Raw genomic sequence first — 62,487 nt, forward strand, 5'->3', positions numbered from 1 at the left:
TTGTGTACTGCTTCCACAAGGTAACGTAGTAAAAAATGTATATTGATTACACATTTCCACATTTTCTCTTTTGTTACTGCTGAAAGCTTGCAAGTGAGAAAGCCAGTTTACTGCAGCATTATTCCTTCTTTTTTTTCCTGGGCAGTATTTTTCCTTTAAGCCTTAGAGAATAATTAAAATTCCTTGCACAGGACAATGGTAAAGAAGATTAGAGTATGCATTTCAAATGTAGCATACTAATGGCATTTTTGGACTTGGTAATAAATCATCTCCTATTCTCTGCAAGCAGTAGAGTAAATGGACAAAATCTCCTACATGCATCCCCATGTACAAGTCCCATACTTTCACTCTGATCTTATCTTTCCACATCTCTGACTTCCCCAGATATCTTGGTACTGTAAATACAACATTAGCTTTTTTTATACATCACACAACAATCCCATAATCTCATTAACTGCAAATACTGTAGGAATGCAGCAGCCTACTGATACCCACAAAGCTATTTCAGCCTTTTCCAGGGCCGGCTGTCAGCAATAAGCAGAAAAACATACATTGCTCTATCTGATTCACTTTATCACTTGGTTTTACAGTTTCCATTTAGCACTGTACTAATAGAAAAGGAATGTTTTAGCGTTCAATATGAGTTTCACTTATTTCAATACACTGAAGTTGCTCTGGGTTTGTACCTAACCTTTGGGTGATCTCATCTTTCCCATAGGTTTCTGACATTCATGTTTGTTCTGAGCAGCTGCAGTTTACCCTACTGCAAACAGTAAGATTGTGACTGGATATTTCCATTATCTGATAGGTTTTCTCTCAGGTTGCTTTTCTTCTTCCTTCCACATCACATTAGCACAAACCATTGCTGTTTTCCATTTCTCCCATGCTATATCACACTGTATCTAGCAAGACAACTATGTATTTTGCTTCTTGGTGTGGTCAAATCTGGTTCTCCCGATTAAACTTTGAGTTCAGGTAAATCCCAGGCCTCTGTTAAACCCTGAGAGAGTGAAATGGCCAGGCCTATGCTATGTCTGATAAGCCCTGTGCTAGTTTGCAAGAAATCCTGCTAGTTTTGCATATTAAACATTTCTTAATATTTCTTTCCTCCAGGAAGAGCTTTTGGCTGAACAAGGCTAACAGATGAGTTTCATTTTCAGTTTTCTCAAGTAGTAGAAATTAAAAAGATAATAAAAGGTTAAGGGTATGAAGTGTGAGTGCATTTATTTTAAGAAAACAGAACTTTTTCTTCCAACAAACATTCTCCAAACCCCTTTAATTTTCTGCTGTACTTCCCAGATAAGCATTCAGTACTTCTTGGTTTTAGCTCATGCAATCACTATGTATCAGAAAATTGTTACCCTCTAAATGCTAACTAACACAATAACTTCAGGCACAGATTGCTGTCTGGTAGCTTCACAAGGATGAAATCTTTACTATGGACTTTTGTTACTTTACAACCTTTACTACTGAATTTCATGTTCCTGCGGCAATGGAAAGGCTGTCACTTTGGGGCCATCCTTCAGAAAACTTGAGCTTATTTACCACAGCATGAATTGAGGGTGCCAGCTGACTTGTGCTTTGGTTTTGTGTTTGAGGGAAGGCTCCTTTTCTGCACCAGAAGCACCACCAGCATCACACCAGCCATCATAACGTGAGGACAGGCACAGACCCCAGTGGGGCTGGCATTAGTACTGGCTGAGCTCCCTAAAGCTAGTAACAAGTAGGCAGCTGGAAGCTGTGAAGTTTAGTCAGAAATTTTGATGCAAGTTGCCAAAAAGTAACTGAAAGCTGCTGAGGAATTTCTTACACCAGGGACTCAAAAGTTGCACTTAAGAGAAAGTGTAAAAGCAAGATCAGCAATTCAGGGCGCTGGAGAATTTGACAATATGACAGCTGAAGTATTGTAACAGCAACTCTATCTGAAGCTACAACCACTTCCCAGGTCATCTCAACTGTTGAGGATGTGTCTGTCAGGATGTGTGGAGGATCTTGTTCAGAAACAGCTGTTAACTATTTTGGGGAAGATTTTACGGCAAGCCAGCACAGTTTGCAATTAAATGATTTTAAAAGAGTTCTCTCACAAAGGATCCAATTAAACAGATAAATAAATGCACATTCATTTCCCAAAATACAGCATGCATGAAGTCCTCCCCTAATGGATAAGCACAAAAGTGGGTGCCTGAATCATTTCAATGACTTCCCAGCACAAAGTATCCTTGTATACCAGACTCAGTCACGATTTTCAGTTCAGTACTTGGAAAAAGTAGTGACTTGCTTTGAAGGGAGTCAATCCAATAATTAATAATGGGAGACAAACTAAAATCTGGCAACATTAAAACAACATGAGAAAGAAGGTGTTACTGAGGTCCTGTTCACCTAGACACCAGCAGCTCCCACACAAGCACAGAATTATACATATACAGGCTGGTGTGACAGCCACATAAGCACACTCTGACCCCCTGCCCAAAACCCTGCACCTCTGGGGGTGTAATCACACACTGCCCAAAACACTGCACCTCCAGAGATGCCCACAGAGCTATTCCAGACACAGCAAACCCCACACACTCCTCCTGAAGCAATTCAGCACTTCTTTTTGACCCCCAAACAACCTGATGTTACTCTTGAAGCTATCCAGCTAGCACTCAAGCTCTTAAAAAAGACGCGTCACAAACAAAAAAACCCTTTGGATGTCCTAAACCACCCACAATTTCTCCAATTTGTGACCCAGCCTTACTCATCATCTAGATACAGCACATTTTGACAGCTATAATCCATTCAACTACAAAATATGAGTCCAAGCCACTTCTATTCCCCCCCCCCCCCCCCCCCTTCAGAGGAAAGCCTTCTCATTTGACTCACTTCACAGCTTAACTTTCTGACCGGATAGCCACACTACGTATCAGAAGGAGCAGAAAAGACAGGAATGAAGAAAAACAGAGGCAGAAATAACTCTTCTCGAAAACAAATGCCTGCATTTCTCCCAGAAATTTCAAATGTTCTCATTCTCTTATTGCTAGGCATCCTGCTCACCTCCTTCTCCATGCAAGTGTGAGCACCAGCAAGTGTGCAGGTCTCAGAGGCACTGCACAGAGTGCTGCTTTATAGCTGTCGTTTCTGATAAAAATCTGCATGTGTATCCATCCTACTCAAGCAAGGCTGGATCTCTCCCCAGGACTGCCATCAGTCTGCATAAGGCCTCTACATAAAAAAAAAAGGGGAAAAAAAAAAGAAAGAAATGCTGCAGCTCTTAGTGTTCATCTGGCTCAGCAATGAACATCTAAATAGAAAATGTTTATTGTCACTTAAGGTGAGCTCTGTGTCCCAAGCCAACACGTTGGCATCCTGCAAAGCCAGGCATACATTTGCAACTGTTGCCATCCAATAGCCTGCATTGTTATGAACAAGATTTAATGGTTACACTCTGTATCTATTACCTATTTAAATTACTCTTCCAGCATGTGAATATTAAACACTGGAAGAGGCAGATGAATTCTTGTACAAAACTACAGTAAGAAAAGAAAGATTCAAATGAACATTGTTATAACAAAATATTTAACTGAAGTAAGTAGCACTCTGACTCCTCTCTGCCGAGCCCAGAACTGGAGGACATTGTTCCAAACTTGTTATGCTACTAAATAAAATATCTCCATCCTTAATATTGTCCCATTTGAGTCTTGATTTACAGGGTCAAAATTTTACACATTAAAACATTTTTAAGAAAATCCTAAAAATTTGTTCCTAAATCTAAACAGCAATTAAAAAAAAAAAAAAACCAACCAACCAACCAAAAAACAAAGCAAAAAACAAACTAACAAAATGCGGAAACAAAATGGGATCACCAAGCTGCTTTTGGAAACTCTTTCCCATAGATTTTCCTGAAAACCAGGTGTTCTTTCAGGCTTATTTTCAAACTTTTCTTCCATCTTTCAAGCTTTAAAGAAAGAGATTCAGCATTTCTGAGCATGATTACTGCGCTGAGGAGAGAGGACTTAACTTTCCCCTCAAGTTTGTTTTGGTTTGGTTTTTTTTTTAATACGTGGCACCCAGGATATGGACATCTTTCCATAGACTTTCTAATGCTGAGTGCTTGGAAAAGTCCTGTCATCAGGACACTGCAGCAGTTATCATGTCATTCTGCACTGGAGAGTCCAGTATCACCAAAAACTTCCTGAGACATTTTGAAGGAAAAAAAAATAAATTCCTATTTTGATTTTAGTAGACAACATTGTTGGGAGCAATTAACATCATCTAATCACTCCTTTTATACCAGGCAAATTAAGCTGCCTGTCATTACTACAAAACAGTCTGTAATTATCCCTCATTTTTCTCATTCTCTTCTTTTGCTTCTGGGAGGGAGACATCCCGCTGTAGCTCTCTCATTTCCTCCTTAGCATGGACACTGCATTTCTTTGTGGCAGCCAGCTCTAGAAATCATTTGGCAGCACAGTTAATGTCCTGTAGAGGACAAGTCCAAGTCTCCACACCAAGAGACACTGTAAGGACATGCTCCCATGGCTTGTCCCTGCCATGAAAGGAAGAAAAACAAGCCTAAAACATTTTACTACTTAGGATCCCCCTCAAGACAGGGAAGCAGTTCAAAACTGCAAAGTTAATTGTGCGACGGTCACCATACACAAGGGGGTGACAATTCCATGGTACAAGTCCTGGGCACAAATATCTTTCATAGCACTGGAGTGGGAGAGAACAATCATCTGTCAATCCCATCCCTTTATGGATCCTTTAAACTGTACCCCTGATCCCTCCTATGTGCCTGAACTGCTGATCTGGATTTCTACAGCAGTTGTTTTCACCCTTCATGGGCCTCCTCCCAGCCAAGCTCCCCAGCTCTTGCAGGGCTGGCTTTACATCACCAGATGATCTCTGCCTCCTTTAGTCAATTCTCCTAAAACTACCCTAAAAACAACACAAAACAAAACCAACCAACCAAAAAGCAATGAACAAAGATCCTCACATTTGGTCTCCAGTGAATAAGGGCAAAGCCTGCCTGCTTTCTGCTCTCATTTTATGGCACAGCATTGCCTGCTGCTCCTGCCTGGCAGGAGCTACTGCTGTACCACTACTGCACCTCTTACCTATCACCGAAGAAGGAGGCAGGCTCCTGTAGGGCTTGGAGAGATTTTCTGACACATAATGACAGTAATTCCCTTTCTCAGTTACTAATTGAAGTTTGCATTGCAATTTTCCTCTCTGACCTTTAGATTTGTGCAGCACAAGCATCACTGTAAAAAATTCATAGCGTTGATGTATGACCATTACGGGTTCTTATTTTCCACCATGTGCTCCCAGTGTGACCCACTGACAATCAGCTGATGTGACAAGTGCCAGAAATATCTGTGGTAGCAGATGTCCCCCAGGTTAACAGAGTGGATCAGCCTGGTTTGGTGAGAGACCCTGCTAAATATTGCTAAATGCTTCTCCTCCTTGTAGCTCTGATCATGCCCTCATGGGTGCTGTGGTCCCAGGTAACCTTCAGGCAACAGGGCTCACAAACCCTGGCCCTGGCTGCAGCCCTGTCCTGGGAAGCTGCAGAAACAGACCAGATAAATGTGTGCACGCACATGCCATCCTCAGAGACAGGAGTTGCAAGGTCCCCAAATCCTGTGGTGCTCCCTCTCAGGTGCTGGGTAAAAGGGTACTTTAAGGTGATTCCAGACAGTCTTGTAGGAAGGAAACAGCTTAAAAAATGTCCTAAACATTTATGCAAACACCAGCAACCACAGAGAAGGGATGCATAAGTAAATACAGAGATTTTAATCTGCAGCTAAACACACAAAGCACACACCACCACTCAGAACATTTAGATGAGGGGTGAGCTTTCAACTCCTCTGATTTGACAATACCACCTAAAAATAACCCACAACCACCATACCCTAATGATCATCAGGAAGAAAAATTGAATTTATTTTAAGGCCTCCCCAGTATTAAGTTCCAATCAGATAGTTCAGGCACTCTTGCTAAAAATAGATAGAACTCCACTTTTTGTTCTGAAACAAGTGCAATCATTTAAGCTACTGTTAATAATATGTTATTGCCAGGTAGTTGCCCTCACAAGCTATCTGACACCTAATCTATTACCATCAGCTTATATTCAACTAAAAATGAGACGCAACATCATTTAAAGCCATATAGAGCTCTTTCAGCTGGATAAAAAAGCATGAATGAAAAGCAAATATTCATTTTCTTTGCTTATCTCTCAGTCTGGTTCATACCTCAAGGTCTGCACGGGTTGCAGGGGGTAATTTTTAAAATCCTGCACCCTTCTTGGAGTTTAAACTTTAAGTTAAGAAGTAAAGATAGACTGGAGCAACCAAGACTGCAAGATACCACAGCAATACGGCATCAACAGTCATGCCATTTTAATCAACGGTATTCCTATTCATGGAAGCACATTTCTGATCTTCAGCCAAATCATGAAAGAGAAAATTGCATTCCTACTCCCCGGTACTGCTGTCTTGCAGTAATCCATTACTGCATTGAAACAGATTGAAAACCCTTTCTCAAAGGCATTTCTTCTACCAGATGCTCGGAAGAGGGGCAGAAGGGGCAAAAAGCAGCACATCTCCAGTCCAGTCCTACTGAGGATCCTTTACTCACAACTAGGGAAAATCACTGAGCTCAGGACATCAGTGACATAGTACAGCAGTGCAACACCCTCCACACAGGAAAGCCTTCTTGCATCTCCAGAAAAATTAAGCCAGACCTGCCTAAAGCTGAAAACAAAGCTGTGAAAATGTTATTCTCTGCAAACCCCAGAGCGCCATTCACTGCAGAGGGAAAGCTCCTGTCTGGCTGCCTGCACAGGCACATACCTGGAACAGAGAGCAGGAATCACAATTCTGCATCTCAGACAGGGACACAATAATCCTCTTCTCTGCCTGATATTCAACAAGATGCCAAGTCAGGCAATGTCTGAGAGTCTGAATCATCTCTGATAATCAGAAAGTAGCTTTACCGGCACCTTCCAGCCAACAAGCAGTCATCTCCTTCAGCACCTGGGCTTTTTGTTGGCAGTCAAAAACTTCATAATCCTGAGCCTTCAACTCAAAATATTTCACTTACAAACAGCAAATACATTTAAGTGCTGTAAGTACTGGGAAGGTAAACATCCAGTATCAGGAAATACAGCATGGCTTCTTCTGACTTTTTCTGTATTTTATACTTAATACATTATTATCAGCCTATGGTATGTGCATGATTATGATAGGTTCAGTAATTAGGCTTTTGCCCACAGTTATATCTGGGAAGGCAATCTCTTCCGGAAATTGTCTTTTCTGTCAGTGAACAATTAAAGGGGTATTCTTCTGTCTTCCATCATCTTGGGTTTTGTTTTGTGTTTTTTATAACTAACCTCTTGTTTCCAGCTTTGTACCTGCCTGTACTTGCACTGTGCTTGGTCAACAACCAAAACCCAGACATCACATTATCTGCAGTCTTGGCAAGTTTTATGGGTTCTGACAAATGTGTAGCTGAATTTCTGACTAATCTTTGAACAGAACTGTAACCCTCAACACCTCTAAAAGCACTTTTAACTCTAAATTCCTGGGGGCCACGTGCAGAAGAGCACTCCACAAAGCACTTTGAAACCTTTAGATTTTCAGGAAGTACATGCAAATTTTATACTACATTTAAGAAGAGAAAGAGAGCTCAGTAGCAGAGACAAAACAGATAATAATTGGTCAGATGACAGGATTTATTTAGGGTTACAGCAGATCACTGACTGTACCCAAGTCAAAAATCTCAATGAAAACAAAGATAAATCTCTTTTTGGACTTACTAGCAAGTGTGTCTTCAAAACAGATTTCCCAAACCAAGATCCTAAACCTCAAAAATGTTAGGGGAATTATATTCCCTCCCCACCCCAGGAATGTTGCTTCTTGCAGCTCTGTCTTATTTTTAGCTTCCCCCTTTACCACAAGATCACAAGTCTAAAAGATACCAACACTCTGACACACTCAGATTTCCCCAGGAGCTGTGGCGTTAGTACCAAAAGCCATGGTGCCAGTAAAGTCATGAGAGTTGGCAGAACTGATAATCAGTGGAGTTCCCTAAAATTGCCTTTTCCCAGCACCCTGAACTCCCCATCCGTGCAGACAATAAATCAGGCTTATTGCAGAAGCTTTCACATTTCTCTCCTATTAACAGGAGCCGTGTCGTACAGGGGAGTGGTGGGAGAACAACGCTCCCTGGAGGAGATCCTGAATTTTAGGTCTCCCGAATTCACTGTGGCGCTGCAGTGCTGTAGTCTCTTTAAATTCAGGTTTCTTAGGTCACATGTGTAAAAGAATCTCAGCCTCATTTAAAACTACATACAACTCTGCAACCTCTGATCCATAAAAAGCTTGAAACCACTGCAAATACGTGCTCGCGGGCTCTCAAAGTACACTGGAAAAAATACATTTTTCTTGTTTGATTTTTTTCTTTTTTTGGTGTGTGTTTTTTTAAAGCACTGCTGTATGTTTGCAAAGGTTTAAGGCCAAAGTACTGTACAGAGCACTGCAATTTTATTCTGAAGCAGTAGACCAGTACAAAGAACAGGAGGGAAAGCCAAGACCCTGCATTTTTCTGGGTGTTCTGGCTGAGAACTATGTTCCCAACAGAAAATCAATCCCTATGTCCTACCTTTAAAACCACTTCCACTATGGTCAGTCCAGGGAATTAAAATCTCAGTTAAGGTCTGTTCTTAGGGCATGCTTTCACTTCCAAGATGTCCTAGCTAAGCTCATCCTAGGGACCATGCCATACTTAGGAAGCCATTGGCTGTTACCTGTCATGTCCAATGGACATGTCCTGACTCGTAAGGGACCTGCACACACACACACACACACACACCTGCAGCAAGGAGACTGCCTAAGATCGAGTGACACTCATTTAACTTGACAGCTACATCTTCAGCCTTAGGTAAGAGCTCCTCAGGGCTGATATTTCAGACAATAACAATTTCTCAGCATGTCTTTCCTCTGGGGAAAGCACTTTTGGTTGGGTTTCTGCTTCCTCATTTTCAAATGCTAGTGTTCTCTGCTTAAAGCTGGGGTTTTTTACGATTATGTTGCTCACCGCCCAAATCCCGATCCTGCAGCTCAGCTGCTGGTGGGTGGCCCTGGAGATGACAAACCCCACAGAGGCACACCTGCTCATGCAGAACACGCACCCCAGGTTTGCATGGGCTCATACCACCCGTAAAAACAATTTGTTCCACTCTGTTGCATCCTTCTCAAAACTGCTGTAAGTTTAAACAGCTGTAAAGATGCTTTTAGCCATCAAATAGTAGAGGCTGTGAGCTCCTTGCTAGAAGCTGCAGTGAAAGCTATGCCTACCACTTGAAGACAAATTTCTGTCTCCAGCAGGGGTTCTCCAACTTGCTTTATTGCATCCTTTCCAAATAGCTATAAATTCAGGTTATTGTAAGACACTTGAATCTTTCAAGTAGCAAAGTTGAGTTCTGCTCTTCTCTGATATTCACCCTAAAAGCCATACAGGAACATGTAAGGCAGTTTATAGCAGGTCTTCCCAGATTCACTTTGCCAGGTACAAGAACAAAACCAGGAAGCAGCAGAGCAACTTTTCCTGTTAACTTCCTCATCATACAAAAATGCGCATGGTGTTTCTAACCACCAGAAGTTGCAAAGGCAACAGCAGCCTGCCTAACTTACTGCTCTTTGAAATGGAAGGGATGACTGAAGAACAGTGTTTGTCCTTACCCGTGCTTTAAACAAAATTGTTATGTGAGCAACCAAAACAGAGACAAAGTTCATGAGCACTCAGCTTTATGGTGCAGAGATGGCACAGGGATCTGTTCATCTGTTACGGATGCAATTCACTGATATTCAATCTAGGCCACGAAGAGGAGTTTGTGGTTGGTGGAGATACTTCATCTGTTACTCAAAACCGTTCTGTGATACCAGCACTGAGCATGCACATCACACACAATGTGAGGGAAGAGTAGCCACACACAATATGGGCTTGCTTAGGCCTAAGCACAGACAACAGATTATCACAGAAATCAAGGAAACACAACAGCCACTTTACCACAAGCCCAAGTGTAGAGTCCAACATAGACATATGTGTGAGAAGAGCATAGCAGGTGATCGTCTCTCCATGCTATCAAGCTTATATTAGTCCACAGTTTTAGCAAGCCTGATACTTACTGGCTTGCTGACAAGTTTGGGTAGGTAACCAGGCAACTTGCTTTATCTGCAAAAAGCCTGCAAAATCCAAAATATTTTTCTCCAGCAGCTTTCTTTCAGCATTTCCTAGCTGGTTTTGTCATGACTTTGCATTATCAGAATATGTTTAAATATATTCAAATGCATCACATATAGAGTGCAGCAATCAGACCACTTTTATCCTCAGTGATTCACAAAAAGAGCAAAAGGACTGGCGTGCTTTTGAAAAAACAGGCATTGGCATTGTTCTATTATGCTACAGAAAATAATGATTAAAAAATAATCATTAAAAAAAAAAACCCAACACTTATTCCTCATCTCCCCTGAAAATCCTTGTCTGATTGCCTGTTGTCTGCATGATCCCAAAGGGAACATAAAAGCAGAGCAGTAAGGAGGAATGGAGAGAGAGAGATGCAGGTGGGATGAGAGAGGGTTTTCCAGGTCGCCCTTCACTCATCATACCATTTACTGATTTTTCAGCTCTTGCTACTTTCCTATTCAAGTTTTTACCCTTTTTTTCTCTTTGGCTGTTTCAAGCAACCATGGATGTTTCATTGCCTGGGCCCAGCATTGCACCATCAACAACAGGGCTGGGCTGCACTGCACCCAGCGGCAAGCTGGAAGGATTTGGTGTTGAACAACAAAACCCTGCAGGAGCTTTCCTATAAGCATCTGCGGTTCTCAAGGTCTCATTCTCCATGCTATAGCCATCAACCAGCTGTGAAGCAGTGCCTGATACTCCCCCACTCTGCCTTCTCAGCTGTTTTAACTAAGTGGATAATGAGGATGTAGTGATGCTTCCTTCCTGGCCCCTATTAAATACCTACAGAGGGGCATTGCAAAGTTCTCACAGCCACATAGCCTCTGCTCTGCCTGCAAAGTTTACTGTCTAGAAGCCCTTCTGCAACTGGAAGCCAGCAGTACAGACAGACAGGCTGCAGACTGAGAAATGGGGCTGTTTTCTTGCCTTTGATTCATACTGGTCTTTATTTTGCTGCTGGAGACCTTGCAAACTCCATCTCCTGTGCCACAGCTGCCATCTGCAGGTACCCAAGCTCCTTGCTGGGCAACAGCCTCTCCCAGGCATGGAAACAGGTATGTGTCTGGCAGAATGGCTTTTCTTCGCCTTCCACATTACTCACTATTTTTCTGCCTCCCATCTGTTCATCCCTTCCCCTTTCCTGGCCTCTCTGCTTTCTACATATGCTTCCACCACTAACATCTCTATTCCTTCTCACTTTCACATGTGTCCGTCTGCTGATGCAATGGAATTGCAGCCTAAGCTTTCAGCCACAGCAAGCATCAGAAAGAAATGTAATCTCTCATCCTTCCTTTACCTCTCACTCGCCCTCAACAGCACCAAGGACACCAGCCACCAATGCTGCCCTCTTTATACTTCACTGGGACGCTACTACTTAGCATAAAACCACCAGGAAAAATCAGAAGTCCCTACAATTAACAGGCAATTCCCTCCTATTCTCAGTATTTAAAGTCCTGTTTGAGCACCATCATTAGCTGTTCCCTAGTGTTGGCACACCAGGCAGTTAGGAGCAGTCACTGGAAGCCTCAAAAGCCTCTGAGACTGCCCCACATCTGAGGCCAAAGAGGAAGGAACACCCAGAAATCCAGCTCAGATCCTGCCTACCCCCTAAACTACTCATTCATTAAAGATCAGTCCCTTCCTCTGTAACAGTGTGTCCTCTCATTGACTTTCTCAAGCAGAGCACTTTTTAAATTATCTACCTACCTTTGGAAGTAAAGTGCCTATTTAACAAGGCGCACACATCACACTACCTTTTATCATCTTGTCAGCAAGCTGAGAGTGAAAACAGCAAAACATGATTCTGTTAGAGGGAAGTGCTCGTTGTTGCAGTCCAAAATGTATTCAATTACCTTCTCTCCCTAACTGCAAAACCTAATGAAACATGCAGACCTCAAAGGGAAAAGCAGGTCCCTTAGCATATCATAAAAGCAAACAGGCAAATACTGGCCCAATTCCACTCCTAACCATCCTTCTTCACAACCAGATGTGTTTTCTGTGTGTTTATTATGCAACAAGCCTCCCCCCTCCCTGAGCAAGTGTCAAAGTGTGAGACAGTTCTACAAACTGCAGTGACAAATACTCTCATTTTCTGACTCCCCACAATACCACACACCTCATAACAGGTCTTCTCATAATAAGTAACTCAGAAACATGGTAGATGGCAATTACACTCCATTATTTCAGTTTGTTCATATTCTGGCTTTGAACTGTATTAGAGCAAAGTCTTCTGAATAAAGAATTGGCAAAGAATAAAATTTAACATTATGAAGTGCTTATTTTTGTCAGATATACCCAAAATATTATCATGACTTGTGTTTTCAGTCCCTCTGTCCACTGCCTAAAACCGCTTTTTTTTCTGAGGAGGTAACAGTTATTTGATAATTTGTATCTACCGCTATTGTGCAGGTTGGAATTGTAGAGTCTATCAAATCAATTTTAACACTCAAAACCAAAGTTGTGTGATCTCTGATTACTATGAATATTCAACAGAGGTAATGTACAACAATGCTCAGCAGTAGCTCTGCTCCTTAAACCTTACTGTTTGCATAATTCAAGACTTTCTTTTGAAAGTGAATCAAGGCACTGTGTGGACACTGAAACAAACCTGATATAGCTTGTAAGAGCTAGAAAATCATTACCTAATCTAGCACAACAGCAGGCAATATTCCTTTTCCTCCTCCATTATCTTAACTATGCAAGGTAAGAGTCATGCTTGAATACCACCAGGAAGCAGCGTATCAGAAGAAATGTGCCCTCCCTATTGTGTCCCCTGGAGCATCTCTCAGACGAGCACTCCGGCTCACTCACACGGGGATCCATCAAGGTATAAAAAAGAAACAGGGAAAATGACAAAAGCAGAATATATCCCAAAAAACTAGCAAAGGAAAGGGAGACCCACAAGGCTTCAACACCACCATCATTAAAAGAAGCTCACCAACCATATTAACCATATGCCTTGCCACTGCACTGGACACAAGCACCAAGGGGTGGGAGGACTCCCTGTTGGGAAAAAGGAAAAGAGAAATTAAAGGGGGGGGAGGGGGGGAATATCTATCTATATATATAGATATATATACATGTTCACTTGAAACTTCTTTGTAGTGCACAGCTTTTAATTTTCCTCTGGATCTGAACACACTCAAGAGGTCAAACAGCCTCATGCCTGCCAGGAGGTACACACTGCCTGCATGCGCATGCTGTGTCTCCCTCCTGGGGCTCTCCAGGATCACCTGGATTCCTACACAAGCTCATCAAGTCCATCACAATTAAATAGCCTCCTCATTACTAAAAGCTCTACTGAACACAGGCTTATCAGAGTGCAGTACCTCTGACTTGATAGTCCTCACCATTTAAGTCACTGCAAACACAGCTGGTAGGAGAACACAAGAGGCAAGTGTCTTCATACATCTGCAGTAGGTGACCCAAGCAGAGGGTCAGTTAATACTGAGAGCTCCTTAAATAACATTGTACCAAGCTGTACCATATATATCATATATATATATCATATATATATATATATACACACACACACTTCTCCTTTTGTGAGCAGGAGCCAGGTGAAGCTCAGACCCTGGGTGCAGCTCTCCAGTGATGCTGGGAGCTGCCAGCTGGACCTTGACCCCCTGCACCTACACCCACTGCACCCCTTCCATTAATGCAGCACCTGGGTTCAGCAGTGCACTTGCTGCTTGTCCCCAGCATAGCTGTTATGACAGATTTATTCCAGTTTAATATTAAAGACTAGAAGACTATTTGCATAATTAAACATTGATCTGTTCTCCCTCTCTGCATGTGCCTCTCATTCATGTGAAATACATTAACTAGGCATCTGCCTCAGGACATAGGTCCTGCAAGACATGGTGTGGTGCCTGTCCCCTATGGAAAATTCTATCCATCTTTAGAAAAACTTGCAAAACTTTATTAATGTAAAACCAAGGTGACAGGCCAGAAGCATTTTTCTTTCTACCAGGGAACAAAGGAAAGGAAACAAAGGCACAAGGGGATTAGCCTCCAGGCTGGCACAGAAAAGGGGATATAATTGCTAGGTTTTGCTCCTGCAATGCCCATAACCTTCAGCTGTGGGTATTTGGACAAATCAGCATATCCAGAATATGCAGCAAAATAAAAATTGCAAGCAAGAGGGGTATTACAGAGCCAGCTTTCAAAATGTATTGTAAGCTACTAACAGTGGACATCACTGAACCCACTTTTTTGTCAAACGGTTATTTCTGAAAATGCTCAGGCAATCCAACGTAATTCTTTATTATTAAGTATTTTTGATAAACCAGAGGAACCTGCTTGACAAAAAAGAAACAAGACTCTAAAACCCATAATTACACAGATACTGATTGGGGTACTCCTGGTCAGCATGCTGTCCCACAGCACACACTGTCCTTCCTCGACTACATCTCAGCCAGGGGGTGAGGGGTTGTTTTGTCCCCTAGCAAAGCAAACCAGGCAGTGGTCTAGGAAGACAACTAATACTGCCACAGAAATACAATTGGTCACAGATGAGAGTCAGCAAAATCCTGGGGTAAGCTTACATAGCTTTGCATAGCTAGGGGCATAACAGAATTCAACTGCCATTTTACAGAGAATCAACCTTAGATTTTCCTTTGGGAGAGAAATTACACCAGCAGAATCAGTGACACAGCAGTTCCAGGTGCTCTCAGTAAAAGGGAAGAAGAAATTACAGCCCATGACAGGTGGTGTGGGAGAAATATTCTAAATGTAATATTAAAGTTAAAATCTCTATGATAGTTCTGTTGCCTAGGCAAAATTTTTGCTATTGTCACTGTTACTAAAGCAATTCCAATAGGTCACGCATACACAGGATCTGTGCTGAGAGGACTCTGTGTTTGATAGTGGGAAATTAATAAAATACCCCTCTCTCTCGTATATATGGACGCTCAGAGAAGACAAAACCAAATCTCCATAACCAAATCAGCTGACAAGAAAAACGCAGAGGATCCCTCATGGTAACACTGGCATCTGGGCAAATTCTTCCATTCCAAAAGAGAGTTGTCCCGAAGTCACCAAAGTTTGCAAACATCCATCCTCAGAGAGGCATTGTCACCCCACTGTGGCAGCACCTGCCCTCAGCCCCACTGAGAAGCACCAGCGGTTTTCTTCAGCTGCCGGAATTGCCCAGGTTTCACACTCCCCCACAGGCAAAGCATATTGCCTTTGAAGCACAACCTGCTGCAAACTGGGACCAAAGGGATCACAAGTTGTTTTCCTTATGCTTTGCAGAACCATGTGATGGGAAGAGAATTTTTGCTCGTGCCAGGAAGGGGCCAGGGCAGGTGCCAGGCAGGATGGGAACATAGGCTCTCTCCATGGGCTACTCCAACAGGCAACCCCAGCAATGCCACTTCGGGGAAATTCTGTAGTGTATGAGATGTAATTTGTAAATAAGCAATTTCTCTACGCAAATTGCATAAAATCATTCCACAGAATGCATGAAAAGACCTGAGTGCTCAAATGAATTGCTTAGCATGGGAGGCAACCAGTAAATAGCCAACATTAGTTGTTTGAGTTCCAATTTCCATCTTGTGCTACTATAAATTATTTTTGCATTTAAATAACAGACTTGTATTTAAGCTAATCAAGGTTTAACAGTTGAGTCACAGTTGAAAAATATCAAGAGAATCCTATTTTTGCTGCTAGCACTGATTATTCTGTATTTTCAAAAATTGTAATTGGAGGATTGCAACCTTTCCTCCCCTTAGCTATCACAGAAGAAAATTGTGCAGGGTATGTTTCTTTTAAAGTCTTTTTTTCTTTTATCTGAAATTTTTATGGGACTTATCAGAATGCCTTTTGTCTGCATCAAGCCTTTTACTTTGTACATATGCTCACTCACATATATATGGACTGAGATTGTGGCAAGTAGTTGAGGGATTTGTAAAACTTGTTTTGCCTTTTGTTTTGGTCCCTTACTTAAAGGTCAGCAAGCATCATCACACCTGATCTGACTTGCAATTACCCTAATAAACATGACTGAATAGATAAATGCCAACACATTTAAGTATATAAGATTAAACACACTACTTTCTGTTCCAAATGTACTAGGTAATAAGAAAAGCAGAAATATAGAACTTTTCTAGTGCTGATTTGTAAGCCAGGATGAAATGAGTTTGTGGGTCTTTCAACTAGCTAGAAACACCCTTTTTCCTCCACAGAACACTCTGATTACTCCTCCCTACTCTTCTTCAGGAGCTGCGGAAGGACAAAATGAAATAGCTGTTCTGCGTGAGCAAGGAAATAACCTAAGGTGCAACAGGTCAGCTCATAATGTAGTAAATCTCACGTATCAGCTGCAAGGGCCCACGGGAATTTTGGCAGTCATCCAACATATTGATCAGATTACCTAGTGACAGTAAAATCCAAAAGATGCATATTTCAGAAGCTTCGTGGATAAAGCAAGCCAATGAAGTAACTATCATCACATCCAGACAGCGTCACATGCCACCAGATAGCATACCCTTGCCCAAGGACAGGGTCACCTCCTCCTAGGGGAGGACAGCAATAAATCCGTGAATCTACTTTAGTGAGCTAAGATGAATAAATCAATGAGGAACAGAAGAATGTGTGTGTAGGGAACACAGTAAGGCCATAGGGAGCTTCTCTAGCATCAGTTGTAGGGCTGGGCAGGAAGAGAGACCCATCACCAACATGAAGGGAAAGCCACAGGGAGCTCCAGTTTGGAGGCTGCTGGCATGAAAAGTCCCTGCTGGCTTCTGCTTATGGTAAAAGCAGCCCCTAGAGACTATTTTGGATGCTTCCCTCCTCATCCTGCTCAGACACAGCCCTCCTGTTGAGTGAGCTGCAGCAGCATCTTTGCTAGTCTGGCTTCAAAAAAACACATATTGATTTCTCCATGTTCACACCATTCTCAGCCTAGTTTTCCCATATGATCCCTGTAATACTCATAAGGGCCTGCTGTCCCTGGAGTGTTTTCCCCTGTAACTTCGTACAGGACAGGACCACTAAAGCCCAGGCCAACAGCAGCTGCAAGGTCGCATTTCTCATTCAAGCTTTTCTGTGCTATTTTCTCTGCAGGAGGGTAGTGGAATATGATTTCCATACTTTAAAAAAAAAACACAAGCAAAAAGTTCTTCTGTGAATCTTCTTCACTATCTGTGTCTGTAATCAAAATATAATTTTTCAGTAGCATTTGTATTTCTCCTATGAGAATGGAACATAAAAGCAATCCAAAGCCCTAACAAAAGGAACCACAGGTTTCTGTGTAAAAACAAATAGCTCTCATCCCATTAAACCCCACAGCTACTGCAAATCACTTGATACAATATCTAATACAAATACCAGACTCCAGTCCCTGACTGAGCCAGGATAAAAAGCCTACTTAAAAAAATAACCACCATACATATCGCCCCACACATCAATATTAAGTGAAATGAAATAACAGAAGAAAATCATAATTTCCCAACCACAATTCTTGTCAGAGCCCAGCCTAACAAAATCATCAGCCAGTATTTGACTAATACTCACATTAATTTTATTGAGCCCACTAAAGACTGCTGTGAGAGTGTTAATACACTGCACCACTGCCACATGCCAGGATAGAAATAGCTAAATAAGATCAAGACTAGTACATTGTAAGAAATGAAAATCTCCTGTCAATCTACAAAGTAACACAGTACTTTCCCCCATGACTATATCAGACATACAAAGCAGGCACAGTACGACTACAGGCACATTAATTTCGACATTAAATATCCACTTTCTGTGCTATGGTTTGCGTTGGCATGGTATCACCATTCTCCTTGCCACAGCCACCGTTTGCTCAGTACAGATGCAGAAATGGTGCAATCCCTGATGGGCTGTAGTACAGGGTGGCCAAACTGCAGTGAAGGCTGCCAGAGTTTGCTGCCAGCCCTCAACATCTGCCAACAGACTTATACGTGTTATGGAGCCACCATAAGTTAGATTCATAACTTCCTAAATCACTTGCAAAAACAAGACCTGCAGCTCCTAAGGAAGCCTTTGGAGAGTTCCACCCCAACCTGCTTGGGCTGTATGGGTCCTGCCAGTGCTGCTGAGGCTGGAGGCAGCAGAGGAACAAACCATGACCTGCTGCATGCCTCACCCACCTCTCATTGATTGCAGCACCAGCTGCATTGGCATTTCACATGGCAATGGCACCTCTCCTGTTTCTCTCTTTTTCCAACTGAGTTGCACAATTTGGGATACTTCACAAATACAGTTACGCTTTACATTTAATTTACTTATATGCAAGACATTTTGCCAAACAGCTTTATTACCAACATGGCTCCATTATGACACTGACTGGGATTCTTTACCAAGAGCTTGGTGACAAGGGAAATATACATTAACATGTGCACCAAAACTGGAATTGTACAATTTCCTATACCATCTCCAAAGGTGATGTCAGTCCCACCTTAAGCATCATGAAAACACATCTACATAGTCTCTATTCAGCTATGTGTGCACTACATCTTACTCAGATTTTGTACTAAGTATGCATATGCGAAACGTGATTATTTACACATTATTTAAGTTTCTACATATCCCTAAGAGCTGAACAAATTAATACTTTGATTAACTTGGCCATTTGCTCACATGTGATTATTTTCTAAAATTAACACATTATTTAATTCAATAAAATAGCTTCTGGGATGTTTCTTCTCTGGGTTGCTTATAAGCTCTGAAGATCAAACATTCATAATTTGAGCTGTGTGGCTTTGATTATAATTGTTAAAGTAAACCACAGGGTGCTCCAGTTCTCCCTGGATTGGACAAGTACAGGCGCACTCCTGCACACAAGCCAAATTTGGCACTCAGGGCAGGCAACACAACCTTAACATTTACTTTCACCAGACATTCAGCCAAATAAATTCAGATGGATGTTTGTAATAAGGGAATACGAAGGGTCCATAAGTGCAGCTTGTGCTAATTATCTTTAAACTGTGTTTGAATACGTGCACAGGACACCTCTCTCCCTCCTGAGCCTGCTCCTCAACAGCAGCATACTGACAGTAAAACCTTATATGCACAGTCTGAGATTTCCCAGAACCATTATAACAGTCAGGAACCGTTATTAAAATGCTTCTTGTTCTTTGTTTAATTTATAATGTGCTCTCTTTTCTACATGCCCTAAATAATTGCTTTTTAATAGGTTATACAGTTTGACATCATGCTCTATGCTAGTATTTCCCACTGGGAGGCCAGGACATGCTCTCTAACAGTGTTGGCTCCTGTATGGAGATTCACTGATGCTCCTTCTCTGACCAGGAACAAATACACAGATGTATGTGTACTTATAACGTGATACATTATAAGATGTATGGCTTACAATCAGCATTTAGTACCAAGGAGAAAGCATAAGGGGGGAAACAACATCAGAGAGCTTCGCGCCAGGGAAGGCTTTCAAAACACGTAGGAGTCCTCCACAGTCCAAACTAGCTGTCATCTTTTTCGTGTACATCTGAAAAACTACCAACAAAAGCAATTAGCTCTAGAGAAGTATTTAATTCCCAGCAGTACATTTAAGTACTTCACTATTGCTCTTTAATTGGAAAACATGCTACCAAGAACGTTTACTGCAGATTTTGAACTGACCCTGCCAGTAACAGAATGAGCCCCTCTAGGATATTCACTAGCTATGGTACAACTTTGTCAGTAACAACAATTAGTACTTTTAAAAACCCCATTCTTCTGTAGTCAGCCTCATCTTGGAGATCAGAAATAGCAGCTTTTTTGAAAAGTTTTACCAGCACAATAATCATCCAGTGCACTGTAACTTAAAAATCACACACACCCTCCACCAGGTGATCCCAACATATATACAGCACATGGGCATGTGTCTGTTTATACAATGAGCTGTATGAACCATGCAAGTCCACCTTTATTTCAGTGTATTGTCTCTCTCAAGCTCCCCATGGCATGCAATAAGTGCATTATTTATCACAGCTGAACCAGACAAATACGTGTGTGTGTCCTAAATGAGAAAGCACTAGATGGCAGATAACTCCTACACCAAAAATACACAGAGCATGGAGGACAAGAGTCTGCTTGTTATTTCTTTGCTAATCCTTGAATTAAGGACTTCTCAATTACTAGAAACCAACATGAGCTTGATAAAATCTGTATTTATGTTTATTCAGATCTACTCAAGGTTTTTCTGTGTAACACACTGGACTTCAAAGTCCTATGGTTAAAGTACAGCAATTCACCTTCTTCTTAAATTCAAATGGAAGCGATTTTGCTTGTGGTAAATGTAAGTAATAGACTACTTAAGTTACTTACCCAGTTGGAACAAGGTAAATAAAAGCAGAATTCAATGAGCATTTATAGATCAGTGCCAATACTACAAAACAACCACCAGAATCCCATGCTAGGGGAAGGCAGTACAGGGCATTCCAAAGGGAGCTGAAGTGTCATTACAGTTATTGAAAACATTACACCTAAAAGGAGCTGACAAGTCCTTAAAAATATGGAGGTTTGGCTTTAAATGAAGGCTTCTTGCAGAGATTCAAATTTTTGCCATATGTCAAGCTACTGTGCAGAAAGGAAATTTAATACATTTTTTTCCGTAAAACTTAGCCCCTACTGCCACCTGCAGTTCCCATAAAATACACTCTCTGATTAAGTGTTTCCACTTCCAAGCAGAAGCTGCTGCCTACCCCTGGGTACAAAATTGGGATGCCATCTCAAACCAGGCAACAGTAAAGCTCATCCTTTCCACAATTAATACTTAACTGCTTTGTACTTGTTGTATGAGAGTGGTCTTCATCCTGTTCTTACTCACACAACCTCCCTCTTCCAAAACCTATGAAATCACTCTCAAACTCAGCAGGGATGCAGCCTAGAGGCATGCCAGGTTAAAGTTCTGCCCTTGCAGTGTTTGCTGTCCCTTGTGCAAGTGAATTGTGCATATTCAAATATGCAAACCCTGATGACAAACAGCATCTATGCACTTCTCAATTTCTTTTTCTGGCCTTACCAGCAGTCTGGCATGAATTTTGGCAAGGCCATTGTCTCTCCTGCTGCACTCCTGGAAGCTGCACCATGTTCCTTACCACTGACCCCTGCCACAGCCAACACAATGCTGAACCAAAACAACCTAAAAATACTTTTTAAAAATCATTAATATATATGTAAGTGATCCAGGCATTGCTTCAGGAGAGACAATTTAATATCTAAGCATGTATATGGGTTCCTGTACGGTACAATTTGCACACCTGGAGAAAAGTGCCTCAGTCGGCAGCTCCCCATGACCATACACATACTGGAGAGCACAAGAAATCCCAGTAGCAGTCACTACCAGAACCTCTTCTTCTAAACCCCACTGCAGTTATGTTTTAGAAGACCAGTAAGTATTTTTCTCTGTGGCAGGTTGAACCACAGCTGGCAGCCACATGTCTGCCCACACTCTCACTCCTCCTCCTCAGCAAGGCAGGGGAGAATACACAGTGAAAAAGCTCATGGGTCAAGATATAGACAAAGACAGATATAGACAGGGAGATCCCTTACCAATTACTGCCATAGGTGAAAAGGATTCAACTTGAAGAAAATTAATTTCTTACCAATTAAACTATGTTTGGGTGATGACAAACAAAGATAAATTACTCTCCCTTGCCCCTTTACCTCACCTCACTCTCCCTCTTTAACTCCCAACTCCTGTGTCTCTCCATGCTCCTGGCAGTGTTTTCTTCTCCTCTCATCTCCACGCCCCCGCGGTGTCATCTGTGGCTCTGAGGGGCTCAGTGGGGCCTATAGCCATGGGGCCACCAGATCTGTTTATGCCAGGCCTAGGGCAGCCCCAGCCTCTCCTCACAATCCTAGCCCTGCAGCTGCCCCGGGTGCAGGCACCCCACACATTCCAAAAGGCAAAAATAGGGAGTAAAGCACAGGCATTACAGACTTCAGATTCTCTCCCGGGTGCATGAACTCATCTCGTTATTTTAGGAGCAATTATGAAGCAGTGTTGCTTGCATGCATAGGTGGCACATTCCCACTTTGAGACACTGAGAGCAAAACTACCCTCTGGCTCGGTGCAGACGAGGACGAGGCCGAACTGTCACACACCCACTCCTGCTCACCTTCACCCCCTGCTATAGTCAGCAGCCTTTATTTTTTTTTTCCATCTCTCCTTTCTCTGCATGTACAAATATGGCAATAATCACCGTCTCAAAGTTTTGTTCATTAACTTGAAGCAGAGAGCAAGGCTTCACAAACCTGCCTGTGCATAAACACCTGTTTATGGTAATTTACTTTGTGTTTTCAAGTCATTTTCTTTCATCTTTTACTCAGCCCTTTCCTTAGTCATTAAGTGGCTTCACTGCAGCTTCTTCAAGGTTTTCATGCAGTTTATTCTAACTTTTTCTTTTCTTTCTTTCCCTCAGCTGTTTTAACAGGCTTTGGGCAAGCAGAACCTTGTGCTTGCTCCACCTCTTAAGCTGGTCCCAGAAACCTGAAGGCAAAGATCTTGCCTAGAAGACAGCAGCAAGCACCAGCATCCTCATTTTACCACCAAAGCTTGCCAAAACAAGAAGGCACCTTTCCTGGAAGAGGGGAAGGAAAAGGAATTGCACACTGCCAATGAGCAAGATCAAAAACACTAATCCAGCTGTCACACAAAAAGGCACATGCAAATGATCGTCGCTGTACGTCACTGATCAGGCGAAGCCACAAGCTTAGGAACAGGGAAGAAACTGGAGTGATGCAAAAGCAGTAAGACAAAAGCTCAAAGATCAAGCCTGTGTCAACAGGAGTCTTTTCAAAAGCCACATTTTGAGACTTTCCTGTTTTTAACCCCATCCCATCACACTGTCTTTGCATATAATGAAATTATGGTATAGTGGGAAGCAGAGACCAAAACTGCCAGGGAGATTTATTAATTATAAGCCTAAATAACTGCCACTCACCTGTGAAGGCAAGCAGCTATGTTCCCTATGGAGCAGAGGTGAGGCATAGCTATAGGCATAGCCTGGCTGCTGCCCTGATCAGGCAGGGCCAGCAGCCCAGGGGAATCAGAAACCAGACAGGAAGGTACCCTCTACCTAGACCAGGTGATTTATTCCAGACCGGATAAACAGTCTCACTGGATGGATTTTAAAAATTCATGCAGAAAAATGTGGCTGTCTGGGGTAGCATGTTTGTCTGTGGCATTTGTAGCACAGAAAAACCTTCCAAATGAAAATATACACCAATATATGCATATTAACATAAATGGAGAATTTTCATATTGCTGATACCAACAGCTAATAAATTACCTAAATGAAAACATCTCAGTGTGGTAATGTAAAGGTCATGGCTGACATACAGACTGACAGCCCACCAGTGATGGAGCCCTCATCCATGTTATTGACAGAGAAGCCGAAACCATCATGCTCTTTCTCAAAGCTAGCCAAATTTTTACACAGCTGCCCCAAAGCCAAGTGGCCACTTTTCTTCTCCTTGCCTAGTGCTGCTCTGATGTGGTCAGAGGTGGGCTACAGCACCAGGGGTGGTCTGGAGGTCCAAAGGATATTTACATCCCTTTTCATTTTTTGAGAACAAAGTTACAGTTAGATTAAGGGATTCATTCTGTTTTCCCTTGCAGTTCCATTAAAAGTCTATGCATTTTAATGCTCTTCAACAAAGCCTATGAAGTATACAGACCCTTATATAGGCACAAAGAGAAAACCCACCTTTCTGCCTTTTTGTTGTTGTTTTTCCCCAAACTCGAATTACCTTGATTTTTTATATAACAAATACAAGATGAAGAGACTATCACCACTCAGCATTAGCCTCCTGAAGCACAAATACACCAACACAAAGAGGTAATGGGCTGTTCACAAGCTGCAATGGCAATTAAATATACAGAAAACATGATATGAGGGACAGTACACCATCCTATCTTAATCTCATCAAGGCATAGGCAGACAAGCTCATTATAGTTTGCTTCCAGCTCTGCCATCCTCTTAAAGCCAGAAAAGCCAGGTGAATTTTCCCCCAGCCCCTCTGAACTGAAAAGCTAACAATGTTTAGGGCACAAGTGTATTGATTAACTTTCAAGAGCACTTAAGTAAAGACCAGACGCTTAATCAATATTTATTTTGCTCTTTTAGTCTTCTTGTCAGAGACAAGTATAGAACTGCCTAAAAGGGACAGTATAAAATTTTATTTTCATCCTCTTTTATTTCATTGTAATTTGTTGCTCATAAAAAGATAAAATTAATAATAATAATAAAAGATTAAACTTTTTAATGCCACTTCCAGACCTTCATGGCATAGCAACACACATGGGGCTACCAGGAGCCCTGATGAACAAGGTATTGATTCAGGAGCACATCAGCAGGCACCAGAGAAGTCCCTGTGCTTCGTGCACAGTGCACTCCTATGGGCATCAGTGCAGATCCTGCAGGTGTCACAGGCAGCTACCCAAACATTAGTCCTGCATCCAGGCTGACAAAGCCTGCTGGCACTAAGCAGAGCTCATCACAGGGTGGCTTGCCAGCCTGAAGAGACAGACGTTTGGGAAGAGGCTGCAGGGAAATCTGAGTATATGGCTGTCCCCAGGGCTGGTTTGGCTTTTGGTTTTTGTTTAAGGTTTTTTGTCAACAATGATATAGAGGTGCAAGGGGAGCACTAACCATCCTCTCCCAGTTTTTCCATTTCCTCCCATAACAGTACTGATTCAGGGCTGGCACAGTAACCATCCTGACACTTTGATCTCCCAGCCATTTCCACATACATCATCAGTTTCTTTGAACAACTAAATGCCCCTGGAATAAGTCATTTAAACAAAAATTATTTTTCTAGCAACTGGAAGGGAAACGGACATGAGCCCAACAAGGCCTGGGGGCAAGAGCAAAGCTGCTCCACCCAAAGGCCATCTCTGTATTACCTGCAACATGGGAGGAAAGGTCTTTTTACCTCAAATGAGAGGGTCCTGCCAAGGTGGACACTCACCTGGCACAGCCACACTGGTCCTCAGTGCTATGTTTGACAGCCCAGATGATTGTCATGAGCAAGACAGGAAAATTCAATACAAAATTCCATTTCAATACAGGACATGAAAATTAAAGCAAGTTCATTTCACACAGTGCTCTCCTGGCTTAGGAAAACCCAGAACAGTTATAAATCCATTGCAGTTTTAGTATTTACAGTATATCCTGCTGGTGCTAGATGTCTGCACAGAGATAAATTCCAGTTAGAGAAGGAACTGTTCTTACTTTTTGGTATATACTCATGCACACAAAAAGAGAGAACAAGACTTGAAATTAAAAAGCACCCAGTTACTTAGAAGTGTTTATTGACATTCATTTGATTTTATTACTAATGATTAGGCTAACTCACTGGTGTCTATGGAGGAAAGGACATGATTTCTTGAGTCACTTAATATTCCTGTGGATTTCCAGTTGTTGCCTGACACCACTGTGGATTTGCAATTGCATGGCTGTGAAATCATGTGCAAAGAGAAGAAGGACTCAGCATACTCCAGTATATTCATCTGGGTACCAGTGACACATGCAAAACACATGCACTGAAAAGCAAGCACTACATTCCCATGAACACTCAGTGTTCATGCAATAATGAACTCAAACTTTACCAAAAAACTCTGTGCTCTGCAAATCTTAAGCAGACAGTGGTAAGCAAATTTATTAGGATGTAATGGATGGTCAACAGTGGGTACATTATGACTGGAAAGAAAGATGTTTAAGCAGGAAATATTTCCTTTCTCCAATATGGAAACCACCTGGTAACGCCAAATTAGAAAGCAACCTTGAAGCAGCTGTCTCCATAATACTCATCTACAGACTGCCTGAATGCTTTCTATTCTAGAACACAGAAATAAGACCACTGTATTTATTATATAGGTAATGGTATGGGAAATCCTGCAAAACTGACTTCACCTGTTGTTAGACTAAGTCCTAAACAAAGGTGAGCACTGGTGCTTGTGGACGAGATGCCAGCTCACAGCCCAGGTATGCTCACACCAGCCTCCATGGCTCCCCCCTGTCCCAGGGACACAGCCAATGCCCCAGGAGAGGCAAGTGCTTCACATCTGTGTTAAGCCATCGCAACCCCTTCACGCACTAACACCCATTTTCCTTGGTGCCCTTTTCTCCATGGTTTAAATTAAACAGAGTTTTAATAACAACTAAAGATTAAAATAACCTCCATTACAAGCATAGTGCACAGCTTTCCTAACGAAAGCACTCCTCATAATAAGTGGGACATGTGTCCATCAGGACAGGAATTAAACCCAAAATGAAAGACTACTACAGAGACCTCGTACATGACAAAGCTATGAGGCACTAATAGAAAGGACAATAATTGACAGCAAAACCAAACCCCAAGCATCAAAGACTTAATCCACGTCGTAACCTTTTAAATTTGAAGACGGCACAAGCGTCTATACTATCCTGGGACAAGGAAGCGCAGAACACTTTAGCAAGGGAGAGCAGTGGGAGGCCACCGCCGTGACAGAAGGCTTCATTAACCGCCCTTATCCTCGCCGCACGTCTGCTCTGAGGCTGCTCCGACTCGTGCCCCGCAGTACCATCTTGCGGGCAGGCGGCCCCCCGGGCACGGCCCCTCATGCTCCGCTTGCATGGGCCAGTCTGGGGGAGCAGGCACGAGCCAGCGGGCTGAGGGGAGTTTCGAGACGTGCTGAAATCCACACACCGCAGTTACTGAATTCGGAGATTCGGTTCGGTTTAGAGCTGCCTTTAAGTACGACATTGGTGCGTGCACTGATCCAGGTGAGATCTCATCAGCAGGATGAGATCAGTTCAAGAAGGACAGGGACCTGCTGGAGAGAGTCCAGCGCAGGGCAACGAAGATGATTAAGGGAGTGGAGCATCTCCCTTATGAGGAAAGACTGAGGGAGCTGGGTCTCTATAGTTTGGAGGAGACCGAGGGGTGACCTTATTAGTGTCTATAAATATATAAAGGGGGAGTGTCACGAGGATGGAGCCAGGCTCTACTCAGTGGCAAACAATGATAGGACAAGGGGTAATGGGTACAAACTGGAACACAAGAGGTTCCACTTAAACTTGAGAAGAAACTTCTTCTCAGTGAGGGTGACGGAACACTGGAACAGGCTGCCCAGGGAGGTTGTGGAGTCTCCTTCCCTGGAGACATTCAAAACCCGCCTGGACACATTCCTGTGTAACATTATCTAGGTGTTCCTGCTCCGGCAGGGGGATTGGACTAGATGATCTTCTGAGGTCCCTTCCAATCTCTAGCATATTGTGATACTGTGATACCTCCACAAGCCCTGCCCACGAGTCTGGCTGATAACAATCCGTGCTGCGTGCTTCACACACACTTCACGTTGTCGTTTGGGTTGGCAGGGATCTTAAAGCTCACCCAGTTCAAACCCCCTGCCACAGGCAGAGACACCTTCCACTTGACCAGGTTGCTCAAAGCCCTGTCCAATCTGGCCTTGAACACTGCCAGGGATGGGCAGCCACAGCTTCTCGGGGCAGCCTGCGCCAGCGCCTCACCACCATCACAGTAGGGAATTACTTCCTAATACCTAATCTAAATCTACCTTCTTTCAGTTTAAAGCCGTTCCCCTTTGTCCTGTCACTACATAAAAGGGTCCCTCTCCAGATTTATTGTAGGTCCCTTTGGGCATTGGAAGGCTGTTCTAAGATCTCCCTGGAGCCTTCTTTCCTCCAGGCTGAACAACCCAAGCTCTCTCAACCTGTCTTCATAGGAGAGGTGTTCCAGCCCTCTGGTCATCTCTGTGGCCCTTCTCTGGACTGACTCTAACAGCTCCATGTCCTTATTACATTGGGGGCCATCTCCCGTCTCCAGCAAACCCACCACAGAGTCCCAGGAGAGCCCCAGAAACCCATCTCAAAGACTTTCAGTCTACCAGTAAACACCCCAATTCTCTCATCAAATCTCTCTGAAGCAGGTGCTAACCAGCAACCTGGAGAACCCAGTGAACACTGATCTTATTGTATCAAAAGACTTTGTTTCTGCTTTAATAGCAGGAGTATTTAAATAGTAAAGAAATACCAGCTTTTATTAATTCATACAATACTTATGCGTTCAAGTTGCAAATTCTGAGCAGGTCCCCCTCCTTTCCACCTCCCACCATTTTTATGGTTGTTAACTGATCTGTTAATTCAGTATCTCACACTTTTTCACAGTATATTTCTAGCTTAAAAACACAGCAAATCGTCAAAACCTATATATTAACATATAAAGATACAGTAGTATCTTACAAAAAGCAACTATTAAAAATTACATACATCTTGCATGATGCATACGATAAGCCCACTAGAAGTGTAATTATGTATAATTAGTTGTATATCTGTAAACCCAACAGTTTAATCATGTTTAATTAACCACATTGTAATTAGAACATTTGACAGTTAAATATTGTCTTGATAAACTGATGAACACCTGGACCACACAATTAGTTCCACCACCAATAAATTAACTTTAACTAAAAATCTGTCATTAGTAATTATTTTCCCTCCTTCCTGGTAGACCACTAGGATTAAAGATAATAAACGGTCAAATCAGATCCATAGTGATTTAAGACCATGAGTGCTGGAGCCCTCCTGCTGCCAGTTTTACTTTTGTGTGATATTCTTCAACAGAGGTGACTAACTGCTGCATAAGTTGTAGTTCTTCCTTGCTTTTTCATTTCAAAAATTCATTTTCACCTGTGCTAGCTTTGGGTTTGTTTGTTTGTTTTTAAGAACTACCAGGTCAAATGTAAAAAATTCCCTCCAGTTAACGAGAAGTGATCACCCCCTCAAGCAGGCAACTGATCAGAGAAAGAAGCTGCTGGTTACAAGATTTTTATTGAACTAGTCCTGCAACTGCTTGTATCCAGAAGGCCCCTGAGGCAGCACAGTACAGTGCAGAAGCACACATTGCTCCAACAAGAGTACTTCCATTTCTACACCCAAAGGATGCTGCAACAGCTGGGACAAACTCTGCAAACCACAGCAGAAAGAACTTTCTCTGGAGCTAAATACCAAGAAATTGTTCTGTAAAAGCTCAACCCCCAGGAAAGCTCGGAAATTTGGCGCAGCAGAGCAGACCAGCAATGATAAAAGATGCACTATCAGGCCAGCCTAGTTGACAGCTGACCCCAGCCCGCTACCCTGAGGGGTGAGAGCATAGCAAGGGGGGCAGGAGGTGGAGCTGCTTTTCAGCTCTGACCCCAACCATCTGGGTCACTATAGCCACGGGTTAATCAGTCAGAAATCTCAACACTGAAAACGTCCCTCAAATCCCATCAAAGCAGCTTAGGAATTCAACATTGAAGAGCCCCCCTCTTGTTAAAAGGAAGGTTGGGCAATAATTCCCTCAGACACGCTCCTGCAAGTCAGACTAGCCACTCCGACTCCCCACAGAGGCCATGCTACTGGCTTATCAGCAGGTCTTAACACAAGTAAAACTGGGCTCATGGTGAGGGAGTTTCTTTACACAAGAACTTTGAGCCATTTGGTTACTCATTTCAAGGCACACAGATACAAAAATAAGACACTCTGGAATAGTGTCCATTCAGAGAAATAATTGGAACATTCTCAAAACAGGAGAAAAAAAGACAATATAATATATACAGCATTAAACTGCAGGGTGTATCTTTAAGTCAAGCATCCCTATTTGCTGTCATTTCTATCACTGGTGTCTCCAATGGAGCCAAAAGGCAGCCAATCTAAAACAATAAAGGGAAACAAACATAATGCAATGACTGGTGAACTGTCATATTATATTCTTGAAATCAAGAGATCAGGAGGCCTTAAAAAAGGATCAGGCATTTGCATTCGAAACAGATGAAATACGTCCAGAGCTGCAACAGAAACTAGTGGAGGGAGCACAGTGTAACATCACTGCTGCTAGGCTCTCCTGCAGCAGTTTTCAGAGCCAGCTGTCACTGAATACTGACACCAACATTTATAAAACTGACCAACCATGAAATATGGTATGGTGAAAAGAAATAGCAATTTCTTTCAACCTGGATACATCTGGAGTAACTCCATTTCATGTAGAGATTCTAGTTTCCTTAGGTGTGATAGCAATATACTGCAGCCTCTTTCTTTTCTTTGCACGCTGGTACACAGAGATGAGGATTCAACCTTGCCCTGCATCACTGTGGATGGGATAGTAGGGAAAAGAAGTACAGTGGAAGGTAGAAAATTATGCAAGTGAGGCTGTGGCAAACAAGAAATTTGCAGATGCATAATCTCTTTGAAAAAGAGTTAACATGCAATGACCAGTTTTTTCCTGGAGCCTTTCATGACAAGGACACTTAAATACAGTCAACAGAATGTTGGCAGTACTGCTACTTGGCTGACAAAAGTCCAATACAAAAATTTTCCGCACAAGTTACTGAAGTTGTTGAAAAAGTTAGAGCTGGCCAGTCTACTCAGCCTTACCTGCCATTAGCATGATTATGTTGCTATTACCTGGGAAGATGTCACTAAAGCACTGTTTCATGCACTCCTTCCTTCAGTGAAAGCCATCAGCCTGCACAGTTTCAAATATCTTTGGACCACTGTAGGAAACCACGCTGTCAAACCAGTCCAGGCAGAGCCATACTGTGTTTACATAAGCTGTCAAAATTGCTGCACCATGTTTGTTTTCTGGTTTATTCTTCCCAATCCTAGCTTGTTTCCTAAACCAGCAGACTAATCAGAGGAACAGGAGTGTATCTAGTATAGAAAGTACTATAACTAATATCATGTTAAAATGAGGCTGGCGTAATTCAGGATCATGTCACAAGTATGCAGGAGTTGGGAACAGTTTGATTCCCAAATCTCTGCTACTCTTCAGCCACATTCCCTTTCCCTCACAAACATCTCCAGCTACTCTGGTATACCACTCTGTTCAGGTGAGCACAGACAGCTCTCCCACTGCACCTTACAGCCCAAACCTTTCTTCACAGATTCAGAAGTCTTGGTATAAAGAAATTGTGCTACGATAAAAGATCATCCCAGATTTGCAGACAGCTTGCCTATAGCTGTACATCTGTCCACTATTTTCACAAATTTAACTCTAATGGAAAGATTGCATCTATCATAAGTCATCTCTGGGAAATTTTACATCTCCTGTAGCAAGTGACAGGAAAAAGATGACCTTTCCAATGAACTGCAGATAACTCACTGCAAGGAAAAAAAATTAGATCTCTTGCATGCTGTAATACACGATACAGTTATTTGCCTCAAGCAAACTAAAAATTAAATGGCAGAACCAGCTGGTTACAGATGGTAGTGTGAAAAGTTCACCTCCTCCTTTCTCAGCTGCTTAGCTAAGAGTATTAGTCAACAAAGCAAATGATTATTTGTACTTAACTCTGCTCAGATTAAAAAGGATAAAAATCTAAAAATGAATTCCTAGACTTCCCTTCAAGCAACAACATACAGTGCTCCAACAATGGAGGAAACAGCTTTGATGAAACATCAAATGGGGTAATGAAAAAGATCTGAGCTTGACATGAATATTGGGCAAAATTTACTTTCCAGGAAAAGGAACTCAAGCCCTGCCTTTATACCTGACCTGCTTTTTAATACAGTGTGTGGGTGTATATTGCTGGCTGATGACAAAATAAAGCAGAGGATATTTGCCAGCCAGGAAAACGTATCTTCAGCTGATTTCCCACTGATTCTCAGCAACAAGTGGGTCACTGGGAGAGCTGTGGAACCACAAAATGTGAAACAAAATACAAAAGATAGCATGAACTGGAGCAACAATGTAAAAATATTTTTGACTATTTAAAATTTATTTTCTTCCTCTGATATGGGAAAAACTGGGCCTTAAGCAAAGGTAACCAAGAATTAAAGGAGAAATATTGTACAGTAACAGGAAAACGGCATTAAAACGTAGGTGGCATAAATGAATGTTCAAGCTTTGCCTCTGCTCAGCACTCTTAGCACCCAAGACAAAAAAACAATCCCAGCACTCCTTCAGGAAGAATACAGCAAGATTAAACATGAAAAACAGAAAGGACTGAAAAAAACCTTAAATTAGTTCAAACTTCCCTTCTCAACAACCTGTATCACAGATGTATTTCAGAACACTGCAAATCAGCCAACTCTTCTTTTTTTTTTCTAAACCGTGACATTTGCAGCTAAAACATAAAAGCCAGAAAGCAGCAGGATTATCTCAAATGCTGATAAAAAGTAAAAAGTCTTCAATTTAAAAACAGATAAAGAAAAAGGCAATTTCACAACTAAGGGCTTGAGCACTGAAGACATTGTTCTAACACAAACAGATGAACTGTACAGATGTAAAATTATAATCAAGTTTCTACACACAAATAAAGCACAGGAGAAGAGCTAGAAGTGGTACTTAAGGATGGTGATTGTGACCTAATGTGTATAATTAAACCACTTAAATTAACTCAGCTGCCTTTGTTCTTTTCACAGAGAAATGGAAAGCAATAGGTAATAGTTCCACACTGAGTAAAGAATTTATTAGGACATCCCTGCCTAAAACTGCTTTGTCTTCATTAAAAAAATATTAGGAAAAAGAGTTGCTCTAAGTGATGAATTTCTAACGCTACAAAGTTAAGAGTTTTAAGATACCTACTCCAAAAAGCAGTTATTTGGCAAAAAAAATGCTGCCTTTTCTGATTTGCTGTGACATATAACAGTAATGAATGACACAGCTGGTTTTTTAACTTTAGGACCTTTTTAACATTAGGACCTAATGCACTGATCACATTAGTCCAACTGAAAAAATTCTAATATAGCTGCAAATAGTTTCCTTTTTCCTAAACATGTAACTGGAAAAAAACAAACAAACAAACAACTTTATTTTTTTTCTAAATTGCATCTTTTTAGCCAGCAATAGCAAAATGCAGCAAAGATAACTTAAAAGTCAAACAAGGTGTTGAATTGAAAAGAAGCAAAAATACAAGTCAATGTTTCTATCCGTATCCTTTTTTTGATCTTGGAGACAAAGTACCAAACCAGCTTCCACACTAGCCTACACTCAAAAATTGCTGCAGGTAGCATGAGTAATGCCAGAGTTGATGAAAAGATCATTAACTTCTTTTCAGGGGCAGTTTTCAGGTTATCAATCCACAGAATTCACGCAAGTCATCATAGGTAAAATTCCAGGTCAAATAAAGCAGAAATAAAGATGTTCAAAATGTAAATTATCTTTGTTACCCATTTTTCACATGACATCAAATAAAATGCAGAGGGAAAATGTCATGATACGGTTTGATAACATGTGGCAGAAGGGAGACAGACTCCCACCACATAATGGTACCTTTACAGTCCTCCTTTCCAGTCATATCTCTGCTTTGGGAATACAACTTTATAGCATTCTATTTCTTATTAAGTTTTATTTCTTGTAACAAAAGTTGAAGTCAACAATAACAAAACTTGCTCTTTACCATATCCCTGCTGACCCAATTATCCTCTGAAGAGGTACAATCAGTTACTATGGTCATAAATATTCATGCAATGGAAGGCATTAATATTCAGAAAAAGGAAATTCACAGACTTAATTCTAATCCTCATGAAAGTGAAAAATTACAAAAACGATGAATAAATAAATGAGCAGAAGATAAGGGTTTGCAGCATATTCTGTAAGTTGTTTGTCATCAAGCTTCAGCCCCAGAGGTTAAATAAATGTACATGCAATACTCCTGTACATCAGCATTATCTAAAAGTTGTTCTGATTGCCAACTGATTGTCACCTCTTGGGAACCTATCAGGGCATTTGAACTGCACGCATAGACACAGCACAGATTTCTTTGAGACATCTTGGCAGAGCAACCTGCTTATTTGTGCATACATGTATGCATAAATGCACATACACTTGCATGGGTGCGTATTCATTTACAGAACTAATATTTGACTATGGAACTTGCTGAAAATAGAGAGGACTTTAATTAACCTTTTCCTATCAGACACATTAGATAGGGAGCCAAAATCAAAATAATACAAGTAGTCTTCAAAAACACCTGGGTAAACATCCTGGAAAAAGCACTCATAGTACCCATGTTACATTTTTTTTTTTTTTTATAACAAAACTATGTTGCCTATCAGAAAACTATAACATATGATGCACCTATTTCAACATAAATGTATTAACTGTTAACCAAACACACCCTCCCCTCTTGCAGGAACAATTTCCAACTCATATGCAAAATGTATTTGATTACATATTATTACATATTTTTACACAATATATGACTTGCGCAGTAATTTCTAGTTCCACATTTACAACGCCAATTAAATTTGCCTAAAAAGTTACTCATTCTCTCCTTTAAATGTCCCTCTGAAAGACCTGACATAATTTTTCCAATATAGTATTATTTTTAACTTTATATATGTTTTCATGTACAACTGTATTAAATTATTTACTCCCACAATAAAATGTGTTTATACACCTTTCAGATTTCCTATCCAGGTTTCTTATGCTAGATACACTAAGGCAAATAACCTATAGAAATCTTTGGTCTCTTCACACTGTGAGGTATACTGTAATTTAGAGGAAAAAAAAAATATCTGTAGAGAAAATTAGTATATACAGGATGCTGTTACTTTTCACGATTACAGCTTGCCTGTATATATAAGGCCATCTAAATTTTAAATTATACACATAACTTCAATTACGCCATTATAGCTTAATCTGAAGCAAGCAATTGCATTTTGTAAAATAAATTAACGCTTCATTTTAAGGAGTTGTAAAGAAGTCCAAACATCTACAGCATGCCAAGTCATTAATGCACCAATTTGTCATCTCTTTCCTCACAAGCTTTGATCAACTTCTTCCATCTTCTCAATTTGCCTCCACATAGAACTGTTTAACGTGCTACAAACAGCATTATACACAAGTGCCCCAACATTTCCTGTCAGATACATAGAGCAAGAATCTGCTCTTCAACCGTTAGAGCATCTTCTCAATAGACACTGCATTTTCCATCACAGACAAGCCTTCTGAAACTTAAGTGTTTTCTTCTAACACTGCCTGTCAGACAGAAGAAAAATAATTATTGAAAAACAGTTTGCATGTCTGATTTTCTTGTCTTGTTTTATAGGTTAATATTAAATACGGAAATGAGAAATCTTTTTAAAAAACTGAGAAGTTAAAAACTCAATTTTTTTCCCATTCCAACTGAATGCAGATAAGAAAGCAAGCATAATAGTGTGTGTAGCATTACCAGACAATTAAGCTAGCATATAAAGGAAAAACATAAGAAACGTATCTACACTAAGCCTACCTAGTTCTAAGCAAACAATTCCTTTCTTTTGGGAATTCCCATCTCCCTCCCCTTCTTTTCAAACTAATCATTCTGGGAAGCCATTCCCAAACTTAGGGGGTGTGCTTCACATTTTCTATTCTATTACCTGCTGAAACAAAGAAAACTTTCATTTCCCTCTGCCTAAGTTTTATTTAGTGCATATCAGTAGCAGGAAAATACTTTAAATGTGTCTAACCCAGGAGACTAATGAAGGATAAAACACTTCCTCAGGTATATAGATTATGTTCCACTACAAAACAGGCACAATACAATATATGAAAAATATGCCTAGTTGTTTTACTGTAAAACCCAGGAATGTTGCCAAATATATTGCTCCTGCCTATTTCAGAATGCCTTTCTACAATTTGTTTTCCTTTATGGAAAGGAAATATCATTAATTTACATATAATTTAATACATACAGGTGACAGGTGTCAGCCTTTTCATCTTTACGAGCCAAATAAAGAATAAATTTAATCTCCACTGAATGCGAGAGAAACAACTTTACAAAACTTCATTTACAAAACTTCATGTACACATTCATTCATGCATGCATAATCTAACCAACATGCACTAGATCATATAGGCTTATGTAATAGATCACGTATAGATGACACTAGGCTCATGTATAGATCATAGTAGGCTCACGTAAGATAGAGGGGGAAATAATGTAAAGCTACAGTTGAAAACAAGAAAAATTATTCTACCTTTTTACTTTTAAGCACTTGGTATTTGGGGCTCTGGAGATCTTCAATGCTTTCAGCAATTGGCTTATTCAGTGTTTCTGGCAGAAGGAGAGTCAGGAATCCCGCTGACAGTCCAGTGATTCCAAACACCACAAACGGTACAGAATGACTAAGAGATTTCTAAAAATAAAAATTCATAGTAAAAAGCCACCATTATTTCCTGCTCTTAAAATATATGATCCATATGAACACCAGTCAAAGCCAGAAGGCTACAACTTTTCACTCCAGCAATCTGTGCAATTACTCATATACTGGTAGAACAAAAAACCCCAATAAATGTCATTTCACAGAAACAGCCCCACACCAAAATTTTGTTTACTAAAAGAACTCAGATACTGAGTGAGCTTTAGCAGTATTGAATGTATTATGACAATCGTTTCACTAACAGATGAAATATTAAACACAGAACATTATCTAATTTCCAAAAAGGACAGAAGTCAAGGTATTTCTATACATCTTGTTCATTAATTCTTGAAATTGAGTGAATGCTACTTAATTTTTCATAAAACAAATCTTTTTCAAGACAAAAAAAAAAATCAGCAAAGTGCTTTTGAGACAATTTAATAAACCTGAGTTACATTATAAGTAGAAAATAATCTTACCATAGAGGGCACAAATGGAGCCAAAATGCCTCCAAATCTGCAAGACATGGAACAGATACCCAAGCCAGCATTTCTGTTTCAAACAAAGAGTGAAAGACTTGTAGTTTCAGAATACACAACTGAATCACATATGAACATGTGGTGGCACTGCCAGAACCAACTTACACTTCATTTTTTAAGTTATCAATAGCCTTTATTAAAAAAAAAAGTTTTTCAAAGGCCTCCACCAGTTATAGTGAAGATTTTCTAAGAGTATCTGCTAGCAAGGTGAATCACACCCTTTCAAACCCTCACAAAGCCACCCTGTTGTGCACTCCTTCACAAAAGTTTGAACAGAGAGATTTTTCAACCTGCCATATAGGGCAATTTAATTGGACATCCCTGTGCTGGATGGCGCATGATTTCAAAACCTGGCAGGATCTTTAGACGGAAGATCCTGAATGCTAGCTCTAACTCAGGCTGTCACTATCAGCCTCTCTTCTGCCACCTCAGGTTGCACAGATGAAACAGCAGTGCTTACCTCCAAACAGAAACTCATTAACTGCCAGTGTGAAACCTGCAAACATCTGGCCAGATGTGTCACTAGAGGGGCTACGGAATTCTGCAATCCCTTCAATTTTCAGCCAAGTTTAAAACAATCCCATCTAGACTGTGACAATCAAAGCCTAGGTTAGAACAGCAGGAGCCTCTTCAAGGATCCTCTTCAAAGAAAGTTAAAAAAAATAAAAAATAAAAAAACTTCCTGATAAATACAGAAATCTTCCATCTCTGTATCACTCCTAAATATGGTATTTAAGAGCTCCTTCAGAGACTGGCATTGGCACCATCACTGAGACAGCAAGAACCAGCTCACAGTGGCTGCTGTTCTGCCTACATGTCTCAGTTGCTTCCTCTCATTCATCATCATCATCCTCAGTCACACCACTGAGCTGAGCTGCTTTGGCTCACCCTGTTTCCTTTTTCTCCTCCAAAGACAGGAAGACAGTAACAGGATTAAAGATGACAAACAGAGAGGTGACGTGGGTCACTAGCATACCAAAATCACCCACCTGCACATCCCTTCCTAATGGCCCTTTGCACAGGTTAAAGGAAGCGGATGACAATGAGAAACTTTGAGTGACTTTGCTATAAAAATAAAACAACATTAAAAAGGACAAAGCAACCTTCTCTTTTATCAGGTCCTCTTGGGAAAAGGGAATTCGCAACCCACACTTCCTCACATTAAGGCAACATAAAGCCAAACCCCAAAAGACAAGGTCAAGCATCTTTCCCTGTCAACAAAATCTCTGAACAGATGACACACCAGTCTGCGTGTGAACCATTCGTTTAGAAGCATTCTTCCCACAGACCCTAAGCCTGTTCATACCCAGAGATGGAGAATTCCACAATTTGGGTTATGCAGAAGAATGTCATGGTATCCAAACAAAAAATGCATGATTGCCCAAGAACTACTAGCAAGTATTCTTGAGATGCTGCACTGCCAACATCTGACCACCCAGTCTTACCTTACTGCCCTGGTTTCACCACTCTCACTAGAGCACCTACTAGACCTGACTGACTGCATGTGCTCCTACAATCCCATGGAGCACCCTGCTGAGCTAATGCCAGCCAAAATAGCTCTACAAACAGGGTAATCACAGCTCTGCTCAAGCCAGTTTTTCCTGCTGCAGCTGCCTGCCAAAGAACACATGCCATGCAGCACTCCTCGAGGGGTATTTCAGCAGAAAAAAAACGTGGGTTGTAAAGACAACCAGAGATCAAAACGGCAAGTATTTTAAGGGAGTACAAACTTTACCTGCTACCACTGACATTAAGTGAAAACACAATAGTTTCCCCACTGTGAAAATAAGCAAATGAGCTTTCCAAAACTACCCTAAGACAGTCCAGTGGCCCCACTCCAATTTCACTCATCACATATAAGGATGTCATCAATCATTTTCGCATGGGGAAAAAGAAAAAAAAAACAATACCAACCAACCAAACAAAACAACAACAAAAACACCCACACACACGCAACAACCAACCAAACAACGAAAAGAAACCAAACCATGAGTTTGGCCTTAAGTCTATATTATTAGAGCTATGATTACATCTTGTTCCCAAATACAAGGTCTTCCCTTCTGTCCAAAATGCAATGGTATTTTTAACTTCTTTCTTTTTTAACTTTTTTGTTCCTGAAGGTATTTTAAAGACACATCAAAAAGGAAAAAAGCCCAAGGCACATACACAGTTTCCAGCTTGCAGCACCTCCCCATTTCTAACATGAGGTGTAGTTGTCATTACACCATGTATCAGTTAACTTAAAAAGATAAGTAAGATAAAGCAGTAACTTAAAAAGATAAGTAAAGATAAAGCAGGAAGTTTTAAATAAGGAGCAGTAATACTGGAGACATTTAATTTTCCTGCAAAACATCCAACTGGATTAAATAAATAAAAAAATTAAAAAGTGCATTCCACCTCCTCTCCACTGGCTATGAATGGTCCATGCCTCCTCATACGGGGGGCCTAAGCTCCGCTGTCAGAGCCACGCCGGGATCAGGACAAAGCTTTGCAAAGACCACCAGATGGTGCTGGTGGTTCGCTTTAAATTAAACGCCCACCAATGCTTTTCTTGCATAAACTCTCATACTTGCAATTACAGTACCAGAGATATCAAACATTTTAAAACACGTAAGTTGTCACGCGAGGAATTCTCATACGGTTTAAATTAACAGTTTGCCACATTATTAAACATGAGTGGTCTAACAGCGTGCAACTTCTTGAACTGTCCTTATTGCATTTTCTCCACTGTCAGTCTGTGTATGACACACAAAGTTACTTTTTTTTTTGCCAGAACCTTAGTGGGGATTCTCAAGTGAAACAGCCCTTTACTCGATTAATTTAAAAAAAGAAAAAAAAAAAATCTTCCTAATCACAAACACTTTGTTTCAAACACAGAGACACACTTCTGAAATCCCTGCTAGGTTTGAGCTGCCACACACTTAGCGCTGAACATCAGTGAGACTTAGGAAGACAGCATCATATGGAAACACAGTGAAACAGGCAAAAGTATTAAAATTATCAAAATATTAAAATATTTTGAGATTTATTTCTCTTGATTCTCAACTCCAGAAAAGCGGAGGGGACAGGAAGGGTCAAAAACTGCCCACTTCAAGAAGAGTACAAAAGTTTGGACTGGGAGAATGTAAACAAACCCCCACACCCAAATTCCATCAGTGTGTTTGGGACTTGCATATTAAACCTAAATCCATGCCAAGAACCACAAGTCAGTATCTGAAAACAGACAATCCACCTCCACCCTCACAAGTCTGATTGCAAAACACAAAACCTGTATTCAGAGTCTAGCTTTGTATGCTTCCGGAACATATGGCAATTTCTGAACCTCGCAAGAGAAAAAAAAGCCAATCCAAGGAGTCACTCACATTTTTATCTACACACACCCCACCCCCATACTTTTCCCCATCAAGACCTCAGTGTCCTAGAATCAAGTGATTTATGTCACCACTTTAATTGCTTCTGCAGTGCTACAGGACACATCCACCAGCTGGAACACCTTCCTACTCCACATCAGCTTTCAACTTTCCTGCTGTCTTTAAAGAAGGACTCCATTTCTGCAGTAGTTTTGTAGTTGCTGCTTTTGAGCAACTTGTGCAATATGGCTCAAATTCTAGACACTGAGTACAGTTCAGAGAATCGTGTCGAATCGAGATGGGGTGAGAAGAACAACATTCTGTGGTACTGTATTTTCTTATCTCAGATTTATCTTGGGACAACAGGAGAGAGTAACCTCACAGAGTCCATAAGAACTATGAAAAATAAGGTTTTAGCCCACTTGTTCATGAATTACATGGTATAAAGCAAATTACTGTCATACATAAACTATTAAAATGAGTTACATTATGAATATTTAATTAAATAACAAAGATACAGATCATCACTTGCTTTTTTCAGCAGGGAAACAAGCCTAATGAAACGGGAGATACAAGTATAGAGACGTAATGTAAATAGTCCTTACTGCGTAGTCTATGTTTATGCTTAAGTCAGCATATACTTCCACCACATAATTATGTCTGGTTCTGCATCCTGTGATTTTATCCTCCAAAATCAATAGTATAAATGAGAAATACAGCACTTAGCATAGCAGTATAAGAAGCTGGTTTTCCTCTTTTTGTTCCACATTCAAAGCTAAAGGCAGGTGCCACAAACAGCCCAGGAAACTGCATTGGTGCAAAATGTGTGACTGATACAAAAAACCCTTTCAAGCCCTGTCAAGCTGCCTTAATTACAGAAAGAATTCATATAGCTATTTCAGGTAAAAGTCGTTACAGATAAATATTAAAGCACAACAGCAGTCAGTATCACCATGCATGAAAAGTATTTTCATTTACCTAGAAGCTCTGGTAATTACCTCAGTACTGTTGGGTACAGTTCAGATGTATAAATATACAAAATGTTGAAAGCAGCACTGACCATCATTTTTCCACACAAAGCTAACAAAGTAGAACTGAAGAGCAGACCTTTCAGGAAAAACAAAAAAACAAAAAACAGAACAAGCATAAATAGTCTGGTTTCTTACTTTCTTTTTTTTTTTTTTTAAACTATGTTGAAAAGCAGTATTTCAGTTCTTCCCAACCATTTTAAGAGCTAGAATCAGAACTGCTAATAAAATTATATTTAGCACCAAGAAAACTGGACCCATTTTGGCAGGGGAAGTATAAAACTATCACAGCTCTAAATGGAAGGGCTAAGACTTCCAGCTCTGCAGTCAGAATACCTTACCAGGTAACAGCATCTTCTGACAGACATCATTGCCTCCTTAATTTATTAGACTAAAACCATAAAACTTGATTCACATCCTTTTGGGACTTAAAAGAACAAGTGCTAATGCAGCCCAGTTTTCTATTAGACAGAGCTACACTGGCTAAACTGAAGTGTGCATCATTTAAAGGCCAAAAGAAATCTGTCCTTCATTATCCTGATTTGATTGTGTTTGCATCATCCATTTTAATAAGGAAGACTGAACACTCTGATTAGCTGCATTTCAGGTTCTCTTCCTCAGCACCAAGTTCAGCATGTTTTGGTTTGGATCAAATTATGTTGATTAAGTAATGGAAAATCTGATTGCTTCTCAACTGACTTTTAATTTTTGCCCTTCTGTTCATCTGATCAAGTCAGATTCTATTTCAACCAAAGCAGAAATTCATTTGTACATAAGGTGAAATCCAGAAACTTTATTTAATGTTTTTAAGTGTGATGCATTTCTGCAATTATTTCTATAATTCAAGCAAAACAGATACATTTTCAGCCAAATTCCCCTTTTGCTCAGTGGAATGTTGCATACAATCACAAGGTGGAGAGGTGTAAACCTGGTCCTCAGAGCCTCACTGGGTGCTGTCAGAAAGCTGGGACATCCCTTTTCTTCCGTCAACCAAAGATGAAATGATGAAGAGATTTGTAATTCTCAAACATGTTTTAAAATATGCTGTTTCTCTCCCAGGGAGACTTAAATGGCACACTGCACATCTATGTGTTCAAAGTATAGCACTAATGCATTTAGGAAGTTTTGGTCTTACTATCAAAACAGAAGAAAGAGTCTGTTCTAGACAGAGAAATTAGCACTCAAAGTCAGGAGCAAATTTAAAAAGCAGTCTTCTCCAGGTTCCCTCCCTCAGGGGAGGCTGAAGGCTGGCCACATGGGGAATTATTGCAGGATTAGAATCTGTGTTAAACCTCTGCACATCAGCTTCCCTGGGTAAGCCCAGACATTGACATGACATTTTCCTCAGAGCCTTGGAACGTATTTTTTGCAATTCTTGCAGAGAAAACAAATGGTCACAAAGATGCTGATGTTTAAGACCCTATGGAATAGGAGTTATGTCATTACTAGTCTCACTTGCAGTGCCATTATGTGGATTCATCCTCTGGCTGTCATCTTCATGAGTAAAAGTTCTTTTAAGAAACTTAAGCAGTACTTCTAAAACTAAGGAAGTCTTTAAATTTACTTCAGAAAAAATATCCACCAAGAAAGGGTCACGCTCAATGCAAAAGGAAATACCTGACATTAACTCAATTACGCCTCAGCTCTTGTTAAAGAATTGCAAATTTTCTTTCCTTTTTCAGTGAAAAGTGTATCAATAAAAGTCACAAAAAGTTGTTATGTTTTCAGCATAAGAAGATATATCTAATTGAAAGTTAAAATCTAGGTACCCCTAGGCTAGAAGTCTCCTTTGCTTGCTATAGCATAATGCAGGCACAAAAAGCAATGTCTTCATGCTTTACAGCAACTTTTGAAAAAGAGTATTACAATTCCATTCCCCCTCCATTGCCACTCTCCCTCACTGTCTTCCAATCTGATACACAAATTAACTGATGAGTTCTAAGTGATAAGGTAAGAGGGAGCTGAGGATCTTTAATAACAACGTTATTAGTTTATTCCACAGGGAAAATTACTTTTATCAGATTCTCAAATCAAGTGAAAGTTACAGACATGAGAGGCAAGTGCCCAATCTCTCATTAAAATCTTAAATCCCTTGTAATAAAATCAAGGATCTTATTGCTCAGAAGAATGAAGACTTAGACAAATGTAAGAAATGTTCTCCTTACTGATAGGAGCATCAGACTAGAGATGCAACAATCCTCACCCATCATCATCATGCTTGGAGCCAAATTTCTTTCTACTTAACAGACACAGATCACTCTGAGCCATGAACCAGCTTTATTCATACCACAGCGGAAAGTAAGATGTTTTAATGGGGTTAAAGTTAAGTCAACTGGAAAAGACAGACTTCCTGAAATTTAGCAACTCTTCAAGAATTATTACCCTATCCTGACTAGTCACTACTGCTTTTATTTTGTTTTAAAATACATAAAAAGAAGCCCAAAGAGCAAACTTATTGGAACAAAGGAAAAAAACCTCTCAATAAAAGGTGCAGCAAAACATCTAAGGACTTGAATTAATACAAGCATGGCAAACAGGATTACAGCATTTTTTATCTCTCTGTTTTTCTTCTTGAGACTTTTCTAAGATCAGCTTGAACTGGATGCCAGACAGCATTTACCACTGTTAGAGATAAACACAACCTACAGAAGGCTACCTTGTAATAACATCACTGGTGCTTCTCAGTTAAAACACTTTTAAGGTTAAAGAATTTCTACTGATGCAGTATTAAAAAACATACAAGAAACCACTTCTGTTAGTGTCATATAGACAGGAGTTTTCAGTACCTAAGTATTAGTAAACAAAAACTGTACTTGAAATGGAAAGTGAAAATACAAAACCGAACATGTGTCACTGACAATGTTAAAAAAACATCGTATTCTGAGATGAGAAATATACTCGATGATACTCCATGTTACAATGACGTGTCCTCACAACTGCATAGCACAGGAATATGCATCATGAGACTGAGAAAGGCAGCACGCTTCTTGCCATCCCCATTACTTCCATATTGCAAGTCTTCCATTTCTAATTTTCAAGTGCCAAATTATTTTTTTAAAGCTTTCTAGTTGTTTGGGGTTTGTAATGATGAAATAACCTTCTAATGCAGGAAAACCTCCATTCCTATTCTCCTATAAATATTACAGGCCACCAAAACAAAATTAAAATTAAGCTCAGCATCCCACATCATCAAGATCTGGTCTAACTAACATTACACTGCACTGCAGTCTGACTATTAAATCCAGTATTTTAAGGTAAGCTGCTTAATAGTGATAAATGAAGGCAATGACAATATTTGAGACAGAAACTTCAAAGAGCCAAGGGCTTGCAGTCAGACAAACTTAGTCAACTAACAGGATCAAATTATGTCTGCAACAAGTGAAAAGCAATATAGACAAGAGCCTGACTTCCTGACTAGCCCCAGAAGAAAGAGGTATAAATGGTTAGACCTTTAGGCCCTCATATACTTGGTCACAAAATACTCATTAATTTGTTTTGTTAGCTTTTATCTAAATTAACAAACATCTACTTTAGCAGCATTACACACTTACCTGCATTTGTTGGTACAAACATGGTAAATATACAGGCAAATCCTGCAAATATCAGAAAACATGTCATAGTTTTACGTCTTCCAGACCTAGAAGTAAAAGAACATCCAGATAAAGATGGAAACAAAGTCCTTCAGTATACTTTCAATTTGTCTGCAATTACCAACTTAACCTATTGTAACTTGGTAAGTGCTTCAAATCTTGCATTATTTTCCTAGTTCTGGTACTGAAGTCCTCCCACAAAAGTTTTCTAATTTCTAGCAAAGCTCTGATTTTCAAGCTATTGAATATGTAGCCTTGAGAAGAACCCATCTACTTCAGCAACAAGAGCTCCATCTTCTCTTCTTCTCTATATGGGCAAGGCAATGGACCCTATCACCAAAAGGGTACTACGGTGCACACACACAAAGATCAAATTTCATGTTGGTCAAGAAAATGCAATTCTAATGCTTCCTAATCTGTGTTTCTCTTTTACAACTTTACATAAATATATAGTCATGACACACAGTAAAGCTGTTTTGTATGCATTTCTGTCTAGCATATGCATAGAAATAAGCAAAGGTTATTTCTACTGCCTACTGCTTTAAAAGACAACAATGGGATGCAAAACCATCAGTCCATCTCCACATCTGCCATATTACAATTTATTTCATCATTATTTGCAAAGGATCACAAATAGAGATATTCACAGTAACAGTTTGCAGGCATGTAGAAATAGTATAAATGCTTGTTACTCTGGGAACTCTCACAGCTATTTCTAACTACTGCCCTACAGTAGCAGAACCACAGCTTATCTATAACAAACAGTAATATTTCTAAATATTTTTGCAACAAAAAAGCTACACTTTAAGGAAAAACTGAATGAAAACGGTGCAGCTGGCTTGTCACATTGTTTTGCATTAAGCACCTAAAACTACACACATCCTTTCAGGAAACCAAAAGATTTCATTTTACAACTAATTTGACAAATTACAATGGAAATAAAAGACATAGAAAAGGACTTGTGCAGTTTGTGGTTTAAATGCGTGTCCTTGACTCAGGCTTCTTGGGCTAGAGGTGAAGGTTGGCTGGTTGTTTTCCTTTTTAGCTTCACAAAGATGACAGATTTTTACTGCCCAAAAAAACTGAAAAGGTGACATCCTCACCTGACTGAAGAAAATAGGATTTTTGCCACTGATCTCAGTGAGACCAATTACAAAGATACTCAAACTGAAGGTTACATAAAACCCTGAATAGCTTTGGGTTGCCAGACTGTTTGGTCTTTGGAAATAACCACCCACATAAAGGATGGCCTCCAAATAGCACTGAAATGTATGAAAATAACAAGGTAATCAAGCATTCTACCTTAATAAAAACTGAATGGCTCTCACTTCAAAGTTCTCTTTGAAAAGTTTAAGTAAAAATGACCAATGCTAAAAATTGCTTTCAACTGCAGTTGGTAGGCAGTACAAAAACAAGTCATTCTGAATAAAATATGTAAGAGATCTATCTAAGCTATAGATACTGAAATAACTAGGCTACTCACTTTTTTTTTCCATAAAGACCAAGCTTTTTTTAAGAACATTAATCATTTGAATTACTCAAGAGATGAGCTTTTCAAAGATGAACAAAACTAAAAAAAAGAGGAGGCAGAAAAATCAGAGTCCCATTTCTGTACCAACTGCAGAAACCCCTGCAGCAGAGTAAATTAAAAAAATAAAAATAAAAAAAAATCAACACTGTTTAGAAAACCAGGGAAGTTTCTTCCTCAGAAAAAGGTTAACATTGTTCTAAGCTATAAACAAATATATGCAGAAAACTAGGAAATAAGCTTTTCTTACCAGGATTTCTCAATAAAAAACAGGCAGAGAGGAAATGCTGGAACTTCCACAAGACCAGAAAGAGCCACATTTAAATACAGATTTCCTCTTAATTCACCAGCATTTAAAGTTAGTCCATAGTACACAAAGCTGCAGACATACCTAAAAAAAAAATCCACAGAAGTTACACTATTAACATAAGTTGTCTTTAGGACTAAGAAAGTATTTAAAAGGGAAATTATGCCGAGTTATGGATTAGTTACATTGAGTTACCTGCTAGGAAGAGAGCTCTTAGTTGCCCCCACAAGGGAAACACGGCAAAGAGAATAATTGCTGTTTAATTAAAAAAGCAACTTCTTGAAAGAAAAAAAAGCATGCATCCATACGCACAGCACAACTTTCAGAATTTCCTATTAGCTTGCCTTTTTTCCCTAGGTTATTCAGCAAAGCTAGTAACTGTAAGCAGCTGATGCTTAACTGTTGTACACACAGTTTTCTTTCCTAGGATTCCTTTGCAACCATTGATTAACACCAAGTATCTTCTGCAAACCTTGGAAAGGCTTCCCCAACAAACCTATTGTATTTTCCTTGGAAAGAACTATGCCCACACATCCCCACCCCACAGAAAGCAACACTGGCTTTTCAAGACAGTACCTAATATAAATCTATGCAATCTGTATTTTGTTTGCCTCCGGTTTTCCTCCACTGAACCCGTGTAATGGGCTTTCGGGCTGTTAATGCTTATTCTTGCTGCAGATCTCTACTCTTGTCTAACCCACATAGTTCTTTTCTTACTAAGGGTGGTTCAAATCCACATCCTCTCAGTAATTCCTGCTTCAGCTTCTCATTTCACTCAATGTAAATATTATGTTCTCATCGGATTACTTCTTAGGAGGGTTTGAAGCAGTTTCTAAGTAACACTGAACATAAAACACAACAGCTATAATAATGAAACATCAACTTTACAACACATCATTTTAGATTATTATTGTCTGTCACCAACTGACAAATTTGATTTAGAGGACAGGATTTTTAAAAGGATGAAAACTTCTAATCACTTCCTTGTGCCTGACTCAGTTACAGCCTCAGTACCTTGTTATTACATACCAGATGTACATCAGTATGACAGTTTGCCACCGAAGGACAGGGTGTTTTACTAAGTTTAGGATACCAGGTGCTGATACATCCTTTCTGAAAGTTCCTGCATTTGGTTTTAATTTCAGATTTAATCTCTCTTTTCCATTACCAAGGGCAATATATTGCAATACATCTTCAGCTTCTTCCATTTTCCCTTGGGAATACAACCATCGTGGTGATTCTGGGAGCATACTAACAGGAAAGAACAGAAAATCAACTATGATAAGTTCATTCCTATTAACACAGCACTCACTGAAGTCAATCTTTCCACTTTTCAAATCAATGTTTAAAGTATCCATACAAAATTCTGAGAAATCATTCCGCTGACATTGTTTTGCCTATCAAATTCCACATACTTGATAATTATACAGTCATCTTAGACAAGGATTGTTGGAGATGCTTCACAAAGCACTCAGTCATGCTAGAGGAGTTTAAATGTAAATCTTGACTTCTCCTGAACTGACTTCTTAGGAAATGCTACACTAGCATTACCCCGGAAGCATCTTGCAACCTAACTGTCTGAGCAGCCCAGGCAAAACTTTGTTTTCACGAAGTGTATTTTGAGCTTCTCCATTATGGGAAGGCTCCAAGTTGGAGTGAAGAAAGAAAGAAATCTTACAGGGAAATTACTTGTCAGGCTCCAGTACCAGCTCACTGGTGCCCACATTAGGTTGGAAACCTCTTATTCTCAAGTATAATCAGAATATCCTTACTTACCACAACTGCAGTTCATGATTCCTGATTTGTTTTGGGTTGTTTGTTTTGGTTTGGTTTTTAGGCCAGAGAGTGTGCTGCTACTTTTATGAGCCGTAAAAAAAAATAATGGATTATTTTTAAGTGAACCTTCATTTTCTCTGGTACTTTTAACAAATATACACCCTACAACCAAACTAAGCTTTCGATACTTTGGAGGATCCCAATGTTTTTAGTATTTGGGAGAAGTAATTCTACTTCACCAGAAACAGAATACCATAGAGGAAAATACATTATGAAGAACTTCCTTCCTCAGCCCAAAGGCTTTGTTTTCCTTGATTACAGGAAGCAGGGGGGGTGGTGGTTTTTTTGTGTATTCTTTAACATCATTTGTTTCAAGATCAGATGTATCTAAAAAAGAATTGAATTTTTTTTTAATTAAATAAAAATTAGAAGAGTTTTTTTTCTGTGCTGTATGCTAGACATTCCCTGTATTAATGTGTAGGCAACCCACTAAACCAATACTTTAATTTCTTCTACAGCTTTCACTAGTGTCAGAAGCATACAAGTTATATTACTTGATATGCTAGAAGAATATTTTGTAACAACACAGCCAAGACAAAGCTAAGCACTTGCAGTTCCTTAAATACTGATGCATTTCATAATTGTTTTTATGCTCATGCCAATTTAGGAATTCTGAATAGGAGCACCTAAGCACAACAGTGCTAGGAACACACACAAGGGACCTCAAAAGCAAGCAGATACATACAGTATCATGCTAAAAAGGCAATTCCAAGTGCTCTCATTTATTTCCCTTTGCATACATATGTCTCATGAAAAGAAACTCTAAAATCCCTCTAGGATCACTTCCAGAACTTCTCAAGCACTGAAACCCTTTCTTGGCAGAAGGCAGTGTTCCTGGCTGATGCTCCAGCTCGCAGCCTCTGGCAGGCCTTCCCTTCCCCAAGCAGATTTGTAATCAAGTTTTATTGGACAGCTGGCATACAGCTGCTCTTTGCAACACTGGCCACCACAACTGTAACAGCATGCAGAAACAAAAGCCTGTCTTCTGAGTAACCCTGACCTGCTTCATTTAAAACCACTTCTTCCTCCACAATATGATTTTGCTCTTGCTTGGTTCATAAAGCCATACAGAAAAATGTCATCCACCACTCCCTTGAACAATGACAAGAAAAAGTAACTGTTAAATTGCTGCATATTTTTTCTTATCATTATAATTCACATGAATCACTTACAAAGAAAGAAGAAGGAAGATGACCCCTGGGGTATTCGATACCAAGGCAAGGTAGCGCCATTCTCTTACACAGTAACCCAGCAAAGCATAAACTGCAATGCCAACTGCAAATGTCAAATTAGTTAATGAACCTGAAAATACAAGACCAAAATGGTGACTACAGAAACCATCGGCAAAAGAAAATAAAACAAACAAACAAAAAAAACCAAACAAAAGAACCCTAGCCCATGTATTATAATTAAGTATAATATGCAATCCCAACGAAGAATAACTTCATATAATATATGGGGGGATCCCCCTTTCAAAAATATAGGGTGGTACATAGGAAAGAGCAAGGGACAAACAGAAACCTACAGCCTAAAGAGAAAACCTGAGGAGAGGAAAGTGTTGTGAATGAATGATTTATTTTGGCCTATTAAGTTAATCTTCAATAGAGGTAGCAAGCTGGCACAGAAACTGGAAGTTATAGAAGTTCAAGGACAGTTCAGTACAAAACCAGCTGCAAGCCAGAGGTTTATTGCAGCAGAATTCTGAGGAACAAGCACAAATAAATGTGTTAAAAATACGGGATCAACTTGAACTCCAGAAGCCTAAAAACAAACCCTCTGCAGACTAACAAGAGATCTTGTACTAACCCAGAAACTCTTGGCTATCACCCACAAAGCCTAGCTCACAGCCAGCACCTAGGAGAGCTTCTTTAACACAGCTGAGCTCACGCAGCACCTCCCTATCATTCAGCCCCTCATCAGTTGTTCAACCCCTCTTTCTCAACATCTGAGCAAAACTAGAATAAAGCACTGAGTGATAAGCAGCAGGACTGTGGTTTTGGTCCATCAGCATGCTGGCCCTGCAGGGAGAAAGGATGGCAAGAGCCGAGAGAAACAACAGCGCAAGGGAGAATGAGGGGCAGAAGAGAAAGAGGGGCAGAAGAGAAAGAGGGCATGAGTCAAGAAAGTAAACCCAGGAGAAGAAAATTCAGTACTTTAAGTGGGAAGATATACATGAACCACAACTGTCTCATAACTCCCCAGGAGTCCACAGAAGAAATAAGAAAAATAGTAGCATAAGGCAACTGAAGAAATGAGAGAGAAAGAAACATGCTCACAGGCACAGCAACTCAGCATTTGGACCATGTTTTTCCCCATGTTTTGCTAGCCAAAAGGGCGTTACACTCTGAGCTACTCCAGCTTTACAACACTCTGATGTGCTTTTTTAAGTCTTGGCAGTGGCATATGAAAAAGGAGATTTAAAAACACTGGATGGTCAGCACATTCAGCAGTGGAAAAAACACTACCCAGGCACTAAGTCATTTCATGGTCCTGGGAACCTTCAAAGAACACTTTGAATAATACCTTCCCCAAGATACCATACAGCATTGTTCAGAAGGTGGCAGAATCTGCCAAAGCATATATTCTTTTTTTAATATAATGCACTGTAGAAATTGAGAAATTTTAGGACTCAATGTACCAATTTTTAAAACCCTCTATTTTGCTATTTATCAAACTCAATCCCACTTCCTTAGTCAGTGTACCTTTCCCACACAAAGAGCTTGGATCTATCTCACCACACTTGCCTGACTTGCTACAACCTGACAACCTTGGTACAAATACAAAATATAAGGTATTGACAGTCAGAACAATACATTGCACAGTAATAAAAGATTAAACCTTCCGAAATCCCACCTGTAAATGACCAAAATGATTTTCCTACATATTCTTGTGTTAGGACAAAAGACACGAGAGCCATTCCACCATTCACAATTCCAACAAAAAAACGTGAAACTGCAAATATGTCATAACTCGGAGCTAATGCTGTGACATATCCAAAAATTACATCCAAAAGTAGACCTGTAGAAAGATAATAAAATTAGTAATTATTACTTCTGCTGCACAGCTTGAATTCAAAAGAAAGGCAGAGACCACAGTCAGTTACTGACTGTAATGAGTAGTCTACAGTACTCTTGTCTCTCATCTCTCACATTTGACTTCCTGAAATCATACCATATGAAAATTACAATCATTTTCAAGTCACACACTTGAGGTCTGCCATGCCAAAGATGATGTTCTCTTGAGATGATGTTACCATTAAACAAAAACACCCTTCCAGCTGCAAACACAGCTGGGAAACAGAACCCAGGATATGAGTAACACACTCTAAAGATGTTCAGTATTCAGGTATTAATTTTCCTCCACCCCCTCCAAACAAAAGCTAATTATTTTTATTGAGAACAATATGTCTAGGCAGTGTGTGGAATATGGTGCTCCAAAAGTGACAGGCATAGCAAAAAACACATTACTTTTCATCTCCCATTGATATTCTAGTGACTGCTATGCTGCTTAGCACAGTCATAGACACCAATTTTAGTGCTGCTCTACTCTAAGTGGAAAGCTGCTACAGATCGTTGACTCTGTATTACTGAGACAGCAGGTGACCCCTGGGTAGCCTTCAGGTAGAGTGGCCCACAGGCAGCAAAGAGATGTTATCCATACAAAATGCTTAAGAAAAGCCTTTCAACAATCTTACCTGAGATATACACTGGTTTCCTGCCCAGTTTGTCTGACAAGGGGCCAAATGTAACATTTCCAATAAGCAATCCAGCAAAAAATAGGGATGATGCAAGGCTTACTTTGTAGGCTTCTTGTTCGATTAGGTACCACTGTCAAAAAAAAAAAAAATGCCCTTATTGTTGAAAGTATCAACACCAAGTTGTTTACTTCCGCAAACAGACAAAAAACCTATCAAAAACTACTAAAATTCTTCTCTTGCCATTTCCCACTTGCTTTATATCCAATTCAAATTTTGTTCAAAGTAAGCAAACAGTAGTCCTGTTTTTGCCCTAATAGACTCTCACATCTCTTTCTGCTTTCTCTTCCCCAAGAAATTTCATCAGAATATAAACTTTCAACTTCATAAGTGTGATTAGTTGTACCCCAATTCCCAAGCTTTGGCAAGGCAACCTATTTTGAGTTATTAAAACAAGGGAAGCCTGAACTGATATTAGCTTAGCCATTTCTACATTGAACAAGCTTAACTATTTTAATAAGCAGGTAATAAAAATTATTCATTAACAAGAAAAACGCATGTTCAAGACTTCAGTACTTAGAGAGTTAATGCTGCGCAGCTCTGCTTCCTGAACCACGAGTAATCCCTGGTGCCCTTCCTCATCATACACATGTTGAACTTTTGAAGAAAAGCTGGAAGGGATTATGGAAAGATGCCCTTGTTTTGTAGTTATCAACTACTCATTGGTACGTTAGTATCTTACCGTGTACATGCACTGACAATCAAACAGAAGTTAGAAACAAATGATGGGTTTCTCTATAAAATGTGCTTTTACCTCATCCAAAAGCTAAACCTAGGCAGCATGATCAAAAACTGTGAGAAGAAAATGAACTGACAGTTGGAATGAAACTTGCAGCGATTCCTGATGGGGCAAGGCACAGAGGCAGCTTGTGCAGCCCCTCCACTACAAACAAGGAGAATCAACACTCAGAAATGCACTTTTGAGACTACAAACATTCCTGACATCATGAACTTGGGAAAGAATGGTAATCAGAAAACCCTAAGTGATTTTCCAGGAAAAGAATTTAACTATTTAATACAAAATGTTATCCAAACCAATATTTAATCCCTAAGTATTTCAAATAATTCCTAGTGTGTTTACTGGAAAACTTACTTATGGCAACCTCACAAAACATATGCTTTTACTCAATTGGAACTCACATAATTGCAAAGTACAGAGAAGACGTGGCTCCATCCACCCAGCAACCCACCCGCTACCTGTGCCCTACCCATCCAGCAACCTGCAAGACATTGGTAGCGGGAACAGATTTAACACATTTACAGGACGCTTTCTCTAGTCCGACCTACTCGGTGTTCCAGCACTTCAGAGTTTTGAGGAACTTCTGGATACTCTGCAGCGGTAAAACTCCTGTGCAGCAACATTTGTAGCTGGTTTGTACTATAGCCCACCCAGTAGAAGATTCTACCCTGTCTCTCCGGATAAAGATGTATCCCCAAAACTTAGTCTCTTAACTTTCTGAGGAGACTTTAGTAATTAAATATTTCTGGGCACAAGATCTCAGGAAACTCCAAGTATAAAGATATCACAGCATGTGCTCTTCAAGGGAGAGAGCACTGCTGGCTAAGTCCTTCTTCTCCATGCTAGCACCCCCCAGCATGCCAATTTCTTGCCTGTGAAGTGTTTCAGGCTGATACAAAGAAACAAAACAACTTCATGGATATGGCTGCAAAAATCAACTTCTCATAAGTAACTGACTATTTCTACAGCAAATGTAAGGCATTCCTGGATGGGCCTTCCTAAGCACCATCACTTGATAAAGCAAGGGCTGATGCCAGATCAAGAAGTAATTTTAACAACTGTGTTTTCCATGCACCAAGCCCAAGCTGTTATTTGTGAAGTCTTAGTTATGCCAAAATTAATTACAACAATTAGTTCTTGAAGCAGAACGAAAGACCTGCTCAGAAGCATTGTTGAGCTCCAGAGCAGAACAGTGCCCCTGCCAAACCAGAACAGAACTGAAAATACTTACAGATTAAGCTCCATCACCAAAATAAGGGAAATAAACTTTGCAAAAGCAGCTTCCTCTCTCAACACAGAACAAGAGAAAAGATTGCTTTTGCAAACCATTGTTTGTGCTACTTAGCATGTTGCTGGAAGATGCTCAGATTTCAGCAAGTCTGGTATAATAATCTGTGAAGAATAACTTGTAAAAGCATGTGTCTATTTTATTTGCACAAAAGGAACTTGTTAAGTATTTGTCAAAATTAATTGTAGCCTGCCAACAAAAATGTTGCCAATTTTGCTATCACCAAAATAGGCATCCTCTCAGCTCTTTAAATCCACATGGAATTTGATTTAGTTACTAGACCGCTAGCACACAGCAAAACGTTGGCCAGCATCTAAAGACTCCATGAAAAGACTATTTAGCAATATATTTTTAAAACCTTAAGTTATGGAAATTAAGGGCAAAATAAACTTGTTTTGACAACTCTTGAGAATGACTGCATTTTGGAAATGGGGACACTGACTTTAAAAACATAGTATTAGTTAAATTTTGCTGATTTCTGATTATATATTAAGCACTACCTTGTATCACACATCTTGCTGAGAGTCTGGAACTGAGGGGTGTTCTTGGAAAACAGGCTGTTTCTAACAGGGGATATGATCCAATATTGCATCACTCCTTATGTCAGGTCACTACATTTTTCCAAGAAAAACATTATACACTTACATTTGGGATAATGGGAAGGAAGCAAGAATCTGGCACCAGCTACAGCAAGTGCTAACCTGTCTTATCCAAGTTTACTGACAACCACTCCAAGAATTCAAGCAGCAGAACTCTTGACCGTTCATGCTACAAGCCAAGCCACCCACGCAGTCTTTTTTTCTGGCACTGGCTGTGATGCTTAGGTCACTCCTTCTTGCCTGAGTGATTATAGCCCAGGGACTAGCAAAACACAAATGCAGCCTCCCTCGTGGAATTCATAAGGCGTGAGGATAAAGGGTCAAGCTTCTGTCCCACTCAGCAAACTTCAATCTGTTCCATCTCCTGCTTTCACCACACATCAAAATACACAGACCTGTGGTACATGAGTTTCACTTTCATACAAGTTTTAATCTTTAAGATATATCTTCTGTGGGAAATTAACACAACCTGGTAAAGTTACATCCACAGCAGATTGTGGAAACATACCAAATTGAACCTTTGCCTGGTAGAAAACAGGCACTGGGAGGAACTCATCCTAAATTCCAGAGTTGTAAACTGTAGTCAAATAATCATTCTTCTTTAGTGATGTCTTTGTTCATTAGTAATGAAAGAAAACTGAAAACAAAATAAATAATATACAGAAAGTTTAATATAAATTATTACGTATTAGATTTATGCTAGGAAAGATAATACTTTATTTTTAAATCTCAAAGTATATAAGTAATGATGAAATAAAAGAGCCAGAGGGGTGGGTTCCAATAACTCTTAACGGTGTAAACAAAACATTACACTAAGCCCTGCTCAGCTTCTACAGGCAGCACGTCCTGCACCCTTGACACAAATCCCAAGAAGAAATGGTTAGATGCATGGAATTACTTGCCTCAGTTACTATAGAGGTGAAGTTGTCCACAAAATGGATACGCTTGGCAAGTTCAGCTCTGTTCACTGGAATTCCTTCTTGGTCTATATGATACTCAGGCACAGCTCCCACAAGCACAATAAGCATCGACTGACAAGCCACATATACCTTAAAATAAGGCACAATCATTTACCCCAAACAATCCCAAGAGACCTTATAGAATACTGTATGCTTTTCATTAAACTGAAAATTAACAATTTCCCTTTACCCAGCACCACAAAGAAAATGCAGTCAGTCTACTGTGTTTAAATTCCCAGATGTGGTCATTGAGGCTGCTGTGAGCAGCGGGTACCACTCCAGAGATACTGGTACACTTTCAGTGAAGACTTCATCTTGATGCCCTCCTTCCTATGGCAGAGCTGTTCCATTTGTTTTTATAGTTTTGCAGCCAGGTACAGGAAAGGAAAGTATTAAGAACTTCATCATAGTTTCATAGCTGAGATCTTGAGATCTAACATTTAGATCAAGATTATTATTAAAGAAAAAATACAATAAAACCAAAAAACAAACCTATAAAAGAAATCTAAGGTTATATTTCTAAAAGTCTTCATTTGTTCTGTCCATTGCAGAGACTGAAAATTTAACCTGGTCATTATAAAAAACAGAACATGCAGGAACGAAAACCATTTTCATGAAGAAAATATTATGAGAATATTCATCCATTAATATGGGTGTCAAGGTGGTCTGAATGTCTTCCACATTTCACATCTGGTTTTATTTTTCACTTTACATCTCTTTTTTTTTTTTTTGCTTAAGGTAAAATACAACTAACCTCAGGCATATCCACATATTGGTTACTTTCAGCATGTTACCATTGATAGAAAAGTTTTGAATCTTGAATGGCTCCCTACATTAGGCCACAAGTCTTTGCGTGGTGCATTCGGTTGGACCTTGGTTTAATTTGGCACTTTATCCTGTGCTTACTTTGGACACTCCTCCAGAAACAACTTACAACAAAAACCTGCACACAGCACCATCTCCCTCCCTCACAACAGCAGTCTGATTCAAAATGCAGGAGGAAGCTATTAGGAAGAACCTAAGCAAGTGAAAGTGTTTGCACACAGGGTGTTTAAAGGCAGGCCCTGAACACCACGTGTCACAAGAGATGCAAAAGGGAAAAAAAAAACCAAACCCACAGTTGCTGCGGTCAGACTTTATTTCCTTCCACTTCGCACTTAAAAGGCTCTCTTGAAGTGAAGAAGCGAAAATGATGGGCATAGAAACAAGGAAAGCATCACAAACTCTGCCAAGCTGAGATGTAAAAAAGCACTCGGGCGAGAAAGGGGGTTGAAAAGCAACTCGCAAAAGGAATAAACCCCACCAAATCCTTTCTGAAACGCCCCCGAGCCTGAGGGGGGTACACCAGGCTGTTCGCCGCAGAAATGCCAGGAGGGCCACTTCGCCACTCTTCCCAGGCCACGCGAGCCCGCTGCACAGCTCCGGCGGCGCGGCCAGCGCCCCGCACCCCATCCCGCCGCCTGGCGGGTCAGGAAGCTGGTTCCGAACGGGCATGGGCATCCTGGCGAACGCAGGAGAGGCGCCCCGCAGCATCCCGCGCCATGACACACACGGCGGCCCCGCTCTTCCTCCGCCCGTCCCACGGCCGCGCTGCCCACCCTCCGCAGGATGCTGCTGCTGCTGCTCGGGGAGCGAAAAAGAAACCAAACCAACCCCGAACAAACTCAACAAACCCCAGCAAACACGAAGAGCGGGAACGCCGCTAGGAGCGGCTCGGCTCGCACGGGGCGCGGCGGGCTCGCCCCGCCTCGGCCGGCTCCGGCCTTCGGCGCCCCCCGCCGCTGCCGCCTCACCTGCAGCAGCACCAGGAAGGCGGTGAGGCGCCGCTGCCCGCCGCCGAACTCGCCCGCCGCCCCGAAGGCCTCCTCCAGCCCCACCGCCATGGCCCGCCCGTCGCCGCGCTGAGTTGGCGCCCCCGCCCCGCCCCGCCCGTCCTCACCTCACCTGCGGGGTCTGCGCCCCAAAGCGCCCGCCGGCTGAGCGGCAACGTCCCTAGCTGAGGGCAAGACACTTCCAGAGCAGTCGCGCCCTAGGCACAAGTATCAAGGCAGCCGCTTCACGGGGTGAAGTATTCGATTAGTTAAAAAGCGATCCGGAAGGATCACTGCCTGTACGCGCTGAGCAGAGTGCAGAGCGTCAGCAGGTGGGGAACAGTCTTCACCGCTACTCCAGGAAGGAAAGGCTACCAAAATACCGGGTTGCTCAAGGTAGGATGCAAACGGATATGGCCAGGCCTCTTCTCCAGCAAAAAAGGCACTCGAAGTGGAGCTCCAAGAGACTCCCCTGGGAAGGGCAGAACAGCTCAGCAGCTGCTCCAGGGGTGTTTTAAAATCGGAGCAATTCTCCCCCTTTCATGACCTCAACTTTAAGAGAAGCAGGATTTTTCATCAGGATTAATTAGCCTAGATAATTACAGTTTGCTAACAAAGGTCAATTTTGCCCTGTGGCCTTCTCCCCAGGCTGCTGTCTGTGGCCAGGTCTGGTAATTGGGCACCTACAGATCGAGACAGTGCTGCTTGCTGATTCAATAAAACAAATTAAAACTGCCATAAATACTCTGCTTACCCTGTGGCTCCCATTCAGTTTGCAGAACACCACCTCAACGCTCCACCTCCTATGGACAACAGGAGAAACTCCAGTGAAGTTGGCAATTCTAGTATTAAGAATAGAGATTAACTATTATTAATTAGACCTGGGGGAAAGGGGTTTGACAAAAGCACGGAGAGCTTTTGGTGTAATTCCCTCAAGACTGCAATACATGTGGTTATGCGTTTTTTCTAGCATTACATTTTAAGATGCAACTTCACTATTACACTAGCTTTATGCAGGGCTTTTGGTTTGGGTTGGGTTGTAAGTCCTTCTCCCCAGTTAACCATATCAAGAAATTCTTTCCTTCAAGGCAGTAAGTTAGGATGCCCTCCCCTTAGTATTCTTACCAAGGACAACTAAAATTACTAGAAAGACTGGATGGGATGGCACACCTCACTGAGGAAGCAGTGAGTGCCATGCAACATACAGATGTTGCTCAGGAAGAGCTCGGTGAGGGTCAAAGTGCTGCTTACCTTGGAACTGTGACAGTGTGGATAAAAGACTTTCTAAATCATTTCTGAGCTTCCTCATCCATGTAGTCACTGTACATTAGCAGGCAGCAGTGAAATCCTAGGCTTTATTGAAGTCCTTATAGCCTCTGCTTCAGCTGCTTTCATGATTCCTACCCTAATTCAAACAGAACAATCTGCTGCTGAACCTTGGCAACCATAAACAAGACAGTCTCCGTTCTGTTCCTGGGCAGATCTACAGGAAGTATGAAAATAATTTTTGAAGTGTACTGATTTTAGAAACCTGTTAGGCTCCCGCTCATGTTCAGTGGTCTGTTTTTCCACACTGGTGTGGAAAATACAGAAACTTGAGGTCTCAAAAAAAAAAAAATGACATATGTAGCAGCACTATTTTAGAACCACCAGATAATCATTTCCTGAGCAGGTCTCATCAGCATCATGTTAAACAGCAGGAATACAGTTTTTATCCCACACTCACGACTGTTCCTGCTACCTGCAGAACATTATTTGAACAAATAAAGGGAAAAAAAAAACACAAAAAAAACCAAAACAGCAATGTTCCCTGACTTCCACAGTTTCTTCAGAGGCAAGGGCTTTGTACTGTATGAATTGTTCTGACATTAGAAACTGAACTACTGCAAGGTCCCTTACAGTATTTGCTCCTGGAATGTATTCCCATAATGCTTAGGAGACAGTAGCAGTAAATTGCAGTAAATTGTAGTTTTCAAGTCTTCCTCCTCAATTAACCATATGAAGAAAGCCTTGGGGAAAAAAAAGTCCAGAAAATGTGGTAACAGTGTTTTTTTGCTTGGGTTTTGCTAGAGGTGTTAACAGCTTACTTGAAGGGAGGTTTGAAAAAGGAAAGGCCCAAGTTCATCTACACATCTCCTCCTCTGGGATACCAGAAGAACTCTTTCTGACAAGGAAATACAAAACAAAATCTGCTTGTTGGCACAAACAATAGTAAAGCTACATCAATAAAAGAGGCTAGCATCAGAAATAGTTTGATTAAAAAAAAAAACACACCAAAACCAAGAAAATCCAGCAGGTCCCCAGGAAGCTATGCACTCTTGGGAGACTAAGCACCTTATTTTAACTTTACTCTGAATTGAATATCTAATCAAAACAAGCAAGGCTACAGCATTTTCAAGTTGCCTTTAGCACATAAACTTTCATTTAAGTCTAAATCAGCATCAGGCTCCACAGCAAAACCTCAATGACAGCTTACTTGTACTTCAAACAATTTCAAAGTCTCTTCAAAGTTCAGAGTGGTTCTTTCAGTACTGGAATAATTGTAATAAGTAACAGAATACAGATTACAGTGATTGCTTTGTTAATTGTATTTCAGGTAATAAAATATCCACTGCATCCTGCTCAAAGCAGCATTTATTAAAGATAGTATCAAGATAAGTCAATGCATAATGAAGCTTTCCCTCCTACAAATATGTAAACAAGTTGACAGCAAGTTATTATTACAATATAAAAATTAAAGCTTACAATGCATTTTCGTAAAGCTACTAACTTTAATGTAGACAGTCTCTGGTCTGTAGCATTTAAAAATATGAGTTCTTGAAAAATGTTAAAGTATCACCTTTGCACATACATATTTTCATAGAAAAATACTTAAAAGACCAACTTCCCATTAATAAAAGCCACACCAAAAATAAAGCACATCTTTTGTCATGAACAGCGTGTTAAATGCATCTAGCATTTACTCCACCGGTCTGTTTAACCAGATTATATTCTGTCCATTTTAAAATTAGTTTGCAAAAAAGTATCTTGGATAATATTCAGTTATTTTCAGATAACAAAGCAATTAGCATCAAGTAGCTAATATTGGCAATTATCTTGTAATCAGAGTCTGACCAAAGCTTACTTGCAACTGAGGCCATTGATTTAATCATCATCGCAAGATGTGTATTTTGCCATGTACAGTAGGCTCTTGCTAAGAAATCTGAGCTAGTTCAGATGTATTTTGGAAAGGCTCGAAACTTTCATATGGTTTAACTAGCAATACGCAGTCTCTTTTAAAGCACCTTTGACCTCTAGGTTCTTCTTTCACTATATTAACAGTCCTGTTAGTGGCAGTCAGTTACTTCTCAGGAAATGCTCTGTTCATAAGATTACATAATTTGACATGAACTACATTTTACGCTTGAAAACCAAAAAGAATGTTAAGTTAATTTTTGATTCTTTGTTTAACATTTTTCCAAGAAGTTTACTGGCAAAAGCTAGACTTTAGCAGCTAAGGCAAAAAAGTTTGAAAATTCCTTACATGCAAAGTTCAAAAGATTGTGTAATATTTCAAAACCAAAATAAACTAAATTCAACAAGCAGAGAGAAATACAGGATCATTAGGATGAAAGCTAATCATGCCATCGTGCCCTGCCAAGCATCAGCTGACAATGAACAACAAGGGAAAACACAAATAAAGCCAGACCTTAAGATAATATAGTGAATCAGTTTCAGGATGAATTCAAAGAACAAAATCAAGCCATCAAGAGAATTTTACAGTAGGGTATTAGACTGAAAAAAAAACCACCAGGAAAACACTGGACACTTTATCACTTAAGATAGTATCTGAGAGAACACATGTACATTTATATGCAAACAGTAATGATATGAGTAGTACTGCCAGCTTTCCTAGTTCCATGCATAGTTACAAAAAAAAAAAAAGTTTATTTAGCCTTTGTCACTATTTAATTAATTAGCAAGTTAAGTATGCCAGAAGTTATAGCCTCAAGTACATAGTGAAACACAGAGCAACGTTCTGACCATAAGTGTGGTAGAGCCTAAAATACTCAAATGATCTCTAGTCCTGGAAACGTGAGAAGAACACGAGCCCTGAAACAGGATCTACACAAACCTGTAAAAGGAACTGTAATCTTGAAAGAAGGGCTTACCCTGCTCATTCATGCAGGAGTCTCATTTGTAGAAAGATGACAGTTTCACTGCCATGCTTGCCAACAAAACAAGATGAGTTAAAGCAAGATGTGGCAACGCGTGCCCAAGGAAGACACTCAACTGGATAGTAAGGGTTAAGGGATACCACACAAGGACCAGGTCAGTCTAATTTTCAGAGTGGGATGAGATGCAATACAAAAGCCTCCGTTTCCTCTAAGGTCTTACATACCTTAACATACAGACAGCCCTTTCCTACATTCAGGGAAACACATGAGAAGCACAAACATTCCTGGGACACAAGTGATAAACCACTTCATCTCATCACTGCCTTCCCCACAGACAACAGCTCTTTATAAAAGCTTGCAGTTTTGCACAAATTGCAGTTTTGGCTAGAGGATAGGATTTTTGCTCTATATTCATTTTGCAGAGAGCAGCCTTCCTGTCTTCTGGTATGAAACTGCTTCTTCGAGTCAAGTAATACAAGCTTTGGCCTTTAATCAGACATGGACCATTACAACTTCTTGATAAAGCATTTAGCTTCTTTGTAGATGCTGAAAGCACTGCACCATCACTATTTTTATCTTTGACCAAGGTTTTGCACTAGGCTTACAGATGCCTACAACAGCAAGTGAGTTACACAATGCCAATACAGAGCAGCTGCATTTTTAGCCATATAACTCAAACCCTGGCCCAAAG

General features: G+C 40.5%; 1 protein-coding gene and 1 long non-coding RNA gene across 6 annotated transcripts; one reads left to right on the forward strand and one right to left on the reverse strand.

The window, feature by feature from the left end:
- Nucleotides 1-28,227: 28,227 nt before the first annotated feature.
- LOC134171595 (solute carrier family 22 member 15-like) lies at nucleotides 28,228-57,738 on the reverse strand. 5 transcript variants are annotated; one of them, XM_062633970.1, is made up of 12 exons: nucleotides 57,622-57,738; nucleotides 55,772-55,918; nucleotides 52,184-52,316; nucleotides 51,343-51,507; nucleotides 49,662-49,791; nucleotides 47,683-47,904; nucleotides 46,597-46,737; nucleotides 44,780-44,865; nucleotides 41,199-41,307; nucleotides 36,791-36,863; nucleotides 36,150-36,308; nucleotides 28,228-35,169 (listed from the first exon to the last, which is right to left on the reverse strand). In XM_062633970.1, the coding sequence occupies exons 1-12, from the start codon at nucleotides 57,709-57,711 to the stop codon at nucleotides 35,146-35,148; spliced, it is 1,479 nt and encodes a 492-aa protein (XP_062489954.1). In that variant the 5' UTR covers nucleotides 57,712-57,738; the 3' UTR covers nucleotides 28,228-35,145. The 5 variants fall into 5 exon arrangements, with proteins under 5 accessions (XP_062489954.1, XP_062489957.1, XP_062489956.1 ...); XM_062633973.1 differs by lacking the exon at nucleotides 57,622-57,738 and adding an exon at nucleotides 57,276-57,329; XM_062633972.1 differs by lacking the exon at nucleotides 57,622-57,738 and adding an exon at nucleotides 56,019-56,880.
- A 102-nt stretch (nucleotides 57,739-57,840) lies between these two features.
- On the forward strand, nucleotides 57,841-60,620 carry LOC134171597 (uncharacterized). Its single transcript, XR_009967678.1, has 2 exons — nucleotides 57,841-58,035; nucleotides 59,712-60,620. It is a non-coding gene; the product is annotated as an uncharacterized LOC134171597 (long non-coding RNA).
- The last annotated feature ends 1,867 nt before the right edge of the window (nucleotides 60,621-62,487 follow it).

The sequence above is a fragment of the Pezoporus occidentalis genome, unplaced genomic scaffold, assembly GCF_034315485.1.
Source record: "Pezoporus occidentalis ecotype Australia unplaced genomic scaffold, CSIRO_AGI_Poc_V1 ctg41, whole genome shotgun sequence".
Classification (NCBI taxonomy): Eukaryota; Metazoa; Chordata; class Aves; order Psittaciformes; family Psittacidae; genus Pezoporus; species Pezoporus occidentalis.

What these genes read in the sequence shown, in the direction of transcription:
- LOC134171595 (XM_062633970.1), bottom strand. Translation starts at nt 57,711, where the DNA reads ATGGCGGTGGGGCTGGAGGAGGCCTTCGGGGCGGCGGGCGAGTTCGGC. An exon ending in CCTTCCTGGTGCTGCTGCAG is followed by an intron (nt 55,919 to 57,621) that starts GTGAGGCGGCAG and finishes CCTTATTTTAAG; the next exon opens with GTATATGTGGCTTGTCAGTC. An exon ending in GTTTGTACCAACAAATGCAG is followed by an intron (nt 41,308 to 44,779) that starts GTAAGTGTGTAA and finishes TTTTCCTGAAAG; the next exon opens with GTCTGCTCTTCAGTTCTACT.